Source organism: Nicotiana attenuata, unplaced genomic scaffold (genome assembly GCF_001879085.1).
Source record: "Nicotiana attenuata strain UT unplaced genomic scaffold, NIATTr2, whole genome shotgun sequence".
Taxonomy (NCBI): domain Eukaryota; kingdom Viridiplantae; phylum Streptophyta; class Magnoliopsida; order Solanales; family Solanaceae; genus Nicotiana; species Nicotiana attenuata.
This window is the reverse complement of record NW_017671046.1, coordinates 189,691-261,779: the sequence shown is the minus strand read 5'-3', so window position 1 is coordinate 261,779 and position 72,089 is coordinate 189,691. Positions and strand designations below refer to the sequence as shown.

The window sequence follows — 72,089 nt, the reverse complement described above, 5'->3', positions numbered from 1 at the left end:
GATAATCATGTAGGATTCCTAACGTGTAGTATTATGTCCTAAAACTAATAGAATTACAAGGCTAATATCTAGAATTTCAGTTATGTCTTTTTATTGTGAGTTATTATACCTAATATTATAAGGCCTGCAAAAAAGATGATGGCATCACGCAACGCAAAAATGGGATACGAAAGGGCTACCAAGATGAAGGCATCACTTACGATTGGGGTTGCACATCTCCGGAAACAGCATTTTCTCGTCTGGGATGATGTTGCAGGTCCTCACTCAAATGAATCGGCTCATCCAACCCCGATTTTTGTCCTCGTCGTTGCTAGCAAAGAAGGCCTTCGTCAACCGGCGTTGGATCTTGATCAACCCTCGGAAAAGCTAAGGCCGATACAACCGGATAAGATGGTTAAGGGTGAACTCTAACTCCTCGGCCTTGTTGGAGAAGTAACGGAGCATGATCACTATGCGCCAGAAAGAAAGGTGGATCTGGTACCTCTTGAAGAAGTCGATGACGACTAGGTCGATAGGACCCAGTGTGAAGGGGTAAGTATAGACACTCAGGAACCCCTCCACATGAGTGGTGATACTTTCCTCAGGGGCGGGTATCTATACCACAACCTCGTCCCCCAGCCACAATCTTTCTTCATGGCCTCGAGGTGTTTCTCCATTATCGAGCATATATATCTCGATACATGCTCGCACCGGCCAGGAATCGCGGGGGGATTCTCGACTTTGAAGTCATTCTTTGTGACACGGGGGCCGGGGACAATCTCGTGAAGAGCCGGCGCTTTGTCTCCGGCCGGGTGGGAAGAAGAAGAGGTAGCCTTCTCTTTTTGAGGAATAGTTTTGGAGGTTCTTGCCATCGTTTCAGGGTAGAGGAAGCGGAAAGCGATGGAGTTGTTGATACCCAATTTTTTCCTATATTTTTATATATGCATAAATACCTTCAAAATAGCATATACATGCAAATATAAGCATGCACAAGGTTGTTATAATTTTCCTATATTTTTAAGGTTTTTAAATTGATTTATTTCTTTCCCTTTTATTCATAAAACCCCCAATAATTATTCCCCAAATTATTATAATGGTGATTTAGTCATTTAATTTCTATATTTATGCCAAAATATGGTTAATATATTTTTTATGCATTTTTATAATTGCATTTGGTATTTTTTAAGCTAAATTCCATTTAATTGCAATATTAGCCCATTTAATGTATAATTACATTTTATATGCGTAAAATTGATCCTTATATTATTAAAATGATAATGTATTTTTTAAAATCGTTTTGGTACAATTCAGAAGTTATTTATTATCTTATTATAAATTAATATAAGGAAAAGTGGCTATTTAAAATATAGCCAGATTGGCATTTCAATTGTAGCCTAAATTGAACCCAACCCCAGCCCAATTTCTTATTAAATTACCCGACCCAGACCCTATACACGCCAACACGACCCAAGACCCCATAAGATCCTGGTTGTTGATCTAAAAAATCAACGACCCTCATTAAAACTTACCTTTTTAATTCCCAAACGACCCCCTAACCCTAATCACTTCTCCACATCCGCCGCCCTAAAAATCCCTCTGCTCTCAAAACCTCTCAACCTAACCCTAAACTTCAAACGCCGACTTCTCTTCTCCAGTCATCTCCGATGACTTCCTTTCAGCTCCTAAGCCTCCAATGGCCCCTCCATTGCCATGCTCATCTTCTCTGAGGCCTTCAAGGGCCCTGGGCCATCCCGACTTATATCTAGGGTTTACTGTTTTGGCTGTTTATGGCTACTCTAGTGTGATTTCGAGCAAAATCACACTGTATTTGTTACGATCTTTGAGTTTCTAAACAGGTTCTTCTATCTCTACTTGGGTTTCTTCTAAAACCCTAATATTCGTCTATATCTCCTAGATCTGTGCTATTTTGAAACGATTCAAGTCTGTTCCTTTTATATTTTACACTCTTCTTGAACTTCTTTTGCAAAAATCATCGATTTAAAAGTTGATTTTCACTTTCTTCTAAAGTTAGGGTTTTTCAGAACTTCTTCTACACTTTGTTTAAATCGATTTTTATGTTTTAACTTCTATCCTTTGAATATCTCGACTGATTTTATGTTTTACTGCTTTTTAAATTCACCTATGTTAAAAGCCCTAATTTTTTAGGGTTCTTCGTTTGGTTTCTATGTATTAGCATGACTGACCGGTTCTCATTTTTTTGAGTTCTTGTGATTTTTTGTGACTGCCTCGACTTGAGTTTCTCATCCTAAACTTACACTGATTCCATGTGTTTGTGTTTATTTTGATTGTTCGCATCAAGACTCGTATCTTTCTCAGTGATTCAGTATTGTTTAACTTTCATGTTTGCTAGAGTTGTGTGCCAATTCTTGACTATCCATGTCTTACTCTATTTATATGTCAAACATGCTGACTCTTTTTCATGACCTTCTATTTGATTAGTTCTAAATTCCCTGTTTCCTGGTTTGATTTGAACACTTTCCTTTAAATTCCCCCCCCCCCGATTCCTACCTTTCCACTTAATTTGATTAATTTGCTTGCCTTAATTAATTTTCCCTTGCCTTGTCATCATTATTACTTGATTCTCGCTGATTATTTCCTTAATTAAAACATTCAAAACCTAGCCTTAATTACTTGTTCTATACTTGTACTATTTTGAAATCTTTTCTTATTTGTTGTACTCCAGCTATGTATGATTTCTTTCCTTATTTATCACTTGTTCTTACCGTTGAATTAACTCCTCAATTAAAGGGAGTACTTGCCTTGATTGCTTGACTGATTGATTCTGGGTTCCATAATTACTAGTGAACTTTGATTTTTTACCTTATTTGCTACTTGTTTTCAACCTATACATACCTTAGTCTTTCATTAATTCAAAAACAAGAACTCTTGGTTCAAAAAACTCTCTCTCACTCTTAAAATTTTCTGCTCTCTTTTTGTGTTATTTGCTACTGCTCTAAGTTAGCCGGCTGCAAGCCAGGGCTAACCATTGTGTTCTCCTGCTCTTTCACTTTGCTTGCTATCTTCTTTACTGGTATGTGCTAGTTTCAATTCAAAGTTTCAACAACAATATGATTCTTTTGTTGCTTCAGTTCATTCTGTTTCTAGTTTGCTTCTATTTCTGGTTTTGCTGTGAAATTTGTAGTTAATATGTTTATATTATTAGCATGTTATGAACTTCCCTTATTTTACAATCAGTATACTACCCCCTCTGTTTGTTTCTGAGCATTCCTTGACCTTTGCTTGATAATGTGTTTGCAATCAAGTGTTCCATGAACCCCAAACCCCCTGACCCCTGTTTGTGACTGCTGAATTTGCTTTGGTCCTGTGACTACTGGCTATGTACGAACCAGTTTTAAGATGTTACGTTTGGACTGTTATTCATTACTCCAATCTCTTTTCAAACTGACTCTGTGGTTTTACTAAAATTACTTTCGAACAAACTTCCTTTTTAAATACAGTCTTTCACTAAAACCTTTCAACTTGTGTCAAGCACTTTCACTTTACTCCTAGGTTAATAAGTTCTGCCCCCTCTAGTATGTGTACTGCCTTGGGATCCTCTTGAAAACCCTCTGAACTCTGGCATACTGAGGCTGGACCTTCCACGCTGCACTTATTCAATTTGGTTACCAGGTCTAGGTCTAAGCACTACCCGGGATCCTTGAGGTCCTTTGGGAACTTTGATACACCTAGACTATAACATTGTCTATGGAAATGAGGCATTTAAGGCCATTGGAGGCTTTGGAAATCTGGGCCTAATTGAAGGCTCCCTATAGAATAGCTTCTTATTTTCTAATTTACTTATGTAATTCATTCATATGGTCTGTAATAATTTGTAAACAGATATTGGGGTAATTAGTAAAAAGGGATGGGTAGTTACATGTTTGTGGAGTAAACAGGTAGAAATCATGCTCATAGGACTTTACATTTAGATTTGATTGCTTTAACAAGTAGAAATCATGTTGATAGGGCTTTGCATCTTGTCGTGTTTATGTATGTTTCCATGCCTGCAAGTCTTTAAAATCAGATTTGAACCTAGATGTCAGACCTATAGGAAACGCTACCCAATCCTGCCTATGGATCTCGCTTAAGTTTGGTTTAAAGGACTCACTCTGGTTGTCGTTTAGTTCACTTCTAAATTAGTTTAATTAAGTATTTCATATTTCATGAAACAAGTTCTTTAAGACTGCCTCAATCTATCATTAGATATCATGCCTATAAGTATTACAGAAATCCGTTTCAAAACCTGCTTTGTTTTCACTATATAAATGTACTAATCAGTGTTCCGCGTATAGGCAAGCCTTAGGGCATTTTTATGCAACTCTGAAACTGTTCTATTGCTTAATGTTTTTTCTGATCTTAACCGGCTTCAAAAACCAATAGGCAACTGCTAGGGTCATTACTCCCGAGTTTTGTAAAAAAAAAAATTGCTTGCCTCATGCATGTTCCCCTAAGCATCCTGCCTTAGGATACTGTTTAATAGAAGGCCCTTAATTGTGTTTGAGTCGTGCTGCTTCTATGTCTTGTTTGAGGAGGAAATTTTGAGCCTCTAATTGCTCCCTTTATCTTATGTCCTAAAAGTCCTAATTATTTTTGCTTGTCGCCTTAGAATTTTCACCTTTAAAACCTTAGGGGTTTGTCTAGAACCACCTATAGGTAGAGGTCCTAAATCCTTCCAGGACCATTAAGAAGGGACGGGTAACAACACGCAATACAGATTGTTGACCAAACACTCGCTTTGCATGACCACTAAGGGGATGGGAGGGTAGATATGAATATGATGACCGGTGCGCTAATGCCAAAGGTAGCCCCTTTCCAAGGAGTGATTACCGAGCATTGTATTGATGTGATCCTATAGGCTAACCAACCTAGGACTTCCCTCTTCCCAAATTCTCTTTATCTGAAGCTTTACTTTCCCTTTTATATGCATATAACCAGTTTAAATTCTTGTTTTATTGTTTGAGTTATACAATGCCCAACATGCTCTGCTTGCAATTTCTTGCTTAAATTGTTTATTTTGTTAATGGACTAATTCGTAAGTATAAGTTCGGCCGGGACCCACAGTTTGTGACCAAGAGGGGTGCCTAACACCTTCCCCTCGAGGTTATTTCGAGCCCTTACCCTAATCTCTGGTAATACAAACCAATCTAAGAGTAACCGCTCTAGGTGCCCTAACGCACCTTAAAAATTGTTAGGTGGCGACTCTTCAAATACCCAATTCCCAAAAGGAAATGAGTTATTACCTCCATGAATGTCGAAACCCGGACTTTTCCCCCGTGAGGGAGGGGAAAAAAGGGGGCGCGACAGGAGTTTGATATCTTTTGGTGCTAAAGGGGTGATAACATCAAGTACAAGTAGTGAAAGAGAGAGGTGAAGAGAGGGAGAGATCAGAGAAGTTTGAAGTTGGGAGCAAAGTTCTTGATTCGATTAGAAGCCCTAAATTTATAGGAACACGTTGACGGTTCGGCGGCACTAGTGCCCGACCACCACTACCAAGCATTTAATGTTTTGGGGAAGCAATCACTCAAGACGTTTCGCTTAGCTCGAGCGCATACGTCACGGATGACGCCATCATCAGGGACTCCGATTGAAGCTCAACTCGTTTCTTATCATTTTATTTTAAGAAATGAGGGTACTATCTGTATACGGTGGAAATTAGAGCTACCCGATTTCGTTCTCCAATGGAAGAGTGATACCACGTCGAGAGGTCAGGACGCCGAGCTCGGGGTCGAGTCGGCTTTCCAATATCAAGGTCGAGGTTGACAACTTTAATTCGAGGTCGGAAGAAGGCCCATTTCGAGATAATACCGTTAGAGTTGAATAACAAAAAGAGCGAGATTCCCGCAACGGCCCAAAGATCACGGCGTAAATTTCGGAATTGATCCATCCTTGGCGGTTAGACAGCCGTCCAATTAGATTCCATACTATAATTAGAAGTGTACCTTGTTTAGGATTTTTCTATTATATAAAGGATTTCCCTATTGTAGGTATTTTCCGACCGATAAAAAATTGCTAAAAAAACCGACTGAAGTCAATCGATTTTAATTATACAATAGAAAATGCGTCATCTGGGACTCGAACCGGGGTCTATACTGTGGCAGGATACTATTCTACCATAGACCGTTGGTGAATTTTGTTTTAAGACTGTCTTTTATTTTATTTATATTTTTTAATTGCATTTTCGCGCAAAAATAACCGTCCGATATCGGTCGGTTTTTAAAAAAAATAAAATTACCGACCGAATTTTAAAATGACCGTTCGAATCGGTCAGTTTTCTTTAAAATTAATTTTAATTTATTTTAAATGAAATACCGACCAAAATTGGTCGTTTTCTTGAATAATAAATTTTGCGGGACACAAAAATAGTTTTCCGCATTTTTGCGCCAAAGAAAATTGGTCGATTTCGTTAAAAAAAATTAAAAAGAAAATATTTTGAAAAACCGACGGCATAATGCTCCTTTACGATAAGCCTTATCCAAAGTCCATCTGGTTTTCCATAATCCCAACGGACACAACCACGTTCTGTGCATTAATTTGGAGAACTAAACGCCGACATGTTGATCACAAATGTAGAAATAGTTTAGTCCGGTGGGGGTAAGGTCTAACCTTTTGTTTTGCAGGAAATGAAGCACGAGGTCCCCAGCTTCGGTATGGTTATCATACCTTCGCTCTTGCTAGACTGGTGGAGGAATCTTCCATTGGATGACCAAATCAATGAATGGAAAGAAAGGGCCGACTGCCATAACGCTGTTGGAATTGGAAGGAAAAGTGAGAAAAAGAGTCACCGACTGCCATAACGCTGAGGAAAACGAAGAAGGACATTCGCAAAGGCATTCTTACTAATGAGCCTACACGAACTGGGGGATTTAATCGACAAGAGCATTCAGCCTGAAGAAAGTCCGTTCGAGACCAAATAGGCTAGGTTTATTTTTGCTTTTTTTGAAATGTAATAAGGCCAGGTGTCAGTAGTGATTCACTTTTATCATTATTTTAGTGTCGTTTCAAGGATTAGTCTATTTTTTACATTTTGAAATGAAGCATTTATTGGCATTAAAAGTTCTCCAAATCTATTTGTCGCTAGGCCTACCTCGGGCACAACGAGGCTCCAAAATTAGGACGCGAATTTATATTTCCGCAATATGTGTTTAGATACTGCAAACATTTCAGGATCCTCACTGACTTGTTACCTTTTTTGTTTTTGCTTATTTCTATTATTATTCCCATCCCCTTAGGCTGGTTCGATCATACTGGCCTCATTAGCATATCACACCAGATCTAGAGGCCCTCTACCTCCTCCTCCTCCAAGCAACACAAAGGGCAAAGGAAAGGCAAAGATGGATGATTTTAGTGGTATCTGAAAGGAGAATATTGAGAATGTGGAAACCTCTGATGGTCGTAGTACTCCGGCCCCAAATGATCTGGTTTTAAGGATGGAGCAAAAGATATTGGAACTGCAAGGAGAACTTGAGCAAGTTCGCAACCTGGCGAACCTGTCGCTTACCCTAAATGTCCCTGACATCAACCAACAGAACACAAAAACCCAGCACCTTCTCAAAGCACACAAAATCCTCCCGCACCAAATCAATACGCAACTCCACCCAAGAATCCCAACCCATTACCAGCTCCGCCGCAACAACACCATCAACCAATTGATTAACCGTCAACCACCACTTACCACACTCCCCAAAATGCACCACCACTCATTCCTGATCCACAAAACTCCACCAATGACCACCACTACACTCATTTAAACAACCCCATCTATGTGGAAACCATACCTCATTATACCAACCGGTCTCATGTACACCGGAAACCTCCAAAAAGGATTTGGTCATCAAAAACATGGCTGAAGAACTCAAGAAGTTAACCCGCCGAGTTCAAGGAGTTGAGGGCGACAGAGGAATAGAGGGTTTGAACTATGAGGACTTGTGCATATAGCCGGATGTCGAACTGCCAGAGGGGTACAAACCTCCCAAGTTCGAAATGTTCGATGGTACAGGTGATCCCAGGGTTCATCTAAGAACTTATTGTGACAAACTTGTCGAGGTCGGGAAAGATGAAAAGATCCGAATGAAGCTCTTTATGAGGAGCCTTACTGGGGACGCTTTGTCTTGGTATATCAGCCAAAATCCCAAGAAGTGGTCAAATTGGGTAAGCATGGCGTCGGATTTCATGGACCGGTTCAGGTTCAACACAGAGAATGCATCGGATGTCTTCTACATCCAGAATCTTAAGAAGAAACCTACTGATACCTTTCCTGAATATGCTACCCGTTGGAGGTCGGAAGCGGCCAAGGTCAGGCCATCCTTGGACGAAGAACAGATGAATAAATTCTTTGTCAGGGCATAGGACCCGCAATATTATGAGAGGCTCATGGTTATCGAAAATCACAAATTCTCTGACATCATCAAACTTGGAGAAAGGATTGAAGAAGGGATCAAGAGCGGAATGGTAACAAACTTTGAGGCTTTGCAAGCCACGAATAAATAACTACAGTCAGGTGGCATATCGAAGAAGAGAGATGTTAGGGCAGTAATGGTAGCCCAGGGCCCAAAATCCCCACTTGTCTATCAAAAACCTCCACCCACATACCAAACACCTCCACCCACGTACCAAGCATCACCTCCCACATATCAACCTTCATCTCCCAGATACTCCCAACCAGCCTCTGTCCATCACACCTATAACTCCCAACCATCCCACTTCCAATCACCACCAGCCCATCAAAATTATCCAATACCATGACCCAACTTTGACCGCAAGCCGCCCAGACAGTATACTGCCATTGCTGAGCCCATCGACCAATTATATGAAGGGTTGAAAGCCGCTGGTTATGTTATTTCTGTTCCCGCTGTGACGTTAGAAAATCCATCCTAGTGGGTCAATCCAAACAAGACTGGTGCGTACCATTCCGGTATGAAAGGGCACACCACTGCGTCGAACATTGAAGGATAAGATCCAAACGCTAATTGACAACAAGGTCATACAAGCAAAGGAGGCCGCACCTAATGGAATAATCCCCTCTCTGATCACAAAGGTGATGGTATACATGTGATAGAGATAAATGAAGAATGGGAACTGAGGGGTCGATCGGGCTTATTCGGGAAGGCGATGACTCTAAGGTCGCAGTCACACTCACCCTATTATGGTTCAGACTCAGGCACCAATCGAGGTTGAGGTAACTACATCAGATCCATTCGAGGTAGAAGTGGCTCCGCCCGCAGCCACCCCCACTCCATTTGAAGTAGAAGTGGTCACACCCTTCACTGTGAAAGTATCCACCACACCCCGATTCAACTCAAAATCAATACCCTGAGATTATGTTGCTGAGGCTCGGTGGAAAGGGAAGTCCAAGGTAGAGGAATCTGATGTGGATCACAGGGAATGACTAGGACCGGAAGAGTCTATACACCTGACCACCTAGGAGGTTCAAGTAAGGAGGCCACTACTAGGCAACCTATCATTGAGACTGGGCCAGATGACCTGTGGAGGAAAGTACAGGCAAAGGAGTATTTTGTTGTTGACCACCTGAACAAAGTCCCTCAGATATCTATCCTATCACTATTGCAGAATTCTGAGGCACACAAATACGCCTGAATGAAAGTGTTGAGCGAGGCCTATGTACCCAATAACATCACCGGCGGAGAAATGGCCAACATGGTTGGGCAAGTACTAGAAAGTCATAAGATCATCTTCCACGAAGATGAGCTACCACCCGAGGGGAAGAATCACAATCGAGCATTGCATATTACGGTGAAATTTGAAGACAAGTTCATTGCCAGGGTCTTGGTTGATGGAGGATCGAGCCTAAACATTTGTCCATTGGACACTCTGAAAAGGCTGGACAAAGGTTTTCAAGAGATACGGGCAGAAAGCATGAATGTGAAGGCTTTCGATGGGTCCTAGAGGGCCACAATCGGGGAAATCAACCTTTGCTTGCAGATGGGGCCAACTTGGTACGACGTTGGATTTTAGGTGCTTGACATACCAGCCTCATATAACCTTTTGTTGGGTCTGCCATGGATCCATGGTGCTGGAGCCGTGCCTTCCACGCTACATCAAGCCGTGAAGTTTGAATGGAACTGCCAAGAGGTAATCATTCACGGAGATGGAAGTAACCTCATCTACACTAGTCAGACCATCTTGACCATTGGACATAGAAGTAGGCTAGGAGGGGAAACCTACCATCACATCGAACGGGTCAATGCTGTCGAGAAGGACAAGTGGTGGAGTAACAAGATAGAAAGCATATTAGCATGGTCCGGATATCAACCCGGTAAAGGATTGGGAAAGAACTTCCAAGGTATCACCAAATCAATACAGCTGAAGAATCATGCTACCACATTTGGGCTCAGATACCAGTACACATGGCAAGAGTACAAGAATTGGTCGCCTCCATGGCGCAGGCCATATTACCCACTTGAGCAGCCAGTGCCACGTACGGAACAAGCTTTTCACCAAGCTGACACAATATGGGGGACTACGGAAGAAGAAGCGCTAGAAGGGTTGAGGAATTTGTTCTTGGAAGATGAGGACATGGATTGCAGTGCCATAATTGAGGAGGAGGAGGAAGAAGACCTCACTATTCAGACTATGGAGAAGGGAGTCGTTCTCAGAAACTGGACCGGACCGCCACACCATCCCGAGCCCGCCGAGTCCCTGGGTAGCTTGGCACAATTTACTTCTATAAGCCATTCTAGGCATTTAGGATTTCCCGTAATTTTGTTTTAAGCTTTACTTGTTTCAAAATGAATGCTCGACTCATCGAGCCGTACTTTGTCTGGATAATTTTTCAAGTTTTAATCAAATGAATTTGCTCTTTATTATTCACTACTACCTTTACATTTTTCTTTTCTACAACATTATTATTACTTTTCCTGATGAACCAGTAACTGTGACATGTAATGAGGCAACGCAACATGAGGATAGTGATTCAGAGGAAGAGGATGAGATACCTGAGGAAATTGTCAGGGAGGTTGAAAACTTGAGAATAAGCCTAAGTCCAATCTGGAAAACCGAAACGACGCCGAGACCGTCAAGGAGACCCGCATCAGCATTCACCTATCACCTACAGAGAAGGAGGAAATACATTCGTTTCCTAAAATAATATGAGGATATTTTTGCATGGTCATACGATGATATGACCGGTTTGAGCACATCTATAGTGGCTCACAAGTTGCCTACTAATCCCATGTGTCCGCCAGTCAAACAAAAGCTCAGAAAAGTCAAACCAGACATGAGTTTGAAAATCAAGGAGGAAGTTACCAAGCAGATCAAAGCCAAGGTTCTCAGGGTGGTTGAGTACCCAACCTGGTTAGCTAACATTGTGCCAGTTCCGAAGAAGGATGGGAAGGTCAGAGTATGTGTTGACTACCAGGATCTAAATAGAGCAAGTCCCAAGGACGACTTCCTATTGCCAAATATACACATCCTGATCGATAACTGCGCCAAGCATGAACTCCAATCCTTTGTAGATTGCTTCGCGGGTTATCACCAGATTTGGATGGATGAAGAAGATGCAGAGAAGACAACTTTTATTACACCATGGGGTGTATATTATTACAAGATGATGCCATTGGGTTTGAAGAACGCTAGGGCCACTTACGTGAGAGGCATGACAACCATTTTCCATGATATGATACACAAGGAAATAGAGGTGTATGTGGACGACGTCATTATCAAATCCAAGAGGTCCGCAGATCACATAGCGTACCTGAGAAAATCCTTTGACAGGCTAAGGAGGTATAATTTGAAATTGAACCCCGCTAAATGTGCATTCAGGGTTCCTGCAGGAAAACTATTGGGATTCATTGTTAGTCGTCGAAGGATTCAGATGGATCCATCTAAAGTCAAGGCGATTCAGGAGTTACCGCCACCTAAAAGAAAAAAGGATGTGATGAGCTTCCTAGGGAATCTCAACTACATCAGCCGCTTCATAGCACAGTCCACAGTCATATGTGAACCCATCTTCAAGATGCTGAAGAAAGATGCTGAAACAAGCTGGACAGAGGATTGTCAAAAAGCTTTTGACAAGATCAAGGAATACCTATCCACACCACTAATTCTGGTCCCGCCAGAACCAAGATGACTTTTTCTACTCTATCTATATGTACTAGATGGAGCCTTCGGATGTGTTTTGGGACAACATGACGAGACAGGAAGGAAGGAGCAAGCCATATACTACTAGAGCAAGAAGTTCACACCTTACGAAGCACAGTACTCTCTGCTTGAACGCACATGCTGTGCTCTGACCTGGATAGCTCATAAATTAAGGCATTACTTCTGTGCCTACACTACATACCTCATATCCAGGATGGATCCTCTGAAGTACATATTCCAGAAACTTATGCCGACTGGAAAGTTGGCCAAATGGTAGATACTACTAAGTGAGTTCGATATCATCTATGTAACTCAAAAGGCAGTCAAAGGACAAGCATTGGCAGATCACCTTGCTGAAAATCCGGTAGGAGGAGAATACGAACCTTTGAAAACGTATTTTCCTAATGAAGAAGTATCATTCGTAGGAGAGGACATCACCGAAGCATATGACAGTTGGAGGATGTTCTTTGACGAAACCGCAAATTTCAAAGAAGTGGGCATTGGAGCAGTTTTGGTATTAGAAATGGGTCAGCATTATCCGGTATCTGCTAAACTTAGATTTCCTTGCACCAACAACATGGCAGAATATGAAGCCTACATACTAGGGCTCAACATGGCAGTCGACATGAACATTCAAGAGTTGCTGGTGATCGGTGATTCAGACTTGCTTGTGCACCAGGTACAAGGAGAGTGGGCCAGCAAGAATTCCAAGATATTACCATATCTGCACCATGTGCAGGAATTGAGAAAGAGGTTTACAAAGATAGAATTCTGACATGTGCCCAGAATTCAGAATGAGTTTGCCAACGCATTGGCCACTTTGTCATCCATGATACAACATCCAGATAAGAATTATATTGATCCCATTCTGGTGAAGATCCACAATCAGCCGGCATACTGTGCTCATGTCGAGGAAGAAGCAGATGGAAAGCCCTGGTTCCACGACACCAAAGAATACTTATCAAAAGGAGAATACCCGGAGCATGCAAATCACACTCAGAAATGCACGCTTCGGAGACTGTCAAATCACTTCTTCCACAGCGAAGGGAACTTGTACAGAAGAACTCCTAACTTGGGTCTACTAAGATATGTTGACGCAAAGGAAGTTTCTAAGTTACTTGGGGATGTGCATGTTGGGACCTGTGGTCCACACATGAATGGTTTCGTCTTGGCTAAGAAGATACTCAGGGCAGGTTACTTTTGGATAACCATAGAGACGGATTGCATTCAATATGTCCGCAAATGCTATCAATGTCAAGTGCATGCCGACATGATAAAAGTACCGCCAAATGTGCTCAACGCAACAAGCTCACCTTGGCCATTCGCCGCCTGGGGAATGGACGTTATTGGTCCAATTGAGCCCACTGCTTCAAACGGACACAGGTTTATTCTGGTCCCCATTGATTACTTCACAAAATGGGTCGAAGCTGCGTCTTACAAAGCTATAACCAAGAAGGTCATCGCAGATTTTGTCAAGGATCGTATTGTCTGCCGATTCGGAGTTCCCGAGTCCATTATTACTGATAACGCCACCAACCTCAACAACGATCTGATGAAAGCTATATGTGAAGCTTTCAAAAATCAAGCACAAGAATTCCACAGCTTACCGACCTCAAATGAAGGGAGCCGTAGAGGCCGTCAACAAAAACATCAAGAAGATACTAAGGAAAATGGTAGAGAACCACAAACAATGGCACGAGAAGTTACCCTTTGCCCTCTTGGGGTATCGTACCACGGTTCGCACATCAACCGGGGCAACTCCCTGCATGTTGGTTTATGGTACCGAGGCTGTCATCCCAGCTGAGGTGGAGATTCCTTCTTTGAGAATCATACAGGAAGCCAAACTCAGCAATGCAGAATGGATTAGAAGTCGCTATGAGCAATTGGCCCTTATCGATGGAAAGAGGATGAATGCAGTATGTCACGGCCAGCTTTATTAGAACAGAATGACCACACCTTTCAACAAAAGGGTCAAACCAAGACAATTTGCACCAGGACAGCTGGTATTGAAGAAAATCTTACCTCATCCAGACGAGGCCAAAGGGAAATTCTCTCCCAACTGGAAAGGTCCGTACATGGTCCACAGGGTGCTGACAGGAGGAGCACTTATACTTGCTGAAATGGATGGAGAAATCTGGCCCAAACCGATCAATTCAGACGCAGTCAAAAGATACTACGCTTAGATTATTTTACATTTCTTCATTTGATGTAATTGAACTACGCTTGACCTGATTCCCGTTTAAGAGGGGATATGTAGGAAGCCTTATGGGTTCGGTCATATTACAATAAAATTTTCATTTCCCCCCAAGATCAGAAAACTGGGACAGAATTTTGAGGAGGACCCTCAAAATTCCGGAGCAAGTCCAGCCAGCGCCAAAATATGTCAGGCAGTCAGAAATCAATTAGGAAACTGGGGCAGAATGTTGAGAAGGGTTCTCAAAATTTCGAAGAAGGTTCAGCAAAGCTTATTGTTTGTAAACGGTTGAAGATCATCTACAAAACTGGGGAAGAATTTTGAGGAGGACCCTCAAAATTCCAACATGATAGAGTTGCAATGCCCTTGAAATGTGTCGAGGTCACTTGTTCATCTAAAATAATGTGATATTTCACTATGTTTGAATAATAACTCTATTTTTCATCAATAGTTGCATATTTTCGAAAAACTCTATTTCCGTTATAGTTAGGTATTATGATCGCAGCGGACTCAACCTTAGGAAGAGTGGGCGCTAATACTTTTACCCAATAGTGGTATCGGGGTCAATTTCCACAGGGAGCTAGAAAGGGAGTTCGATATTTGCTTAGCCTAGAAATGCGTGTTTGCTTCTAATTGATCTTCTAATATTTTTGGATTTTTATGATTATCAACTACAATTTAACAACTACTAATTATAACTAAATTATGCTAAGATATTAATTCTAGGTTGTATGCAAGATAGAGAAAGACACTAGGGTCGTGACATTTACCTAGGTGGTCAACTAACGGGTAGAGATTCCTAATACAAGAATGATGATTATGGGGCTTATGCTATAACCGTTGCACGATTGCACTCACTCTCACACCTCTCGGTAGACTCTCTTGAGACCAATTGGGTAGGCCAACAAGCCCAAGCAACTTAGGGTTCAAGTTGGATAATTACTCTCTCGAGGTTTAACCCGTTAATTGGGACTACCATTCTCATGGGTCCATCCCAATTCCTTGTTGGGTTAATTTTGGAGTCATAGACACTCTTTCTCAAGAAGAGTCAAGACCCACTAAGCAAGACTTAGTGTTTGCAACCACCAAATCCTAGTTAAATCATAAAATTAACCCAAATAGCAAACACCCAACATCATTCAAGCATTAAACAATCACACCCATTAATTACCCACACTAGGGTTGAGCCACAACCCTAGCAAATGGGTTTAGCTAGACATAATAGCAACAGAAATTGAAGAAGTAGTAGATAAAATCAACATATTAATTAACTAGAATGTTAATCTACAAGGATCCACGATAAAACAAGATGAAAATGCCCAAAATAGGCTAAAACTTGAGTCTCACGAGTGCAGCTGCTATCTGATATCTAATGCTTTCCCTAAAAATAATAAAATATTCTATTTATACTAGGCTAGAAAAACTGGACAAAAATACCCCTGCGGGGCTGACGCGGACCGCGCAGAAATGCAGCGCGGCCGCGTAGGGGTCTTGGTCCTCGATCACTCACTTATGAAGCTGGGGACGCGGACCGCGCAAAAAGGTAGCGCGGCCTCGCAGGCTAATGGGCGCGGACCGCGCAACAATGAAGCGCGACCGCGTGGAAGGAATTTGGCAATTTGACACCTCTCTGAATCTCCACAAGCGCTGACCGCGTAGAAAGGAGCGCGGACCGCACATGGTTACCTTTGAAATGTAAACTCTCTGAAACTCCTAGCACGGCCGCGCAGCAAAACAGTGCGGTCTGCGCTAGGTCCTCTTGTCCCCACTTCAATAATTTTTGACACTTGAGCAGGTTTCACTCCGTTTCGAGCGATTTTTGACTTTTGTCATCTTGTCGCTCAAACCTGCAATCAAGCGCACTTTGTAAGCATTCTGGGTCTATTTTATGACAATTCATACATAAAGCATCGGTAAGTATGGGCATAAAACGTGTTAAAATCACAGTTATCATATTACCCAGGGAAACTCGAAAAGCTTTCAAAACGGAGCAAAGCATAGCCAACCAATAGAAGCACGAACCAACCTTCCCCCTCCCCCCCCCCCCCCCCCACAAAAACTTACCATTTTTCTTTGGACGCAGGCACATCTGACGTAACGATAACATTCACGTAGCAAGATCGCTATCAATGACCTAATACATCTCCAGCTAAGACATATGCTACCCTTATTTGCTTCTTGCTCTTTGCATGGGACTAATCCATGTCCCGCACATTTGCATGAGTCTAATCCTTGACTCTACAGTTCCATAAGGCTAATTCTTGCCTCCCTATTTTCATGAGGCTAATCCTTGCCTCCATATTGCATGAGTCTAATCCCTGACTACATGAGGCTAATCCTTGGCTCCATATTTGCATGAGTCTAATCCCTGACTCCATGAGGCTAATCCTTGGCTCCATATTTGCATGAGTCTAATCCCTGACTCCACATTTGCATGAGGCTAATCCTTGCCTCCCTATCTGCATGAGGCTAATCCTTGCCTCCCTATCTACATAAGGCTAATCCTTGCCTCCATATTTGCATGAGTCTAATCCTTGACTCCCTATTTGCATGAGTCTAATCCCTGACTCCATGAGGCTAATCCCTGCCTCCTACTTGCATGAGGCTAATCCTTGCCTCGCCGTCTACATGAGACCAAACATTGTCCCTTATTGTACAAAATATTGCTCTATCTTTTAGTACTATTTATTTGCTTTCCGATCGGGCTAATCTCTGCCCTCCATCTCATAAGACTAAGCCTTGTCTTATTAACATCATACTATTGCATATCATGGGCTGGAATATCGCCAATCTATCCAAAGGCGTCATTAGTCTAAAGGCATCATCCTCATAGCCGGAAGACACCATGCCATGGCCTGAGGATCTTTCAAAACCGCATATCATTATTCAAAGGCATCATGGTTCGGAGGCACCATTTTCATGGCCCGAGAACATCATTTCATGGCCTGTGAATCTCTCATTCAGCAATTCACGACCCAGGACATCATGGTCTAAGGACGTCATCTCTAGACGTCCGAAGACAACATTCATAGTCCGACGGGAACTTGCATCATGTTCAAATTAATGCATAGAATACGCTTGTATTACTTCTATTTGTAGGTAACCCGGCGAGCAATGGCTATCCCGTCAGGAGCGATCCCGCTCCAGTTCTCCCGACCATATCAAACCTAACCTCTTCCATAAAACCGTTCATTTATCCAACCCTAGATGTTGCTTCCGTCCTTGAAATGACTTCATCGGTATACTTCGCCGATGAATTTGCAACTACACATGGCATGATTCCTGTAAAGCCAGGGATATGTAGGCAGCTCAGAAGCCAGGGTGCGGCCTAACCTCTCGAACCGTTTTGCTCGATCAAAATTGGCCATCATTTCTTTACCCGAAAACTCTTTCATCCTTCCCGGGTAAAGAGGGGCAGCTGTTGATATCCAATTTTTCCCTATATTTTTATATATGCATAAATACCTTCAAAATAGCATATACATGCATATATAAGAATGCACAAGGTTGTTATAATTTTCCTATATTTTTAAGGTTTTTAAATTGATTTATTTCTTTCCCTTTTATTCATAAAACCCCCAATAATTATACTCCAAATTATTATTTTGGTGATTTAGTCATTTAATTTCTTTATTTATACCAAAATATGGTTAATATATTTTTTATGCATTTTTATAATTGCATATGGTATTTTTTAAGATAAATTGCATATAATTGCAATATTAGCCCATTTAATGTATAATTACATTTTATATGCGTAAAATTGGTCCTTATATTTTTAAAATGATAAATATATTTTTTAAAATCATTTTGGTACATGAAATTATTTTCAGAAGTTATTTATTATCTTATTATAAATTAATATAGGTAAAAGTGGCTATTTAAAATATAGCCAGATTGGCATTTCAATTGTAGCCTAAATTGAACCCAACCCCAGCCCAATTTCTTATTAAATTACCCGACCCAGACCCTATGCACACCTACCCGACCAAAGACCCCATCAGATCCTGGCCGTTGATCTAACAAATCAACGGCCCTCATTAAAACTTACCTTTTTAATTCCCAAACGACCCCCTAACCATAATCACTTCTCCACATCCGCCGCCCTAAAAATCCCTCTGCTCTCAAAACGCTCTCAACCTAACCCTAATCTTCAAACGCCAACTTCTCTTCTCCGGTCATCTCCGGTGACTTCCTTTCAGCTCCTAAGCCTCCAATGGCCCCTCCATTCGGGTCTATTCCTTTTATGTTTACACTCTTCTTGAACTTCTTTTGCAAAAATCATCGATTTCAAGTTGATTTTCACTTTCTTCTAAAGTTGGGGTTTTTCAGAACTTCTTCTACACTTTGTTTAAATCGATTTTTATGTTTTAACTTCTATCCTTTGCATATCTCGACTGATTCTATGTTTTACTGCTTTTTCAACTCGCCTATGTTAAAAGCCCTAATTTTTAGGGTTCTTCGTTTGGTTTCTATGTATTAGCATGACTGACCGGTTCTCATTTTTTTGAGTTCTTGTGATTTCTTGTAACTGCCTCGCCTTGAGTTTCTCAGCCTAAACTTACACTGATTCTATGTGTTTGTGTTCATCTTGACTGTTCACATCAAGACTCGTATCTTTCTCACTGATTCAGTATTGTTTAACTTTCATGTTTGCAAGAGTTGTGTGCCAATTCTTGACTATCCATGTCTTACTCTATTTATATGTCAAACATGCTGACTCTTTTTCATGACCTTCTATTTGATTAGTTCTAAATTCCCTGTTTCCTGGTTTGATTTGAACACTTTCCTTTAAATTCCCCCCCCCCCCCCCGATTCCTACCTTTCCACTTAATTTGATTAATTTGCTTGCCTTAGTTAATTTTCCCTTGGCTTGTCTGCATTATTACTTGATTCTCACTGATTATTTCCTTAAATAAAACTTTCTAAACCTAGCCTTAGTTACATGTTCTATACTTGTACTATTTTGAAATCTTTCCTTATTTGTTGTACTCCAGCTACGTATGATTTCTTTCCTTATTTATCACTTGTTCTTACCATTGAGTTAACTCCTTAATTAAAGGGAGTACTTGCCTTGATTGCTTGACTGATTGATTCTGGGTTCTATAACTACTATTGAACTTTGATTTTTACCTTATTTGCTACTTGTTTTCAACCTATAAATACCTTAGTCTTTCATTAACACAAAAACAGGAACTCTTGGTTCAAAAAACTCTCTCTCACACTTAAAACTTTCTGCTCTCTTTTTGTGCTACTTGCTACTGCTCTAAGTTAGCCGGCTGCAAGCCAGGGCTTACCATTATGTTCTCCAACTCTTTCACTTTGCTTGCTATCTTCTTTACTGGTATGTCCTAGTTTCAATTCAAAGTTTCAACAACAATATGATCCTTTTGTTGCTTCAGTTCATTCTATTTCTGGTTTGCTTCTATTTGTGGTTTTGCTGTGAAATTTGTAGTTAATATGTTTACATTATTAGCATGTTATGAACTTCCCTTCTTTTGGAATCAGTATTCTACCCTCTATTTGTTTCTGAGCATTCCTTGACCTTTGCTTGATTATGTGTTTGCAATCAAGTGTTCCATGAACCCTAAACCCTCTGACCCGTGTTTGTGACTACTGAATTTGCTTTGGTCCTGTGACTACTGGCTATGTACGAACCTGTTTTAAGATGTTATGTTTGGACTGTTATTCATTACTCCAATCTCTTTTCAAACTGTCTCTGTGGTTTTACTAAAATTACTTTCGAACAAACTTCCTTTTTAAATATAGTCTTTCACTAAAACCTTTCAACTTGTATCAAGCACTTACTCTTAGGTTAATAAGTTCTGCCCCCTCCAGTATGTGTACTGCCTTGGGATCCTCTTGAGAACCCTCTAAACTCTGGCATACTGAGGTTGGACCTTCCACGCTGCACTTATTCAATTTGGTTACCAGGTCTAGCTGTAAGCACTGCCCGGGATCCTTGAGGTCCTTAGGGAACTTTGATACACCTGGACTATAACATTGTCTATGGAATTGTGGCATTTGAGGCCATTGGAGGCTTTGGAAATCTGGGCCTAATTGAAGGCTCCCTATAGAATAGCTTTTTATTTTCTTATTTACTTATGTAATTCATTCATCTGGTCTGTAATAATTTGTAAACAGATATTGGGATAATTAGTAAAAAGGGATGGGTAGTTACATGTTTGTGGAGTAAGACAGGTAGAAATCATGCTCATAGGACTTTACATTTTGATTTGATGGCTTTAACAAGTAGAAATCATGTTGATAGGGCTTTGCATCTTGTCGTGTTTATCTCGCCATGCTAGAAACCATGCCTATAGGTCTCAATAATTCCGTAATAGAAATCATGTCTTTAATGCCTTAAAATCAGCCTAACAAGTAGATGCCATGCCTATAGGATGTAATTTAGCCCAGATTATGTTATAACAAGTGTTTATGTATGTTTCCATGCCTGCAAGTCTTTAAAATCAGATTTGAACATAGATGTCATGCCTATAGGAAACGCTACCAAATCCTGCCTATGGATCTCGCTTAAGTTTGGTTTAAAGGATTCAATCCGGTTGTTGTTTAGTTCACTTCTGAATTGATTTAATTAAGTATTTCATATTTCCTGAAACAAGATCTTTAAGACTGCCTCAATCTATCATTAGATATCATGCCTATAAGTATTACAGAAATCTGTTTCAAAACTTGCTTTGTTTTCACTATATAAATGTACTAATCAGTGCTCCGCGTATAGGCAAGCCTTAGGGCATTTTTCTGCAACTCTGAAACTGTTTTATTGCTTAATGTTTTTTCTGATCTTAACCGGCTTCAAAAACCAATAGGCAACTGCTAGGGTCATTACTCCCGAGTTTTGTAAAAAAAAAAATTGCTTGCCTCATGCATGTTCCCCTAAGCATCCTGCCTTAGGATACTGTTTAATAGAAGGCCCTTAATTGTGTTTGAGTCGTGCTGCTTCTATGTCTTGTTTGAGGAGGAAATTTTGAGCCTCTAATTGCTCCCTTTATCTTATGTCCTAAAAGTCCTAATTATTTTTGCTTGTCGCCTTAGAATTTTTACCTTTAAAACCTTAGGGTTTTGTCTAGAACCACCTATAGGTAGAGGTCCTAAATCCTTCCAGGACCATTAAGAAGGGACGGGTAACAACACGCAATATAGATCGTTGACCAAACATTCGCTTTGCATGACCACTAAGGGTATGGGAGGATAGATATGGATATGATGACCGGTGCGCTAGTGCCACGCGTAGCTCCTTTCTAAGGAGTGATTACTGGGCATTGTACTAATGTGATCCTATAGGCTAACCAACCTAGGACTTCCCTCTTTCCAAATTCTCTTTATGTGAAGCTTTACTTTCCCTTTTATATGCATATAACCAGTTTAAATTCTTGTTTTATTGTTTGAGTTATACAATGCCCAACATGCTCTGCTTACAATTATTTGCTTAAATTGTTTATTTTGTTAATGGACTAATTCGTAAGTACAAGTTCGGCTAGGACCCATAGTTGTGGACCAAGAGGGGTGCCTAACACCTTCCCCTCGAGGTTATTTCGAGCCTTACCCTAATCTCTGGTAATGCAAACCAATCTAAGAGTTAACCGCTCTAGGTGCCCTAATGCATAAAAATCGTTAGGTGGCGACTCTTCAAATACCCTATTCCCAAAAGGAAATGAGTTATTACCCCCATGAATGTCGAAACCCGGACTTCTCCCCCGCGAGGGAGGAGAAAAAAGGGGGCACGACAGGAGTTTGATATCTTTTGGTGCTAAAGGGGTGAGAGCATCAAGTAGTGAAAGAGAGAGGTGAAGAGAGGGAGAGATCAGAGAAGTTTGAAGTTGGGAGCAAAGTTCTTGATTCGATTAGAAGCCCTAAATTTATAGGAACGCGTTGACGGTTCGGCGGAACTAGTGCCCGATCACCATTGGCAAGCATTTAATGTTTTGGGGAAGCAAACAGTCAGGACGTTTCGCTTAGCTCGAGCGCCTACGTCACGGATGACATCATCATCAGGGAATCCGATCGAAGGTCAAGTCATTTCTTATCATTTTATTCTAAGAAACGAGGGTACTATCTGTATACGGTAGAAATTGGGGCTACCCGATTTCGTTCTCCAATGAAAAAGTGATACCACGTCGAGAGGTCAGGACGTCGAGCTTGGGGTCGAGCCTCCTTTCCAATATCAAGGTCGAGGTCGATAACTTTAATTCAAGGTCGGAAGAAGCCCCATATCGAGATAATACTGTTAGATTTCAATAACAGAAAGAGCGAGATTCCCGCAACGGCCCGAAGATCACGGCGTAAATTTCGGAATTGATCCATCCTTGGCGGTTAGACAGCCGTCCAATTAGATTCCATACTATTATTAGAAGTATACCTTATTTAGGATTTCCCTATTATATAAAGGAGAGCCCATTCATTTGTAAGGGACGATTCGTTAACAAGAGAATATACATTCATCACTTTCTTGCTTAGTGTTCATCAAAGTTGCCTTATAATTTACTGTTCTTACTAGCCCACCTCGAGGTTGTCATAGTTCAAGGTCGAGACTTGGCTTGCACACTGGTTTGGCTTGCTTTATTTCTTCAGTTTATATATTTAACTCCTTGTTTGTCAATTGGTATTGAATTAAATAACATATCTTTAAAATCACAATATAAATTTAATTGTTACTCGGATTTTAGGGTAAACAGTTTGGCGGGTGAGTAAAGAGAAACTAATAACATATTTAGTTCTGGTAGGATTGAAAGTTCATAGAATTTAATTCTTAATATTATGTGGGCACCATGTCTGGTTACAAAATGTAGAGAATTTTAGTTGATTTCAAGTCCTATTATTATCAAAACTTTAAAGATTATAATTTTATCCAACATTAATAATATTTTTAAGGATATTACATAACTAAAGAAATTTATTTGTTTAATTTTATATGAATTAGACAGATGGAAAGTAATTTTATTAATAGTATTCCTAAAGGTAATCATGTAGGATTCCTACCGTATAGTATTATGTCCTAAAACTAATAGAATTTCAAGGCTAATATCTAGAATTCCAGTTATATCCTTTTATTGCGAGTTATTATGCCTAATATTATAAGGTTATTTTTATAAACCGAAATTGTATTCATGCTTTTATAATAACTAGTTTCTTGGCACGTGCGTTGCACCTGTGAACCAAGTCATGTAACATACCATCACTACTAAAAAGAGGAAAAAACCTATCGATGTTGGTTGGTAATTGGCAAAAATCGACCGAAAACCGACCGATTCGTTGTGGTTGGTAATCGTAAGGTCGATAGAGCTAACCTGCCGACTTTGATCGGTATTTTCCGACCAAAAAAAATTGCTGAAAAAACTGACTGAAGTCAATCGATTTTAATTATATAATTGAAAATGCGTCATCTGGGAATCGAACCGGGGTCTATACTGTGGCAGGATACTATTCTACCATTAGACCGTTGGTGCATTTTGTTTTAAGGCTGTCTTTTATTTTATTTATATTTTTAATTACATTTTCGCGCAAAAATAACCGGCCGATATCGGTCGATTTTATTAAAAAATAAAATTACCGACCGAATATTAAAATGACCGGCCGAATTGGTCGCTTTTCTTTAAAATTAATTTTAATTTATTTTAAATGAAAAACCGACCAAAATTGGTCGGTTTCTTGGAAAATAAATTTCTCGGGACACAAAAATAGTTTTCGGCATTTTTGCGCCAAAGAAAATTGGTCGATTTCGTTAAAAAAATTTAAAAAGAAAATATTTTGAAAAACCGACCGACTTCGACCGATTTTTTGACCGACCGATTTGCGGTTGGTTTTTGCCAAATTCCTAGTAGTAAATTTTGTAAAACAACATTAATATTATCAAGATACGTAAATTAGTATTAAAGTTTAATAGATATATGTGTTTTTCTAACTTATTTTAATTTTAGGAAGTATAGGCTAAACTAAATGTAACATAACAATACATGAGAGTGTTTGCCATCTACCTATATGGACACACCATATGTATCGACCATTTTGAAGTGAGTTTGAAGATACTCACTGAAGACTTTACCTCTATTCACAAGACCCCAAATGATTGTATCGTAAATCTTAAAAATAATCAATCTTTGTATCATTCACGTGAGAACTTCAAGTTTGTGAAGATCATCATTCCATGTCATGAGGTAGATTTTGAAGATTATGAGAAAATATTCTACTCTAAAATACTTTTTTATATATGTGCTCAAGTTGATAATTGATGGTCTCCAAAAGAGTAATAAGCGTTCACTTCTTAAAAGCCAGTCCACACTATATAGTATTTATATATAAATGAATGTCTAAAGATGATAATTGAAGTGCCACATCGTGGACAACTCTAAATTATAAGTATTATATTACCAAGTATAACGCCCAAAGCATTAATGTAACGACCCGGCCGGTCGTTTCATGAGTGATTGCCCCGTTTTCCCCATTTATGCTTCCTTATGTGTTGTTCAACTATATTTCATCATATCGTATTGGTTATTCTGTGTTCGGAGTGGTCTTGGAGTGGAATGAGGCACTTAATCTCTTATTTAGAAGATTAAGTTGGAAAAGTCAACCCGATGTTGACTTATGTGTAGAAGATCTCGAATGTTAATTTTGATGGTTCGGATAGCTTCGTTAGGTGATTTTGGACTTAAGAGCGTGTTCGGAATGCAATTTAGAGGTCCGTGGTAGATTTAGGCTTGAATTGGTGAAAATGGAAATTTGGCGTTTTCCGGTCGGCAGCGAAAATCTTGATATCAGGGTCGAAATGGAATTCCGAAAATTGGAGTATGTCTGTTATGTCATTTGTGGCGTGTGTGCAAAATTTCAGGTCATCCGGTGAGGTTTGATAGGTTTCGGCATCGTTTGTGGAATTCGGAAGTTTGAAAATCTCTAGGTTTGAATCTGAGGGTGATTTGGTGTTTTGATGTTGTTTTGAGTGTTACGAAGGTTTGAATAAGTTTAAATGGTGATATGTGACTTGTTATCATGTTTGGTTGAGGTCACGAGGGCCTCGGGATGATTTCAGGAGGTTGACGGATCAAGGATGGGATTTGAGGAAGTGCTGAAGATTGCCTTCAGCTGTCATAACCGCACCTGCGGAGTGGGGACCGCAGGTGTGAGGCCTGTAGAAGCGCATAAGCAGCCGCAGATGCGTCCATAGGCGAGAAGGGCGGGAGCCACAAGTGCGCGCATGGGACCGCACCTGAGAGATCGCAGATGCGTGGTTTCGGCCGCAGAAGTAGTTTTCGAGGTTTAAGTAAAAACTGCACCTGCGATGGATTTTCCGTAGGTTGCAGAAGCGACTTATGGACCACAGATGCGGAAGTTCTGGGAAGAAAGTATATAAGGTCTCCTTCGCGAATTTTAGTTCATTTTCCACCATTTTTGGACGACATTGGAGCTTTTGAGGGCGATTTTGAGGAGGAATTCAAGGGTTTATCAGCAAGATGAGTGGCTTGAGCCCTAATACTCGTATATGTGATGATTTCTCGTTGTTTAATAATGGAATTTGTGGAAAATTAGGGATGAAATTGGGGAATTAGGGCTTCAAATTGGAGAGTTTAATTTGAGGATTTGAGGGGTCATTCGACGTCGGATTTTGATGGTTTTGGTATGTATAGACTCGTGAGTGCAAGGAGTTTCTAGTGTTGTAATTTTTATCGGATTTCGAGATGTGGGGGCCGGGTTTGAATCCAATTCGCGATTTTTGATCTAATTTGATAATTTTCGTGTGGAATTCATTCCTTTAGCGTATATTGATGATAATATACTAGTTTTGCTTAGATTCGGAGCATTTGGAGGTCGAGTCGAGAAGCAAGGGCATCGTGGGTTAAAGTTTTGTTCGGTCTGAGGTAAGTAATGATTGTAAATCTTGTCCTGAGGGTATGAAACCCCGGATTTCACATCGTTTCACTATTTTGAGGTGACGCACACGCTAGATGACGAGCGTGAAAGCGTGCGCCGTTGGGGATTGTGGCTTAGTCCGCCCCGTAGCGACTATTAAGTTGCGTACTTGACTGGAAACTATTTGATACTTAAGGTTTTGTAAAGTATTACTATGTTTTGGGCTAAATGCCGTATTTGGGCCTCGTGCCAAGCTGTTTGGACCCTTAGGGTCTTTTTACTAATATTCCTCACTGTTTTGATTTAATATCTATACTCAGTCATGCTATGTTTTACTGATTTCATAACTCAGTCTTATTTACTCCGTTTTGATGCATAAAATAATATTTTGGGCTGAGCACCCTATTTTATGGATAGCCCAAGTGGCTTGAGAGGTTTCTGACTGAGTGAGGCCGAGGGCTTGTGTTGTGAGGATATCATGGGATCGGGATGCGCGCCACAGCATGTTGTACTGATTTATGATATATGAGAGGCCGAGGGCCTGATTGATTATGCTATGAGGTGGCTTGTTATAGAGCTTGGCCTGTAGGAGCCCCTCCGGAGTCGGTACACCCCCAATGAGTGCGGGTACGCTGAGTGAGTGATATGATGTTGCCCGAAGGGCTGTTCTTGATTCATGTTATAACCGATGGGGCTGATTACGAGTGACTGTGAGGTTGCCCACGGGGCTGATTCTGAGTGATGTTATGCCCGATTGGCGATTTGTGATACATGTTTTGCCCGAGGGGCTATTTATGACTTTCATCATTTTTGCCTAAACTTCATTGAACCTCTGTTGAAACTGTTGGAAAAATATCTTCAAAGGATTTTAACTGAAATTGGATTTTAACGAGATGATTTGATTATATACGATTTTCAAAGCATAGTGTACTTACTTTGATGTTATGACATGGATTTATGTGTTTCTTACTGCTCAGTCTTTATTTACCTTTATTACTTACTGAGTTGGCAAACTTACATTACTCCCTGCACCTTGTGTGCATCCAAGAATTGCTGGACGTGATACGAACGATGATCTTTCATTCGTCGCGGATATTCAGAGTCGTCAAGGTAGCTGCATGGCGATCACAGCCTTGCTCTTCTCCCTCTTATCTTCCTTACACTATATTACTGTTTTCCAGACTATGAGAGTCTTAGTTGTATTCAGACAGTCCTTAGTAGATGCTTGTGACACCCCGATGTCGGACCTTTGTTCTTTCCGCACTTGTTATTTAGACTTATACTGTGAAATTTTATTAATTATAGATTAGAGCATCTTTATTATGAAATATCGATTTGTTTTGGGATTGTGTCGGCTGGCCTAATTTTATGATAGGCGTCATCACGACTGGATTGATTTTGGGGTCGTGACGATTAATACTTTATGTTTCTTATTAGAAGACATCAAGTACATATACAAGATATTTCAACCTTAAATAAAACTCAAAATGATATAGTACTAATTATAAAAAGAAGTATTTCTCTGTATATCTCAGTTTGTTATAGCAACTTCAAACTAAGATATGGTCCAACCCAGTAAAATACTTCATATATATCGTAAAAATTGCACGGGGCGCCCTATTTGATCGCCCCCATTTAACCTATACCCATTTTTTTAAAAAGTTTTAACTTGTACCCACTTTTTAAACAACATCAGCCCCCTTTCTCCTCCTCCTTCTCCTACTTCATTTTCCTCTTCTTCTTCTTCTTCTTCTTCTTCTTCTTCTTCTTCTTCTTCTTCTTCTTCTTCTTCTGCTGCTGCTGCTGCTGCTGTTGGTGCTGCTATGAAACTTCAGTTCATGGGATGATTGCCATAAATATATTTATCATATTATTTAAAAATAAATTATAAATAATTACGTAAGTTAGTAGACAATGATAATTCTGTTCTTTTCACGTTTATTGTTTCCAAAATTTATGATTTAGATATTGTTGGTAATATGATTATTTATCTAGTATGTTAGAAAGCTTTTTCAAAAACTTCAGCTTATATAGTGCTGGAGTTTTTACAAATGAACTAAATAACTTCAGCATCTTCTGCTGAAGCTTTTGAAAAAGCTTTATGACAAAACTAATGAATTTAGGACAAAAAAACTTCAGCTTTTAGTGCTGAAGTTTTTACAAAAAAACTAAATAACTTCAGCATCTTCTGCTGAAGTTTTTGAAAAGGCTTATCCAGGACAAAAAAACATCAGCTTACTTAGTGCTGAAATTTTTTTACATGAACTAAATAACTTCAGCATCTTCTGCTGATGTTTTTGAAAAGGCTTAATGACAAAACTAATGAATCTAGGACGAAAAAACTTCAGCTTATTTAGTGCAATTACAAATAAAAACTTCAGCATATAGAGAACAAAACTTCAGCTACTATGCTTAAGTTCAGTAATTACAAACAAAAACTTCAACAAATAGAGAACAAAACTTTAGCTACTATGCTTAAGTTCAACAATTACAAACAAAAACTTCAGCACACTTGGTTCAACACACTTGCTACTTCAGGCCCGTCTACTACAATGTTGAGGTTTTGCGTGATTGCCTTTGCTACTTCAGCCCCGTATGCTGAAGTTACGCGAAAAAATGGGTACGCTTGCAATTTTTTTTGCAAAGCGGGCACAAGTTAAAACGTAACCCAAAAAGCGGTATGCAAATGCCCCATATATATCCATTTCATGATATCAAAAATTTTCAAGTATTTTAAATTCTTACCGCCTTGAAAATGATCTTCGCATATTGTCATTCATGGTACAAAACCATGTATGAACAAACTAACTTCATTTGGTAAAAGAACTAAGGGTGTGTATGGTACGAAGGAAAATATCTTTCGAAAAATATTTTTCAATTTTCTCATGTTTGTTAGGCCTAAATATTTTGGAAAACATTTTTCTCAAGAACTTATTTTCTCCAATCAGAGGAAAATATTTTCTATATCAAGAGAAGGGAAAATATTTTCCAAAACTCCGTCTCAACATTCCCTATCCTATTCTCATCCCCACCACCCCCCCAACCCACCAACCTACCCCCACCCACCCGACCCCAACCTCCGCCCCACCCTATAAAATATTATTAATAGTACATTGCTTTCATGTTATAGATAGATTTTCTTTTTCATGATATGTTTTTAACAAAAAAATACTTTCTTTTCATGTAAAAAAATATTTTTTTTCATTTTAACAAAAAAATATTTTTTTTCATGATGTAGAAAAAGTATATCTTTTATTTCAATAAAATGAGTAATTTATTTTCATGTTGTAGAAAGAGTACTTCTTTTTCAACCAAAAAAAGAGTATTTTCCTTTTAGTTATGGAACACAAATTTCAACGTTATTTTTGCGTAAAAAAGTAAAACAACACATTAGTTCCTTGGGTTTGTGTGAATTTTTAGAGACTTGGGGGATGGGGTTGAGGAGAATAGCATAAAAAGATATTTTCTACTCTATAACCAAATAATAGAAAATATTTTCCGAAAAATATTTTTCACTCACCAACCAAACAAGAAAAAATAAGTGATAAAACCACTCATTTTCCATGAAAATATTTTTTAGGAAATCTTTTTCCATGAGAAACATTTTCCTTCATATCAACCACACCCTCAGTATCATAACAATCTTATCCTAATCTTAAATGTTATACCTAATCATAATATGTACACACAAAACATATTATGAGATCATGATCATATGTTTTTATGGCATTTATAGATATTGAATGTCGTTAAATCACAAAAAATAGATAATATAAGAATGAGTAAAGAAATTAAAACTAAAGCAGATTTTTGTCACTTACTTCCTGAACCATCTTCTAGTTTGGCACGATCAGAATCCCATTAACATATCTAGGCAGCATTATGTTGTTTGCCAACTTACTCTTTAATTCTTTTAGATTGTAACTCATTGATTAATCAGTGAAACTTACAAATGATCTGCACTCCATTTAATTTTGATCTTTATTCAAGAACATTATAAATTAAATCTCTGACAAGTTCTAAAATTCGCTTCCCTCGAGAGTTTTTTTTTTTCTTAGTTCAAAAATTACAACCGCAGCAAACACATAACTCCCAGCCTTCAAATTAATATCCTTTTCAATTACTAATGTGCTCATCCTCTTGTCGCACAAAATAGTTTTTGGGCATTATCCCGGAACACACAATACTAGTAATTGTATACGGCAAAATCGGAGGGTTCAATTTCTCATCATTAAAACGCTTCAGAAGGTCACCTCGAAGGCTCGAGGCCATGGTTGAGCATCCTCCCTCGAGGATCGTCGACACTCGACTTAAGGTAAGTTTTGTTACATGTAGAAATAGATGCATATTACGAACTATTATATGAATTGATCGGTAAAATATTTATTCCTCTTTCCTCTTTAATATTGGCCACCCTAGTGTGTGCTGCTAAATTGAGTATCTAACTAAAAAAACCACTAATAAGGGTGTGCAATGGTGTAAAACTAGGTATCAACAAAGACAGACAGTAATCTTACCCAGCTTTAAGGCAATAAAAAGTTCTCTATTTATTAGCAAAAACAAAAGAATATATTAGATTACTTCAACATGAAAACTTCACGGCAAAAATATTAAAAGAAACTTCCATCTTATGTACTCATGTAAAGATCAAGGATAATTTGTCTCAAATTCAAAAGAAAATCAACATAGATAATGAAGAAAAGAGTATTGTTATATTCCCCATAAAGGGTCTCAATCCAAAAGCCGAGCAGTAGCTCAACCTCACTATGGCCTCTAGTTGTGGCACAATAGGTATTGCTATTGTCTCCCTAGTTTTATTTGACTGTCGCCTCATATCCTGAAGCAGATAACGGAAGAAGTAAATATCGGTGAGAGATGAACAATATTTTTACAATCAAAAAAGTTTTGTACTGAACTGTTGCAGGAAATCTAATACCGGACAATCCCTATAATGAACATGTTGATATACTTACCTACCTAATTTTGACATAACTTTGTTGTAACATTGAGGCTGTAGAACATGACAGTCGCGGATAACAATTGATAGTACAATATTAAATGTATCTGTAACAGGAACTCATTTGCTTCAACATGTAGACCATAAAAATAAGATTGTTGCTTCATCATCACAACAATGTAAAACCATAAGTAAAATAGTTGTTACTTATTCCCAAAATGCTTAGCTTCAGTTTAAAATTAATTTTAAACCCATCATTTTCCAGATAGCATATTATTTACATTCTCGTCTTCTTTTTCGCTAATCTTTGTGTTAGACTTATTAGTGCATTGGTCGTGCCAAGAAATAACGATCTTAGCCGATTGGTTCTAATCATCTGTAAATAATATTAGAAGGATCCATGCTTGTTATACGCGCATCTTCTTTGTTGATTAACCATTTAAGATGCAAATATATCCAGATAGGAAAAAAGCATAGTTACATATGGTGCATGGAAGATTTCGAAACACATACTTTCTGATTTTTCATCCAAAATTTCTATAGTGGGAGGGAAGATTAGTCCCAAAGGGGACTTTTCCCTATAGTTTAGAATTACCAAAATATTTTCAATTATGACAAATTTCACATTCTCAACAAATAATCAGAATAAATATATATATATATATATATATATATATATATATATATATATATATATATATATAAAAGGTTATAACTCTCTAACAACATAATATGGTTATAGTACTTTATGTTGTTATCATAGTTAACTATTACCTAATTAAATCCAACAAAATGAAAAAAGAAAGAGCTACCACAGTCTTCTTGTTGATGGTAATAATCTTATCCATGGTAATAATAACAAAAGATAGCGTCTTTCCAATTTCAAAATAGTAATTATGTTCTTAGTACTGTACAAACCACTACAGAAGTTAAGTTTTTTTCTTCTTTAGAAAATCATCAAGAAATATGGATACACACGAAAGAGGAAAGTTACATGATAGGTGCCAAAGAGAGGAGGACAACCAAAGGAATGGAACTGCCATGGATATCTTTGAGAGTTATGGAATCAAATTGCTTAGCCTGGGTTTACGGTTCATTTTATGGTAATTACAAAAAAATGGATAATTTTTTTTGGGGGGGTCAGGAATGATCTTCTACGGCAATATCGTTACGTAGCTGATAAATTTGCAACATATTAATTCATTACCACACCTAGCACCAGAACTCTAGAGAGCAACTATGTACGAAATAGATTAAATGTAGAAGAATGTTTACCTCAATCTGCCCTAAATGGCATGAAATTCTATTTTAAGCAGCGACAACACAAATCACATGGTCGCTTTAATCTTGATCACTTCCCATCCTTAAAAGGAGCCTGACACGCAGCAAATAGAACATGCGCAATAGTAAATATGATGGACAAAAAATAGCCTTGAAAATCATCCCTGCAAGTATACTCAAATATGGAATTACCATTTTCTTAAGAAATCAAGGAATAATCAGCAAAAACATACTCAACGTTCTCCCTCCTAATCAATGAGTTAATGCAAAAATAAATTGTATAAATTCTTGACCTCCTTGCGGAGAAAATCATCGAGCAACTCTTGATAGAATTACTAAAACAGTAGCTCAACTCCATTATCCTCTTCTTGCAGCTCGAGCTCGCCATGCTAGTTCCATCTATTGACAATTTCTAAACTGAATGAGCATCAAGTGCTAGTACCACATATTGAGAAATAGTCAATATGTAACCTGCAAAAATAAACAAAATATAACTAATAAAAAAATACCACTGAGTAATTTCTTTATTGAAAAATAAATTTTAACTGCACCGATTCTTTTCTGTCATGATATAATGATACATAGAAAATGTATTATTTCTAGTATGGTACGTAGAAAAGATCCTCGATCGAAAGATCATGTCAAAACTTCTGAAAAGCTTCTGGTGGTTCTTGAAGGCTTCATTTTGTCATTTCTATTTCAGGGCAACTGATGATATGCTTGCTAAATTGCATCTCTATAACAATGAGTGTTGACATGAGCTGTGTGGAGGCATGTTTCCTCTGATTATGAAACTTTTACAGACTTATGCCTAATTAGCACTTTGAAAAGTTCTAGACAATAGCTGGGATATTTTAAACCATTGCATCTTTTCAATGCAGTCACAAGGAGAAGGGAACTTTACTGTCATGAAATTAGTAGTAAGGATGTCAATCCTTTTTAGTCCAAAATTATGGCAAAAAATGCTTTTCTTCCAAAAACACTCTATTATATGACTTTAGTATACTAACGGATATATAAGTTGTTCAAAGTAGAAGTAAGTCTAAAGTTTAAAAATATAACCTTTTCATCTATCAAAATAACCTCAATTGAAAAAGGACTATCAGGTATGTCGCGATACAGAACTGCAACACTTGTAGCGCACAACTGTTTGTCCAATAATCATAAGAATACACAAAAATCTTCACTAAATTATTTCTCAAGATGCTTACCAACTATGTGAGAATCTGTTGCTTTTGAGTTTGTCATCTTATAACATTTTTGTTTCTTATGCACGTCTATCTGGAGAAATCTTTCTAAGGTTTTGAGCTTATGGAAGCACTTTTCCCTTCTAACAAACTTTCGCAAAAAATATATTATATGTAGAGTACATACTTAAAAGCAGTATATTGGAAGTAAAAGTGCTTCAACATATGTCCTTCAAGCTCCGACGCAAGTATCCAATGCACATCAAATAAAACTATCCCACAAGCATAAGATGCTAGAACTGAAGATGGTTTTTTTTAAGTAAGTTTCTAATTGAAGATGCTAGAGACTATTGCATTATCTACCCTTTTTATATGACTCGTTTGACAGAATGAGAAGCGCAAGATGTTAATCTAGATTATTTATCATATAGTGGTAGTAGAACAAAATAATACAATTATGTAAGAAAGTTGATTTCATAAGATATATCACATCAAAAGACAAAACTTATCAATTTAAATGAATTCCAATTTAAGTTGTCAAATTTATGGATCAAACACTTTATATGTCCCATATGAAAAGAGTGTTAGAAAAATTGGGACATATAAAGCATGAATTTATTTTTATTCTTGTTGGGATAAGCAACAAATGTGCAAATATAGACAACTATTGGAACAAAATTAGAAAAATAAAACAAATACAGACAACACTTGGAATAAAATCACAAAATGGTGAAAGCATCTACCTTTGCAGCGTGTCCTTGCAGGATCCTACAATAAACCATATCTGTTGGGCCAAGGGTGAACGGAGTTTTACCTTGCATATCCAGAAACATGACCAGAGTTTGTATTAATTTCTTCTCGCCCTTGGATTCAACGAATTTTAGGTTTTGGTTAAACGATTGTTGGTTCAAACACATACTTAAATTATGAGACTATTTTAAGTTTCGATTTAAGATAAGACACACTTCCACCACACCAAGACAAAAATATGCTAGTATTACTGTTGAATGTTAATCTAAACAAAAAATAGAAAGATACATGCAATGAACCTATAAGTCTCTTTGTGGCTGAAAGGTACCCGTAAAGTAGGCAGAATGTCGGCGTAGCAGAGTGTTGATCGGAGAAGAAAATGGTTAGAGTTGAAGAGAATCTTAGAGAGCAGTTATATGGATCACTTCAGTTATCACTCAAATGCTCAGATTATGACGCCTTGTTTCAGCAGTTATACTGATCTTGTCCTTAATCTCCGATGTTTGGGGCAATAAAGAACGGAAAGTAAAATTTGTTTCTCCTTTAACTAATAAAGATACAAATCATACCAATTACCTCTTGTAGTCCAGAATTGTTGTTTGATATGCACACACGATGGAGAAAGAATAGAATAATATACTGTAAAGTAGAATTGATTTGATAAAATTATGATATCATGTTATTGGAATCCAGCGGAGAAGAATTCGTGGGCGACGAGTTGAAATCGTGGGTGAGCAGTTGAAATTGTGGGATTGAAGGGCTGAATTTGGAGGATGAAATTTTAGGCAAATACGCAAAAATGACGTTCCAATTGCTGTTTCTTTAAAAAAATAAAAAAAACTATTGTTTCAAAAAAGTAGAAACTACCGTTTCTTTAAATATATATATATACACCTATTAAATTGTTTTCAAAATGCTTAATTAGTTAAAAAAGAAACAAATTTTACCTAAAATAACTAATTTGTCCTAAATTGCTACATGACATTTTATATGTGTAACACTTGGCAAAATCTTAAGGTTGACTTCTTTCCTTTTAAGTAAAATATAGATAGATGTTTTCAAAATGCTTAATTAGTTAAAAGAGAAATAAATTTTACCTAAAATAACTAATTTGTCCTAAATTGTTACATGGCATTTTATATGTGCAACACTTGGCAAAATCTTAAGGCTGACTTCTTTCCTTTTAAATAAATATAGATTTAACTAATTTTTAAAACTAAATTAGATTAGATTATCTCAATATTTTAAATAAAAAATTTAGATATTCCAAAATTATATAAAAAGTACTATTATTTGTAATTCTTTTTATATTAATTTGGTAAAAAGATATATATAAAAATATTAATCAAAGTTTATTTGATTTGAATCTGAAGAAGTGAAATATTTATTAAGCTCAATTAGGTAATTAAATAAACAAAATAGGTTTAGTTGAGACGTCAAACTCCTCAAAATTCCTTCCTAGGTTTGCTCCGTTCCAAAATTAAGGCATCAACTTACCACTACGATACAGCTACCATGGCTACTGTAAAGCAGACTTTGGGTGATCTGGACAAAGAATCATTCATTACCCTTTTGAGGAAATTAATTGGTGAGTCCAAATATGTACAGAACAACCCACCGGAGCTAATCCCGGAGGAAGATAGGATTGTGAATCACGTTCTTGATAACCTTCTTCCTTATAGCACCACCACTGGCGGCGGCCCACTTGTCATCAATCATGTTACTTATAAGCCTAAAAGGGGTAATCTTATTGTGGAGTACCCGGGTACTCAGCCTGGAAATATCTTGTCTTTTGTTGGTATGCATATGGATGTTGTCACTGCTAACCCTTGTGATTGGGTATGTTAATGTTTAATATTGCTTTCATTATTTTGGATGTACTGTGTAAAGTTGGTTGCTTTTGATGCTGTATTTTTTTCTTCTGGTGTTAAGTTGTGCTTTCATTGCTTTATTATATTTATATATGACGGTGTTTGACTGGATACCTAATAGTGCCTATAAAGATGTTAATTTGGCTTATATGAAGTATTTTTTTTAATTATATTTATGGTAGCGGAAGACAATATTAATATTATGATCGAAGAGCAGATTGACTGAGAAAACTTAACAACAACACAGTTTAAAATTTAAGTAGCTTAATTAATTTATATTTTTGAAAGTTGTACAAATTATACTGTTATTAGTATAAAAGTGTAAAGAATTTTGGAATTTAGGTTGTATTAGGAAAGTAACGTCATCCAGGAAAATGTACAGATAGATTATGCTGTTTCCTCCAGTAATAATTTCAACACGAGGTGTTTATTTTAAAAAAACACCAGGTGTCCATGTTGAATGCATCTGTGCTGAATAATTAAGTTGCCATTTATTTCTTAAGATTTTCTTTGGGGAGTTGAGGGTGCGGGCGGGGAAATTATGCTTGTGGTCAAGAGAAGGAAAAGGATTGATGCTGATTGAGCCCCATAGCTGGTAGCTTATTTCATTCAAGTAATATAATATACTGTTAGATTGTACTGCTCATTATTTCAGTTGGGGGAGCACATGGAACACTCCTCCTGCTCAATTATTATGACTAATGGGTCTGTATTCATGTGATAGTTTATATTTGAATGTCGTACCTTTGCTTGCCTTATGACTACTGTGTTACTTCCACAAATTAACAATTTGTTGTAAATTATGCCCCCTTATAAGTCGGCAATAATAACGGTCTCGCATATAATGGTAAAACAATATTGTATGCAGGATTTTGATCCTTTTTCATTGAGCATTGATGGTGATAAACTTCGGGGACGTGGAACTACTGATTGTTTAGGTCATGTGGCTCTTGTTGCGGAGCTTATGAGGCGGCTTGGAGAGACAAAACCACAGTTGAAATCCACGGTAGTTGCTGTTTTCATAGCCAGTGAAGAGAACTCATCTATCCCAGGGGTTGGTGTGGATGCATTAGTGAAGGATGGATTGCTGGACAAGTTAAAGCAAGGCCCTCTGTAAGTAACTGTTTGCTAAGGTATCAAGATTCATTACAGAGAAATAGTGAATTTATTTGTAGTATTTCTTCCTCTACATAGATTCTGGATTGACACAGCAGATAAACAGCCATGCATTGGTACTGGTGGCAGTATACCTTGGAAACTCCATGTAACTGGAAAGCTTTTTCACAGTGGTCTTGCCCACAAGGTACTCTTTTTTCTCAACCGTTTGACATCTAAGCTTCTTTAGAACTTAAATTTAAACATAACGCATCTTGTTGTTTTTACGAGAGATTCTGCTGTTGTATAATAGACAATGAAATTTGAGAAGAAAAAGTAATGATCCATAGAGGAATTAGTTTGCAAGATTATACTATTGTGTTGGATTTTTATCTGTGTGACAGATCCTGGCATTCTCTTTTTTGCCAAATTGCCTTTGAAAAGCAATAGAAACATCATTGCTTATGCCGGTATCACTTTCATCAGCTCCTTTTATCTCCACTGTTATGAATGGTAATCCGCCACATTGAAGTGCATGTTAAACTTCCTTTTGTTAATCCTAATAATAATTGGAGGAATTATAAAAGAACATTGACAGAAGATTCAATGTTTTTTAACGCCAAGAGAAAAAGCAAGAGTTTTTTGACCCAAAAAACTTAAGCTTGAGATCTGGTGCATAATTTGCGAGTTCCTCATGTAGATTGAGATATTTTTTTATACATATATTTGAAGATTCATACAACAAAAACAACCTAGTGGAATCCCACAAGTGGGGTCTGGGGAGGGTAGTATGTACGCATATTTTACCCCTACTCTGAAAAGGAAGAGAGACTAAGAGGGCCAAGATAATAACAACAAAAGGCAATAGTAGCAACAAGCTCTAACAACAATAGAATGCTAAGAAACCGGGGCGAAAGATAATAGGAAAACAACGTGAACTACTAGCAATCTAGGACAAGAAAAACTACCAGACTAACCCTAAAACCATCGGTACGGAACAAAATACGTTCGACTACCTATTAACCTTCTACCTAATTCTTGACCTCCATGCCTTCTATCATGAGCCATGTCCTCGGTAAACTGAAGCTGCACCATGTCCTGCCTGATCACCTTCCCCCAATACTACTTAGATCTCCCTTTAACTCTACTCCTGCTCATCAAAGCCAATCGTTCACACCTCCTCACTTGGGCATTTGGGCTTCTCCTCTTCACATGCCCAAACCATATCAGTCTCGCTTCCCGCATCTTGTCCTCCACGGGGCCACTCCTACTTTCTAGAATATCTTCATTCCTAATCTTATCCAACCTGGTATGCTAGTACATTCATCTCAACATCCTCATTTATGCTAATTTCATCTTCTGGATATGAGAATTCTTGACTGGCCAGCACTCCGCCTCCATACCACATAGTCGGTTTAACCATCACTTTGTAAAACTTACCTTTGAGTTTCGGCGGCACATCCCTATTAACATTTCCGATGCGATGTGTGACAAGCTCGTCAATCTCCACATTTCCTTGGATCTCCACATTTCCTTGGATCGCTGGCTTAAGATACTTGAAACTTTCTCTCTTATAGATGACTTGTAAATCAAGCCTTATGTCCAAGTCTACTTTCTCTATCACATCGCTGAACTTGCACTCCAAATATTCTGTCTTAGTCTGCTCAACTTGAAACCTTTAGACTCTAGTGTTTGTCTTTAAACCTCCAACTTCTTGTTAACACTGCCTCTCTTCTCGTCAGTCAGTACAATGTCATTTGCAAATAGCATACACCCTAGAACTTCCCCTTGAATGTGGCACGTCAGTGCATCCATCGCCAACTCAAATAAAAACAAGCTAAGCGCAGATCCCTGGTATAACCCCATCATAACCGAAAAATGATCCGAGTCTCCTCCACTGTCCTCACCTGAGTCTTAGCTCCATCATACGTGTCCTTAATCACTCTAATGTACGCTACGGGGACACCCCTAGCCTCTAAGCACCTCCATAGAACCCCCCTTGAGTCTTTATTATACGCTTTCTCTAGGTTAATAAACACCATATACAAATCTTTCTTCCTTTCCCTGTACTTCTCCACCAACCTTCTGACAAGGTGGATGGCTTCCGTAGCCGAACGGCCTAGCATGAAACCGAACTGGTTCTTGAAAATAGACACTCATTCTTACCCTCACTTCCACCACCCGCAACCAAACTTTTATAGTATGACTAAGCAACTTGATGCCCCTATAATTGTTGCAACTTTGGATATCATCTTTGTTCTAGTACAACGGAATCATTATACTCCACCTCCATTCTTCAGGCATCTTGTTCGTCCTAAAAATAATGTTAAACAACCCACCGAGCCACTCCAAGCTTGCCATACCCATGTACTTCCGAAATTTCACCAGAATTTCATTTGGACCTCTCCCTCTGCCCCTGCTCATTTTACGCATAGTCCCCTCGACCTCCTCTATTTTTATGCTCCTTTTGTAATTATGGATGACTACACTGATTTAGTGTAGTCATGTTTATACCTAATACAAATGTTACCAATTTCAAAAAAAAATAATACCCAAAATCTCGACGTGTGTTAGAGTGCTCCAAATCACCCAACACAATGTTCTTGTCCCCCTCTTCATTCAAGAGCTAATGGAAGTATGTTTGCCACATTCGTTTAATCTGTGCCTCCTCCATTAGAACTCTGCCTTCCTCGTCTTTGATGCACCTCACTTGGTCCAGGTCACGGACTTTCGTCTCTCTTACGTTGGTCAGTCTGAATAGCTTCTTGTCCCTGCCTTTGTCCCTAAGTTCTTCGCACAAACGACCAAACGCAGCAGGCTTAGCCTCTGTGACTGCCAACATCGCCTCCTTCTTAACCTTCTTGTACCACTCTCTGTTCATCCTCTTCTCCTCCTCGTCTGTGCTTTCCACTAACTTCAAATATGTCGCTTTCTTGGCTTCCACTTTTCCTTGGACCTCTTCATTCCATTAACAGTCCCCTCTGTTGCCGCTAGAGTAACCCTTCGAAACCTCTAACACCTCTCTCAACGCTTTCCTAATGCAGTTCACCATCATAGTCCACATACTACTTGCATCCCCACTGCTCCTCCAAGCCCCCATAACTAGCAGCTTCTCTCCCAACTCCCGAACTTTGTCCTTAGTCAAGACTCCCCACCTGATCTTCGGTCGATCCCGCACAACCCTCTTCCTCTTCTTCTTCATGATCTTTAAGTCCATCACGAAGAGCCTATGCTGGTTCGCGAGGTTCTCACTCGGGATAACCTTGCAATCCGTGCATAGATCTCTCTTACTCTTCCTGAGGAGTATATTTGAATATCCATAAAATCCTAAACTGGAGTATCTTAGGTTGAGTAGGCAACTAGGTTTGAGAGACATGATTGTTGTAAGTATTATGTTGTTTGTCGTGTTGATGCCTCTTAAGCTATTACATGACCTCTGATGATTGTAGCCCATCTTTTATTAGTAAACACTTACTTACAACTTAGGTTTTCAACTTTTATGGCATTTATGTTCAAGTCATTCTCTCTGCTGTGGCAGACTGACTCCCATTCGGTTTAATGGTTCATGTGATATTAAATCCACAAGGAGATTGTTGGATATCTGTTAGAGCCGCTTTTGTTAGGCAGGTCTTTGACATTGTTGGATATTAGTTAGTAAATGGAAATGACTACTCTAGAGCAGCTATTCATCCAAGTCAATACTCGTGAATCCTTGAGGCTTTCATAAGAATTTATCTGGCTGCTAAAAACACCGCATTAAGAGCTGTTTTATGCTTTTTGCTTAGATATGGAGCGGCTTGTAAATTAATTCATAGAAGCTCTCCTTGGTGTTAATCCATTTAGTTAAGTTTGCTAACTAAGTACTATAAGATGCTCTTGGAAGTAAGTCCCAGCTGTCGATGTGTTGTATGGCCACTATCCAGATTCTGAAGTTTTATTTGATTAAGCTATGTCTCCTAAGATAAACCCATCTCACTTTTCTCATCAAGCCCCATGGACCTTGTCGTTCTTTTGCACTTTTCGCTTTTAAAAACACCGAATAGTAGTCTCTTGAGTTCATACTCACCTTTTAACTCGGAATCGCTGGGAGTGCACAGGCAGCAGTCTCTTCTTTTATCTTGTCTTCTTCTATCAAGTTTCATGTACAGAGAAAACTTCAGTGTCACACCCCTGGAATTCTGGTCCTATATTATCTGCTCAGCTTTATCACGTTCTTTTGAAAGTATCTAGTTCGGCCTTTCCGTTTGATTCTCCAAAAGAGCAGCTTCCTCCTCTTGCCATGCTATGTTTGGAAGCTCTGCCTCAACAATTTGTAATGCTTCGTTCCTCCTACGACTTATTTCTTCTACATCTGCACAATGAATAATAGTCATCGCATCATCGTCTATTTGTGATGGTATTGAACTAATTGCATGTTGTCACCTTCTCTGTTGTGATGAGAAAGGAACTGGAAGAAGGTTCTGACATCTGCACCGGAGATTCTGACACTGGAGTTACAAAAGCTTCCCCTGATCTTTTTGTGTAAATAATGGCCTCTATTTCCGGCTGAAGTGAGTCCAATTGGGTTCTTGAATTATCTTCATTGAGAGCCCATTCTCTGTGCTTGCTGTTCGAAATAGAGATATCCACAGGGTGGCCAAAGTTTTTCATCTGCTTGTCTTTGTTAATATTGGGCTCAAGACAAATTGGGTCCAATTCATTATGAGTTGTAACTAGTGTTTCACTTGTATGTTTCCAGCGTCTGCTCACTAAATCAGAATGGCGCCATTTGAAATTCAAATTACACTCCAGACTTGCCACGTGACTAATCCCATCAATCTAACCTAAGGTCCAACCAAATCATCCGTTTGTCTGCAATTGTTATCGGTGAGAATCCAGTAGGTTCTGGTTTTGCAAGTAATTCAGTCCATATTGGGACCTTGTATATGAAATTTTCTATTTCAAATTTTCAACCTCTATTTGTCTCGGTATTTTATCTGCGGGGTCCTCTAACGCTGATCCGGGCCTATCAGGGGTGGTTTCTAAGCAATATTTCCTCTTGTCTTTGTCGCCATCCTCTGAACCCATTCAGGTGAGGATACTTTTATCTACAGTTGCCTTTATGATACTTTTGATCATAGATGGAGTGGAAGACCTTGTATCTATTCAACACCCATTCAGGTTTCAACTTCTGCTAGAGCACACCTTGATGTCCAAGTCTACCACTTGAGTTTCGAACGAGTTGTTTTTCCATTTCCACTCCCAGTGCTAGGCTTCTTTTGGAATGAAATTCAAATAAAAATTGAAAGCCACTATACATAAAAATTGGTGTAACTGGTAAAGTTGCTGCCATGTGACCATGAGGTCACGGGTTCAAGCCGTGGAAATAGCCGCTTGCAGAAATGCAGGGTAAGACTGCGTACAATAGACCCTTGTGGTCCAGACCTTCTCCGGAACCCGCGCATAGCGGGAGCTTAGTGCACCGGCTGCCCACTATTCATAAACTTGAATGCCTGTTGGAGAGTGCCTTTTCTTATGAATTCATCTTCTCACATCTGAACATGTTGGTACATCTGTTATCTCACCGGCAAATCTGCCTACAGTACATCTTCACAGAAAGTCCTCTAATGGATCAATGCTTCTGGTTTTAATTCTGTTGTCCTCCTCCTGTACATGACTAAGCTTGGGCTCTTTAGAAAGCCACCTGATCTTCTTTACAGCATCAGCGCACGTGCTCTGCAAGTTAGGGAAATGGGCTCTGATGGAGGAGAATTGCGCCCCTTTGATCACTGAAGAGATTTTTAGCAGAATTGTCATACTTTTTACCCTGAAGATTGAGCCATCTTTATCCATGAAATTTTAATTTTGTTGGCCAGTTCGTCCCATCCGCCATCACTTGTAACTTCTGGAAGTATGAGAAATGATCTTCGCGATCCTTATAATGCCACAGTACTAAAAAACCTCCCATATTTGTTAAACTTCTGGGAGCAGAAATATACATATGCTAGTTTTCTTGAACTTCCATTTCCCGAGTACGTTGCCATGACCTACCAAAGCCAAATGGCAGAACCAGAGGATCACCTTTCTGCTAACATTCATTCTGCTCATTGAATTTATACTGTGCCTACCCGCTTGTACCAAATTTCTGACTTGGACTGGCTCCACGTGATGTCATAAGACTAGTGACCTGCAATGAACCGTTAATGAATTAAATATTACCGAATCACTTGAGTTGAATGATTAATAAAAAACAAAGGCTTCGGTTGAGTTTGAATTAGAGAGAATGTTGAGTTACCTTTCTCTCTCTAGCCTATATACTTGCCAACCTTCTTGAATCAATACAACTTTATGCTCTTGAATACAGTGAAACTGAAGCCTTTTTCCTGTGTAGATACCTTCTAATTTGTATGAAATTTTATGCCAAATGGTTAGGCTGTCAATCCTCTGGAGCTTGCAATGGAAGCACTCAAAGAAATTCAGTCCCGCTTCTATCGAGATTTCCCTGCCCATCCTAAAGAGCAAGTTTATGAATTTGCTACACCATCGACGATGAAACCAACTCAGTGGTTTTGTAAGTTCTTAAGTCTGTGTAGGATGAACTTGAAAATGTTGAGCATATTTTCTCCAGCCGCTTTTATGTGCTAAATTATTTGCTCTACAGATCCTGGGGGTGGAATCAACCAAATTCCTGCTGAGTGCACTGTTTCTGGAGATGTTAGGTAAGTTTCTTCGTCACGGCCTCCTTTAGATCTTTCATCGACGTTGATATTTAACCATATCTATTTCTTTGCAGATTGACTCCATTTTACAGGTATGTGTTTTGCTCTCTATTATTCCTTTTCAGTTCTTGATAAAGAAGATTTAATTTGTTAAGAAATATCATAGTGGTCTCATACCTTATTACACTTTACTTTCTGCTTTTTACTTGTTTTTATGTGCAATTTTAGTTATATCTTATTTCTTTGAGTTTTTTTGTTCAATTTCTGATTTCGAAACAAGAAATGAACAGACGCATCTTTCTAAAGTATTAGGATTTGTAATAATGCACCCTTATTCAGTGTATCAGATGCTATGAAGAAATTACAAGAATATGTTGATGATATAAATGCCAACATTGACAAACTTGATTGTCGAGGCCCTGTTTCAAAATATGTCCTGCCAGATGAGAACTTAAGGGGCAGGTATGTTATACGCTTCTTTGACAAGATGGGAAATCATATGATTACTTGCATTGTCCATAAAAGCTAGAGCTCAAGTAATTACTTCCTTAGTTTATCTTATCAGTTTTTCTTTCTTTTAATTGTTCGTTAGCAATTAATGCTCCGTATTAATCCCACCAGAATCACTATAAGTTTTGACGAAGCTTCGTCTGGAGTTGCTTGTGATCTCAATTCTCGGGGCTTTCATGTGCTATGCAAAGCTACTGAAGAGGAAGTTGGGCATGTAAAACCATATTCTATAACTGGTACTTTGCCATTGATAAGAGATCTGCAGGTGGATAACTTCTTTCAGATTTACTTGTTTGGCCATCTAGAAACTCGAATTTTCAGTATCTTATTCATTGTTTGTGTGGCAGGATGAGGGTTTTGATGTTCAAACTTGTGGCTACGGTACAATTTCCATTTTTGTAGTTTCATCATTCTTCTTTCCCGTTGTTAGACATAATTCTGAACCAATAAGACATTACTATCAGGACTGAGTAGGTTTATAGATATACGATGAAGATGTTACTTGCAACCATCAATTTGAACGCAAGCTTTGGTGACCAATCCTTCTGACATTTTCTGTTCGGTAGCACACTTTCGATTGGGTATTAGTTGGTGCAAACAAGCTTAAGGAGTAAATGTTCAATGGTTATAATCTTGGAGTGCAGAAATTGACTGAACTGAATGCCTAAATAGGCAGGAGATGGGTGCATTTTAACATATTCCTAATCCCATTCGGCTGGTCTGATCTTATCTTCACCCTTTTTTGTCATTAGAGATAAGAATATCATTTAAGCTGGTAATGCATCCAGCATAGATTGTTAATCAGAGTTACCCTTCCCTCAAAAGAGAGAAGTTCCCAAAATTGTTTGTTCCACCTTGATAGCTTTTTAAAATTTGCACCACCCTTTGCCATATCCCTTCAGATGTAGATTCAGTTCCTGATGGATTATCCAAATATATGCTTGGTACATAATATTATTGACTGGAAAGATGTGACTTTTTACCATATTCTTATAGACTGGATATAGATTCAAAAATTGCCCTCCAATGCTTTATCTGTTCTCAATTCTGCATCACAAAGAATCTAGGTATCTTCAAATGTCAGCACATAGAATCAATCTATCATTAGCTTAAGAATGTGAACTCTGCACATCATTTTCAACCCCTGCTCCAACTCATTTATGGAGCTCTGTGCAGTCTATTGCTAAGACGCTTCATTTGACTATTTGGAATATGTATCATTTCTTTACCAGAGTAGTTTGGATATGTTTATTTTGATATCTGTAACATAATTTCTTACTTTGACACAATTGCGTTTCTTAAATGTACTGTTTGATTGTTCTTCTTGTTAATTGAGTCGAATAAACTTTTGTTCTAATCTGAACCTTTTGAAATGAATGACATGCAGGCTTAATGGCTACATACCATGCAAAGAATGAATATTGTCTACTGTCAGATATGTGCCAAGGTTACCGCGTCTTTGCAAGTGTCATCTCACAGCTGGAAGATAGATATGAGGTTTGATTACGTCATAGTTCAGAGAATGGTTGACAAGAATAAGGTTTGATATAATACATGAAAAGTAGTTCTCACCGATGACTTGTGCTATAGTACTGCTGGTTCTATGTTGAATCTTGACTAATCTTTCCGAGTACTAGAGATGAAATTTAACTTGTATTTGAGTGATTCTTAAAAGTAAATCCCGAGCATTTGTTTGACTTTTGTGGCATCAGCGTTATACTATAGCCATGGAGGTTGGAGAATTGCTTTAGGTATGATGTAAGTGATTGATAAACAGTACATCACAGCCTATTATACATTATAGGCTGTCCATGAATCTGGCTTTAAACTGATGTGAATGAGTCGGAAGAATGTTTCTTCTTGATTATAGGTTGCATCATCAAGGATCTCTAGCAAATACGGGATCTATGTATGCTGCTTGACAAAAAGTTAATTCTGAAATGATACCAAAGCAAGGAGGCAAAGACTTGTTTAAAAAACTAACGCATAGAGGAAAGTTACTTTATCATAGACAAAGGTTAGAGTTACAATATGATGGGGGTAATTATATTTCTTATCCTACAGTATTCAAAGTGACTAGGGTTGCATAAACGTTAATCTTCTCTGACACACAAGATTTATACAGTACCATATATCTTCCCATAGTATGCTACGTAATCCATGCAAACAGGCTAACTGTTTGTATATAGGCGGGCAGTCTCTTCACAAGTTCTTGAATTGAGTTGTTTGATTCTCTTATGTAGTCTTTGCCGATGATCATGGAAATGAGCTACTATTGCTTCTAGTAACGGAGAATGATCTTCTTCATTTGTTGTCTCTCCTACCACGCTGCAAAACATTGGGAGCAGACGGGGACATGCATTTGTATGGCCTTTGATAAGTTCAAAGAATACCATATGTTGGTAATAAATGTATGTAGTCATAATAGTTGGAGGATGCAATGCGCTAAAGCAGAGGCAGATACATGATTTTTGACTTAGTGGTTTGGGATTCTAGGACAGCGACCACAAGTCAAGTCAAGCCAAATGGGTAAAAAAAAGATGGGATGGGTGGGTGGGTAGGTTGGGTAATTAGTTTTAATTGAGTATGTATATATTGTAACTAATTTGCAACTGGGTAGAGAAAAGTAATTATTTTAAGCTCAATGATTATTTTGCATAATTTGCTAAAAGCATCTGAAAGAAGTCTGCTTCATCAATTAGGTGCAAGGAGAGGGGATGCACTTGAAACTCGATTTTAGTCTCATTCTTTAGTCGCAATATTGCCTGTATTAAGAGGCGACTTCTTCGAGTAACATTTTAAATTTTATGCTCAGTAAAACACCACTTATGAGTTAGAGCGGATTGAATACTGTATGATCTTTCCATGATAGTAACAATATTATATCAATTTCCGTATAAAGCTTACTGAAACATAACCATGTCGCTAAAGGTATTATATTAACCTTGACTGTGCTTTCTCCTATAAATGGCCGTTTCTAATCCACGTGCCGATCACCCACGATACTTGACGGCTGGACACTAATTCTAGCAATAACCACCCACAACCCCAATCTCTATGAATACCCAAAACCCATCACTTGATCCAAAACATGTTTAATTGGATTTCACTACCTTGACAAACTAGAACTTTGTTTATTTTAAAAGATTCATAAGGCTTGCTAGTTTTGTGATAAAAACAATTACACCACTCCGCAACAAGGCTAGAACCTGGCTCAAACTAACACTGAGTAGATCCCAGATCATAAAGAGCCTAAGGAGAACACAACCAATACTTACTCATGTTAAAGGCAAGCCAGATATAATAGAGCAGCAAAAGCAAAAAGCAATTCGCTCCATAAACTAAATTAGTTCCATCAAAATAAAACCTGAGTGACAAACAAAGCAACTAGGCCTTACAAACCTACAATAAAAACATACCTACTGATAAAATCAAATCTGCACAAAGTTCACCATCCTTTGTCCCAAAATCACTTGTGGAGGAGAGAGTCAAGGAGATCACTTCAAAGACTACCCAAGCATCTAGCCACCCAATTAACCAAATACAATCTATCCAACTCAATAGATGTTCCATCGAAAGAAGTTGACGCACCAGATAATGTTAAGGAGATAACATATGATGGTGATGAAGCTAAGATACAAAAAAGAAAGTACCGGAGCGTCGTTGTGGGGCTGAGAAATGCCCTCTGCTTCTTCGTCGTTGAATGATAAGGAGCCTTCGGGCACATAATCTCGGGTTCATTTTTCCCTAGTGATTGATAACTTTGCGTTTGGATATGGGTCCCTTTGGAATGTCGACCCCACCGAGGATCATATGAATGACATGTTGGGGTTCCTCCTGTTCATTTTTCCTGCTGGCGTCCCTTTCTCTGAAATGATTCTTGGCTTGATCACTGAAGGAACTTTCGAACGTGACCCTCATTGAATAGACGGGCTACCTCCTCCCTTAATTTCCTGCAATCCTCGGTCCTATGACCATGCGTGCCATGATACTTGCACATCAAATTTTGGTTTCTTTGGGAAGGATCGGTCTGTATGGGTCTGGTTTACCTAGTATCTTTGATCCTTCCGATTGCCGGTACCATGGCCGATGCGTCGATGCTAAAGTTATATTTCGATAACCGAGGTGCCTCTGTGGGATCGGCATGCTTATTAAAACCACTTTTGCTCATAAATCCCCGAGAATTCTGTCCTCGATCACTTCTTCGATCATTCCGGACAGAATTGCGTCCTCAACCATTGTTCCTTCGATCTGCGGTATTTGGTTGATATCGTTCTATGTTTGACCTTGGCTCCCTTTCGACGTCCCTCCAGGCTTTCACTGCCGACCTGTTTGGATGTACTGAAACGGAAGGGCTCTTAATTGGTCGTCCTCGTTGCCCAAGTTACAACTGGATACTCGATCAAATTTTATTTCAACTGACGTGATGCTATCGAACTCCGCTCGTTCAACCCCTGGGTGAAAGCTTTAACGACCCAATCATCTGTGACCGGTGGCAACTCCATGCATTCCATTTGAAATCGGGATACAAACTCCCTTAGCATTTCGTTATCCCTTTGTCTTACCTTGAAAAGGTCCGATTTTCTTGTTGCGACCTTTCTGGCCCCGGCGTGTGCCTTTATGAAAGAATTTTCTAACACGGCAAATGAGTCAATGGAATTTGGTGGCAGGTTGTGATACCAAATCATTGCTCCCTTCAAAAGGGTCTATCCAAATTTTTTCAACAGCACAGATTCGATTTCATCGTCTTCAAAATCATTACCCTTGATGGCGCATGTATATGAAGTAAAATGCTCGTTGGGATCGGTGGTCCCATTATATTTGGATATGTCTGGCATACAAAACTTCTTTGGAATATGCTTCGGAGCCGCACTTGGAGGAAACAACTTTTGTACAAACTTCTTCGAATCCATTGCTTTCAAGATTGGCGGTGCCCCCAGTATCTGATCAACTCGAGAGTTGTATGCCTCCACTTTTTTATCATTAGCTTCAATTTTCTTCTCTCCTGACTGGATTCTCTTGGTGAGCTCCTGGAGCATTTTCATTATTGGAGGATCGGGCCCCGATCCGTTACCATTCGACCTCTCTGTCACTGGCTCGGTACGACGAGTGATTTCTAGCTCAACCCCACTCGGTGTTCTATGTCAATTTTGTAGCTGAGCAATATCGGCCTTCTGAGCCTATAACATCTCGAATTTAACCTGGAGACTAACTCCTCCGTCTCCTCTGCCCTGTGTACCCTGACCACCAGATCGTCCTTCCCTACGTACGCTCAATTCGGGGTCCGCACTTAGAGCAACGTGCGAACTAACATCAACTTAATCAGCAAGCGGTGCTCCCCCGAGATTAGCCGGTGGCACCCCGGCTCCTGGAGCAATTATATTATCGTTTTCCCATGAAACCCGAGACCGTCATCATCATGTGTGGGTGCGTTTTTTGAGTTTGACGTGTTTTAACCTGAGAGAAAAAATACTTGACAAGAACAAGCGTGAAATAATGTGTGTTATCAGAATCAGCACCGAACAATCATTATTATCCTTAGCCCCACCGTGGGCGCCAAATTGTTTACCCTAAAGTTCGAGTAACAATTAAACATATATTGTGGTTTTAAGGATATGTGATTCAATCCGATACCAATTGATAAAAAAGAAATTAAATAGATAAATTAGGAGATAGGATAGATCAAACCAGTATGCGAGTGGAGTCTCGACCTCGATTCAAGACGGTCTCGAGATAGAGCAATAAAAATAACAATAAAGAAATGGAACAACTATGATGAACAGTAACGAATGGTAATCAAGATGAAAAGAGCAGTGGATATGTGTATTCTCATTAGTGAATTATGATCCTTACAAATGAATGAGATTTCTCCTTATATAATAGATGAGTTCTGAACAAGGTACACTTCTAATCATAGTAGAAAACAATATTGACAACTGATTAACCGCCGAAGATCAACCCATTCCGAAATTCACGCCACGATCTTTGATCCGTCGCGGATATCTCGCTATTTCCGTTACTGAGCTATACCAGCGTCATTTCGAAGTATGCCCTTTTCTGACCTCGATTAGTGATGTCGACCTCGATCTTGAAAAACAACTTTGATCCCGGACTCAACGTCTTGGCCTTTCGATGTTGTATCTCTTTTTCGATCAAAGAATGAAATTGGATAGCCCCGATTTCCACCGTATACAACCAGATGATTTTACGACTTTATATTTCCAGGAAACTAGGCAAATGGTTGCATATGATTAACTAATCATATTGCTTTCTTTTTTGCAGGTAATGACCTTCCCAAATATGTAACTCACACATGTGCGGTATTAATCTCAAAGATTGATCATTATAATCCATGTCAGACTTGAGGCGAATCAGTCTAGCATTTGTTACATCTAGACATTTCGAAAGCATATGACAGGGTCTCTTTGTCCTTTTTATTTAATATGCTGAGGAAAATGGGATTCACAAAGAACGGATTGATTTGCTTTTCCTTTGAGTTACAATAAAAAATGCTTAATGGAATCTCTCCTCTAGTCAGGATTTATTTCATATGAGATGTGAAAGAATGACCTCTGTATCACACACCTTTCATATGCTGATCACACCATTCTTTTTAAGCTCTACAGATCAGACATCTATTCAGATGATTAAACAATGCCTAGATGATTACATATTTGTCCCAAAATCTCACGCAAGTGTACGTGAAGTTGTAAAGTGACTTAGATTCAAATATCAAAATCATAGAGACTTATTCTTAAATGTTCACTAAGTGAACTAATATTAATTATTTGTCCAATGTTATTAGACTTGGAGGTTTGTTTCTAATCTACTACTGTAGAAATTAAATAAGTAATAAAAATCAAACGAACTAGGCAAACGTTCACAAATTTGACTTTAGATGAGATGAATATTTTAGGGTTGTGGTTTTGGTTTATCAATCCTATTGCATTCTGGTTACATATATTAGTTCGAATAACCTATGGTTGCTAATTGACCGGACAGGAATTACTTGTTGCATTCTGTTACACTCTATCTTTTCGTACATGGAAGTACGCCATAATTTAATTGATATAAGATTGGAAATGAGATGTTAGGTCCTGCATTTTCGTACGTTGAAGTTTCATCGTAAGTTAATCGACGTAAGTTCGAGAAAGAGATTTATTTTTGGATTGTAAGTATTATGCTATTTAATAGCAATAAGAAAGTGTCACGAAGGATAAAGGGTACACGAATTAAAGAAAGCGACTTTCGTTGAAGGTGGCCAATTTGGGATAAAATATGGGTTGAGCGATAATACCCGATATTTATGGACTAGTACCATACAAAGGTACCATATGACCGCGGTATATGATATATAAAGTATATAAAAAATAAGTAGATTTTAAGTAATTTGAGGTAATTTTTAAATTATGCGAGTAATTGGTTAATTACCGGATAACGAGACGTTACCCAATTAACTAATAAGTGGATAAAAATTATTAAATTACACCCAGAAAAACGTGGCACAAAGCCACAAGACTAAGAATGACTCTTAGTCATTCTAGGCCTAGGTGGCTAACTAAGAGTAAATGGAATTTAATAGGTAAGACTTACTACAAGTCTTTGTTTCCATTCTTTACTTTAGACAACAATCACAACAAAGATAAGTCTTTGTTTTCCATTTTCATTTTGGACAAAAAGAGAACCAAGAACGTTTATATCCAAAGAGCAAGAAACATATACCATTTTCTTAGTTCGAAATACATTAGGAACATAAGCTAAATTCAATTCACGAAGGCTTCCAACGAGAATTTGTTGAATCATAGCAACGTAAAATTTTGCGATTCTAAAGGAGTACGGTGCAATCTTATCCAAGAATATTATACGGAGTTTTCCCTACTCCAGGTATGTTAAGGCTATCCCTTCTTTCTTTTCGTCATGATCCAAGTTATACAGAAGAAACGAGCACGCACAGTTTTTATAAACGACTCTATTCATAGAAATACTAGAGGTTTCTGTGTTCTTGATTTCCCATGTGACATATTATTATATCTTTTGTTCATGGGTCTCAAAATAATACGCAGTTGAAAAAGTTTATCGGGAAGGAATATTGAGATTATTACATATTTTTCATGCATTTCATTCGTTTAAACATGTACATTGACCCATGATCAGAACGTTTATATCCAAAGAGCAAGAAACATATACCATTTTCTTATATTGGGAAAAGGTTACGGCGTTATATACACACCACCACCTGATTAGTTGGTATACATTGATGATTTTGCCCACAGTGGCCGAGATGATATGATGGGGTGCCCTCAGAGGCTTGACGATATTATGAACATATGTACCTATGCACGACATAACATTCATACGTATATGTATGACACTATAAGTATTTCAGGATTTACAGAGTTGTGCAGACTTATAGGTTAAGTCATGTACCCTATATTTCTTCCATGTCTTTTATGTACTTATTTATGAGCCTTACATACCCAGTACATTATTCGTACTGACATTCCTTTTGCCTGGGGACGCTGCGTTTCATGCCCGAAGGTCTCGATAGACAGGTTGAGAGTCCTCCAAGTAGGCTATCAACTCAACGGAAGATGTTGGTGCGCTCCATTTGCTCCGGAGTAGCTTGTTTGGTCAGTATAATTTAGACACGTATTGTTTTGTATGGCGGGGCCCAGTCTCGACCTTATGATAAGTATGTACTCTTAGAGCATTGTAGACAAATTTCATGTATACGGATGCTTGGCCTTGTCGGCCTATGTTTTGAGTTTACAAATGATCATGTTGTCCTTATAGGCTCGTATGTCTCGTATGTAAGTTTTTATATCAGGATGGGTCGTTCTATGTCGGGTATTTTCCCATGTTTTATTCTACTTATCTCACGACAGCCTCTCTGGCTCATTTTTATATGATAGTATGATATGAAAGATACGTTACGTAGGTACTCGGTTGAGTAAGATACCGGGTGCCCGTTTTGGCCCATCGGTTTGGGTCGTGACACATTCTTCTGAAGTACTCCTCGCTTATTCATATCTCAATGTCTATATTCATATGGAATTTAATATATCAAGAACGCATAGAAATTACGACATTCAACTAAGTAAGATTGTTTGGTATATTCCTATACTAACCGCAAAATTATTCAACGAGACACGAGCTCAAAAATATGCTTTCTTTAAATCTTCTCTAATCTAGGCACGACACGACGTAAGATCCTCGGTTAGACATTTGGAGTACGACCTTTGAGTTTCAGCGATCAAAGTCACCATCCCAATAATGCTTCGCTCTTTGTCGTTCACTAAGAACCTCCTTTCGATGTTTAGAGTTCGTAACTCAAATTCTCCATGTAGAGTAACTCTTACCACCTCAAACTAATTACCTTAATTTGTGCTTCAGAGAAAAAAAGTCTCAATCTCGAATTGAACAAAAGAACCAATTGGCCTGACTTAAAATCTCGGTGTGAATATACTTGTCGTGCCATCTTTTGGTCTTCTCTTTATAAAACTTGAAAATTTCATATGCCTGCAACTGAAACTCATCAAGCTTATTGAGTTTCAATATGTTCTTCTTACTGGCCAACTCAAGCTCAAAATTTAGCTTTTTAAGCGCCCAATAAGCCTTGTGCTCAAGTTCATCAGCAAATGACATGTCTTCCCATAAACATGTTTTCTTAAGAATCCGCTTTATCTCCCTATTTGATACCCTGACTTGCACACTAGTCTGCGGATAATAGGGAGTAAAAACTTTATACTTGACTCCATATTTCCCCAAGAGATTATCCAATAGCATGTTATGGAAGTAAGTAACTCCTTTACTTATCAATGCCCGATGAGTTCCGAGCTTTGGGAAAATGTGCTTTTTCACAAAGTTCACCATCACCTCTACATCATTCACAGGAGAGAAATGACCTCCACCCACTTAGAGACATATTCAATTGCCATCCAAATGTACCTTTTACCATTTCAAGTATGATAATGTTCCTATAAAATCAATCTCCCACACGTGAAAGATCTCTATCTCAAGAACGCCTTCCAAGGGCATCTCCTACTTTCTTGTAATTGTTTCGGTTCTTTAGAACCTATCACACTTCTTCAAAAAACAATCCGGCAGTGGCGCCAAATTAATAATTTCCAAATTCACTCCTCAAAGAGTAAGTGTACATGATCGCATGCAATATAATTTACCTAACTATGAGTTGGGGTCAAATTCCACAGGGAACAATATAAAAGAAATTAGGCAAGTAAGAGAATTATCACTTTTTATGCTAAGGCAAACACTAATAAGGGTTTTGAGAAATTATTATAGTTAATGTGAATGTAAACTAACCTAAAAAGCAAGTAAAATGATCAATGGCGACAAGAATGGACAAAAGGGAAATTCTCTCAAGTAACGATCCATTTTATTTCATGATTTAACAAATATAAGCGACTTTATGTTAATTAGTCTTGGATAATAATTCTATATTAGCTTCTTCTGAAAGCTAACAAGGCTTTCTAATTGAATTATCCCTAAAACAATTAAAAGAATTAAGTACACTCGAATGTGGCTACAAGTAGTTCAATCCTACCCCTAAGTAGAATCTATAAAATGAGGGTTAACGCCTCAAGTTCTTGTCAATTAATCGTTGTCATCGCCGAGTTTGTCTTTTCCAAGATTTATTCTGAAGTTAATGGGCGAGTCCTAGGATTAGCTAATCCTTTTGGAAATATTAAAGAACAAGAATAATTGAAGAAATAATTAAATCACTTCATAATTAATAAAAATTATTTTTTAAAATTTTGAGGGAAATTGAAGTAGGTTAAAGTGTGATGCACAAATGACCATTCTAACCGGTCAAAAGCCTTTTCAAGGTCAATTTTAAGGAGCATTTGACCTTGTTTTCCTTTTTAGTTTATTGATTTTTGAAACTAGTTCCTGTATGATAATAGCATTATCAGACGCCCTTCTATTTTTTATAAAACCAGCTTGACGAGGATTAATAAGCTGATCAAGGAAAGGTTTGAGGCGAATTGTTAAGATTTTTGTGATTAATATGTAAATGGTATTACATAGACCAATAGGTCTAAAATATTTGATGTTGTTGGCATTGGGTATTTTTGGAATTAGGCATAGATAAGTTTTGTTAAGATCTTGGGGGATTTCCCGATTTCTAAAAATGTCATGGCACAGTTTTGTTACGGAGGGTCCTATAATATCCCAATATTTTTGGAAAAAGAACAGGTGGAGGCCATCCGGTCTAGGTGCTTTGAAAGGTTTAAAGGAGAATAAAGCCTTTTTTATTTCGATATCAAGCAAGGGGTTATCTAGACAATCGAGGTTTAAAGTGTTTTGAGAGATGTTTTTCAGTGGGCTAACCTGACTAGAATTAATGTGTGAAGTGGTAAAAATATTAGGAAAAAAATTACAAACGTGTGAGGTGACTAGATAAGGGTCATTGATCCAATTTCCAGCCTCATCTTTAAAGAAGTTAATCTTATTCCTTCTTTTTGTATTGGAGGCAGAGATGTGGAAAAATGTAGTGTTAGCATCTCCTTCATTTAGCCATATAACCCTTGACCTTAATTTCCAATAGTCTTCTTCTATTTTTAGTATATCATTGTAATCTTTTTTGAGATTGGTTTCTAGGGTTTGGAGGAAGGTACTATAAGGATAGTGCTTGGAATTTTGAATACCCTGAAGGCGGGCTAGGTTCTTTCTTTTTTCCCCATTGTATTTCCGAAAGTGTGGTGTTTCCAAACCTTAACTTTTTCTATGAAATTTTTGCTAGCCCTATTATAGTCAGTATTTGTCCAATTGTTTTGCACTAGGGGCTTGAATTCTGGATGCTTGCACTAGTAGGTCTCAAGTCTAAAGGGTGACTTGTATAGATAATTATTTTTAGGGATTAATTCTACTGAGATAGGGTTATGATCCGAATGGGTCTTAGGGAGGTGTATAATGGAACTTTTTGGGAATAGGTTAATACATCCCTCATTACCTAATACCTTATGCAGCCTTTCCATAATGAGACCCCTATTCTTATGTCTATGGTTGGATCAAGTATATTTACACCCTTTATACCCTAAGTCAATTAAGTTGCAATTGTTAATCTTCGACCAAAGATAATTTGCCCTACTTTCCTTTATACAATTGCCACCAAATTTTTTATTTGATCCTAAAACATCATTGAAATCTCCCCCTACTAACCAAGGACCATTATAATTATTGCTAATTTTCTCAAGATTATCCCACATCTTATTTCTATTAAGTATATTTGTACTAGCATAAATAGCACTAAAAAGCCAATTTTTACGTAAAGGACTGACCTCAATCGTAGCATGAATTTTCTGATCCCTTCGAACAAAATTCTGAACAGTGACAATTTCATGGTTGTATAGAACCACTATCCCTCCTGCCTGGCCTTCACTTGGAACTTCTATCAATTCTATAAACCCAAAATCATCCAGCAACTCCACATGATTCCCAATTCTAGTTTCCAATAAAGCCACCATGCAAGGTCTGTGTGTATCCACCATTTCCCTGAAGTTTCTCCTGAAGTTATCATTGTTCCATCCCCTTATGTTTTAAATGATAATATTAGTAGGTCGATTCATTGAGATATTAAGATTTGCGTTGGCCGGATCCCCATTTTCCCTCACTGCCCCTAGGACTGGGTTCCTCCACATTGATGGAACTAGGATCATGGCTCTGTTGCCCACTGTTGGATCCTGAGGTGGTCTTATGTCCATCGAGCATTTGTATAATTCTAGTGGACAACTGAGCACATGCCTCTTCTCTTGCCTCTCCGTAAAGAGAAACACTTTTACTCCGTCCAGACTTGAGATTTCTAGGACTCTTTCTAAGAGTAGATTGAGGGGTTCCTCCTCCTCCTCCTCCTCCATTTCCGCCTCTACTAGTTCTGGTACAAGCACGTGATTGTGGGGTGGAGAGGGAGGTTGTTGATGAGGTGGTGGTATTTGTGGCTCCTGGGCTGGCTGAGGTTGTTCCCATGGTAGGAATATGGGATTCAGCCGAGATAGATTCTCTGGCATGAAGAAGGGCATATCCAGGAGAGCATTTTGTGGGTAGATCGGATTGAAGTGAGGAGGTAAGTTCCATTGGTTCCTCATTGCATGGAACAATTGGGGATTCACTGAGGGTGCTAGGGGTTGAAGGATGTTGTTGAGCCATGCCTGATTGAGGTAATTATTCATGGCCAACCTCATACTTTATGTCACTGTTGACACCCAATTTTTTCCGATATATTTATGCAAAATACCTTCAAAATAGGTATTTTTATTATTTTCCAAAAACTTTTTAAGGTTTTTAAACTGATTTATTCCCCTTTTTCATCCATAAAATCCCAATAATTATGTCCAAAATTATTATTTTTGATGATTCATTTATGGGATCTTTATATTTTATCCAAAATATGTCTAAGGTAAGTTTTCCATATTTTTACAATTTTGTTTAGTATTTTTTAAAGCTAATTGCACATAATTGCAATATTAGCCATTTTTAGGTTTAAATTTGTCTCATGTTTATAAAATGGGATCCTATATTTTTAAATTGTTAATTATATATTATAAATCATTTTAGTGCTTTCAATTTGTTTCCAGAAATTTATCTACTATTTTTTATGAATTAAAAGGGAAAAGTGGCTATCTAAATTTTAGCCCAAATTGGGTTTCAATTATAACCCAAATCAGGCCCTAATTACCCCAGCCCAATTCTAATTAAACCCCGACCCAATTCCAATTAAACCGATCCAAACCCGGATCCCTACCTACCCCATTCAATCCAGGCCGTTGATTATTTAGATCAACGACCACCAGCTCACTTCCCATAATTAAACCTAAACGACCCCTAAAACCTAACTCATTTCCCACCACCCGCCGCCTCTGAATCCCTTCTCCTCTCAATTCTCTCTGCAACCCCTCATGAACCCTAGCCGCCGCCATCTAATCCCACCCTAATCCACCTCAATCCCTGCCTAATCCACGGCCTCTCATGGCCCTTTGAGATGTGTATCGGCCTCTTATGGCTCCTGGGTGTTTGTTTCCATGATTCCATGGATAAATCTCGACGAGATCTGGTCCAGTCCTTACTCGACTTCGATCTCTGGTCTTTCTCCGGCCATCCATGGACGTTCAAGGCAGATCCTTGACCTTTTCGGCTAGATCGGTAACCTTTCAAAGTCTTTCTCACCTTTCCTGGGTTTTTCGAAACCCTAGCTTTAAGGTCTTTCGGTTTTCTTTCAGATCTATCTTAGATCCGTGCTTATTACGAACTTCTTAAGTGTTTTCTCGAAGGTTCTTCGATTTTCTTTCAAAATGACTCTTCATTTTTTCTCAACGATTAGGGTTTTCTCTTAACTTCTTTTAAAAAGATCTCTTCTCTGATTTTTGGTGTTGCTTTATGATTTTACTATGTTCAACAACTTGTTTATGCTTTACTTCTACTTGATTCAGTATGTTAAAATCCCTAGGTATTTTTGGTCCTATCCGAGTTCTGAAACTGTGCTTGTCTTTTTAAATCTATATTTGTTCGATTAAGTTCTTTGTTTGACTCTCTTTTCCTTGTTTGACTTATCTAATTCTGAGTTCTTATCATCTCTTAAAGCTCGACTACTATTAAAGCCCTATTTTCTTAAAAAAGGTTTTCCTCACTTGTTACTGTAAGACCTTTACTTGTTTTTGACTCTCTTTACCTATTATTATGCTTTCGTCACTTTTGATTCTGTGTAACTACTTGACCTTGTTGACTACTATGCTTCGAATAGATCTATTTTTTACTACTAAATTCCTGCTACTACTATATGCTTATGTTGTTTCTTTTGCCAATATGTTTGGCCTTGCATGTCTGATACTGCTGTTCATTCTATTTATATGTTGAGGTGCAGAACCATGATCCTTCTTGATTGATTCTGACTCCCTAAATGTTGCGATTGATTACAAAGGGTTTTTTCTTATGAACCCTAATTTTATTCATTTGTTTAAATTGACTGACTCTACCTTGAATCCTTTTCCAAAATTAAGTACATTTTTGTACTTGGACTTAAATATTTACCTTCACACTTTTACTGCCCCTTATATGGCAATAATCAGTCTGTCCCAAACTGATTTCTTTCCTTAATTAAACCCTGTTAGTATCCGTTAAGCAGTGATTCCTTAATTAAAGGGAATCACTTGTGTTAATTGATTCTGATTGTGATTATTTTCATGTTTGTGCCAAAGCTTTTCTTATTACCTTATGCTTCACTCGTTTTCAAAACTATAAATACCCTACCCTCTTTTCTTTAAAAAGACGAACATTTAAGTTCATAACACACACTTACCCTCAAAAAATTCTCTCTTGCTTTACTGCTACTTGTGCTACTGTTTGTTTAGCCGGCTGAAAGCCAAGGCTAGACTATGGAGTCTTGCTTACTTTTCCTTACTGCACTTTGCTTCTCTACTGGTATGTCCTAGTTAATTTACAAGCCTCAACAACAACATGCTTTCTTTAATTGCTCAAGTTTCTCATTCCTGTCTACTTCTGCTCATGTTTGTGCAGTCAAGTTATGTTACTAGCATGCTGTAATATGTTCCCTTTCCCCTTTTAAATTAATGTTTACCTATATGTGTATTCTGTCAGTCATCTGTCGTGTACTTGCTACTTTATGAATCCCAAACCCCCATATCACCCTATATGTGTTTGTGTTCCTTTGGATGGTTTGTGTCCGTGCCAGCATCAGCTATTGCTGTGCATGACCCAAATCAAGCCCTGCTGGGGTTATACAATGTATCCCACAGTACCTTGCTCCTTTGAATGACAACTGATTCTGTGTAGGTTGAGTTTTACTACTACAATTGTTTTCAAAATCACCCTGACCACTTACTATTTCCAATTCAGTTCTAATAAATCTCTTTCAAACTATGTTCTGCACTTCCACTATACTCTTAGAACTTAGGTTCTGCCCCTCTTATGTGAGCCTTGCCTTGGGACCCTTGAGCTCCCTCTGAACTTGGACACATAAGGGTTGGCCCTTCCACACTGCACTCATTCTGTTTAGTTATGTAAACCTGGGTGTAAGCGTTGCCCGGGATCCCTTGAGATCATTTGGGGAACTTTGACACACTCAGGTATGAGAAAGGCTTTGACACATTGACATTGAAGTGGTTCATTACATAACTCAGAGAGGAAGTCAAGATCAGGCTTATGCCTATAGGATTTGCTCTGGTTTAAAATAAATTCTGCATGCTTCGCTTTCACACAATTAGAAATCATTTCTATAGGATATAAACGGCTTTCCAACTAGATGCTATGCCTATAGGATATAAAGTAACTATAATAGAAATCATGCCTATAGAATTTAAAAACAGCTTAGTTTGAGAAGCCGCCTAGTTCTTATTGTTATTCTGAATGGGATTAATTAATTAACCTGCCGATTCTTTAATAAGTTTCTCAAACACTGCCTTGACTTATACCGCTAGAAAGCATGCCAATAGGACCCCAATCGCCTGCTTAAACTTAATCACTGCTCTAGTGCATTCCCAATCTATATAGATATCATGCTCGTAGGATATCATTATTACGCCTAGGCAAGACTTAGGTAATAATAAACACTGGAACCGCCTCTATTTAGTTATCAACTGTTACAACCAACAGGAAGGCCTGATTCGGACTTCTTATCTGAGCTATATAACGAATCTGGTTCTGATTCAAACTCCCTGCTTTAGGACTTAAAATTTCAGACCTTAACTGTGTTTTAAGTCATGCTGTCTGTATGCATCATTTGCGGAGGTATACACAAGCCTTTAATTGTTTATATGTTTCCCCACTAACTACAGTTCTACTTGTTTTGTATGTCGCCTTAGCATTTTTACCTTTAAACCTAAGAGTCAGCCTAAAATCCTCCCTCTTATAGGAATAGTAGTCCTGAAATTCCTCCGGGACTGATAGGAATGGGACGGGTAACAGCATGCAATAGAGGTCGAGACTGATCCTCGCTTTAATACCTCCACGGGGTGGGAAGGGTAGATATGTATATGATGAGCGGTGCGCTAATGTCACGTGTAGCCCCTCTTTGGAGGAGTGATTACCGGGTATTGCATTGATGTGATCCATATTACAAACAAACCTAGGACTCCCTTTACATTCATCAGCATGCTTAGGTTGTAACTCTTTTCAAAATCTTGCTTTCATTAATCATTTTCAAACACTTGTGTATTTAATATCAAAATCCCCTATTATTTGATCCTTATTTGTTTACTTGTTAATTGCACAAATTCACAAAAAACTATCTGGCCGGGAACCACACTAGTGGATCCTGAGGGGTGCCTAACACCTTCCCCTTGGGATAATTTCAAGCCCTTATCCTATCTCTGGTTACCAACATAATTGAACCCCATACGTGCCCTAACGCACCTTAAAATCGTTAGGTGGCGACTCTTCAAAATTGCAAAACCCCTTTCCCAAAAGGAAAGATTTGTCCCATCCATATGTCATAAACCCGATTTCGCGAGAAAAAGGGGGTGCGACAGCATGGCGACTCTGCTGGGGATTTTTTTTCCAGGCTTTTACCATTTCAGATTGTTTTGTGAATTTGTACCTCTCCCTATGTGCGATTATCTGTTTATTTACTTTAAGTATTTAATTTCTTCTTTAGAAGCAAAACTGACATATCTTCCTTGTTTTCTTTCCTTTTATTGAAGCTGCTGTATTTATCGCTTTCTTAATGTGCAAATACATGTCAACATGCTTTTTAATTATTGCATAATCATGCTCAACATCATACTCCACTCGTGACAAAACAAATACTATAGCAAGGCTCATAATGTGTGGTTGCGCTCTTCCTATATCATTACCCCCTAAATTCGGAAAGGCATATTTGCGGTAAAACTAGTTGATCAGTGGTGCAGTCGACAGTTCCAAGCCTTCCCCCTTGAGTTGTCCGCTCTAGGGTACAGTCTAAAATCCCATAGAAACCTTACTCTGTTCAAATTGTGCATGCATCATGGTCAAACCTAGCCGGATCAGTTGTGTTGTCCACATAATGATCCTTTAAGATAGCCTTGTCCCAAAGTCCATCGGGTTTCCCTTAACCCAAAACGGATGTCGTCACGTTCTGTGCGTTTATTTGGAGAACTAAATGCTTCACGCTAATTGTTGATATTAAATAGTCGAGTCTGGTGGGGGTGAGGGCCTAACCTTATTTGCCTTGCAGAAATATGAGGCATGAAGTCCCCAGATTCGGCATGGTCACCAACATCCACCCAAGATTGTTAAGCTGGTGGAAAGATTTACACTCTAGTAACCAAAATCTCGTCAGAAAATATATGGGAAATCTACCATCCTTCCTGGAGATCCAACCTAATAACATGATCATAGAAGCTGCCACATTGTTTTGGTGGATATCTAGCCAGAGCGTACCTGTTGCTAGGACTTCGCGAGTTAGGGAAGCTGTTCGAAGGAGCCAAGGATTCCGAATCTGGGGAAGGTCCTTCTAGGGCCAAGTAGATAAGAGTTTATCTTTTTCGCTTTAAAATGTAATAAGGCCAATGGCCATTAGTAACTTTTACTTCCTGTCTGTTTAATGTTGATTTGGGATTCGTCTTATTTTTATCAATGAAATAAGGCATTTAGCATTCCAAGTTCTCCAAATCAGCTTGTCGCTAAGCCCACCTCAGGCACAACGAGGTTCCCAATGTTAGGACACATTTTACATTCCTACACTTTGTGTTTAAATATTGCAATACTTTTTATGACCCTCACTAAATTGGTACCTTTTGTTTTGTTTCTGTTTTGTTATTCCCCTCCCCCAAAGGTTAGTTCGTGCACTATGGAAACATCATCTTATTCCACGAGATCCAGGGGCCCTCCAACCACTCCTCCTCTTAGTCCTGTTAAGAACAAGAACAAAAGCAAGATGGAAGATTTGAACAATATCAGAAAAGAGAATTCAACAGCAGAGGCCACTAATGGCCATGGTATTCGGGTTCCCAATGAAAATGTGTTACAACTTGAACAGAAGTTGTTGAAGTTTCAGGAAGAGCTCAATCAGGTTTGGAATCTGGCCAACCTATCATTCACCCTCAGCACCCTGGACGCCATCTTCCCCAATGTTCAAAACCCCACACCGCCTCAAAACATCCCAAAGCAACCTAACCATTCCACTGCTCCGACAAAGAACGAATGTAACACTTGCCACACCCCAAACAATGCTCCACTACTCATCCTAGAGCCTCAAAACTCCGCAAATGACCATTTCCACGCCCATACACCAGGCCACCATAACAATCCCATCTACGTGGAGATCATGACACTCTCCACCTAACCTATATCTTGCATACCTAAGTCCGATGAAAAGGATCTACTCATCAGAAACTTGGCTGAAGAACTTAAGAAACTAACCAGCCGAATTCAGGGTGTCGAAGGAAGCAAATGGATTGAATGGTTGAACTATGAGGACCTCTGCATACAACCGGATGTCGAACATCCTGAGGGGTACCTCCTAAGTTTGAGATGTTTGATGGTACAGGTGATCCAAGGGTCCATATGAGAACATACTGCGACAAGCCGGTCAAAGTAGGAAAAGATGAAAGGATCCGCATGAAGCTGTTCATGAGGAGTCTTAAAGGAGATGCTCTGTCTTGGTACATCAGTCAAGATCCCAAGAAGTGGTCGAGCTGGGTAGGTATGGCGTTTGATTTTATGGACAGGTTCAGGTTTAATACAGAGAATGCGCCAGACGTGTTCTATATCAAGAATCTGAAGAAAAAGCCCACAGAAACGTTTCGCAAGTATGCTACTCGGTGGAGGTCCGAAGCTGCTAAGGTCAGACCCGCCTTAGAAGAAGAACAAATGAACAAGTTCTTTGTCCGGGCTCAGGACCCACAGTACTATGAACGGTTGATGCTGATTGAGAACCATAAGTTTTCCGACATTATCAAACTGGGCGAAAGAATTGAAGAAGGTATCAAAAGCGGTATGGTTACAAACTTTGAGGCCTTGCAAGCTAAAAATAAGGCCTTAAAATCCAGTGGTGTGTCCATGAAAAGGGACGCGGGGGCCGTGATGGTTACACTGAAAGCCGCTCCTTAAAAGACAAGATACAGTCTCTGATTGATAACAAAGTCATTGTGGCAAAAGAAGCCACTCCAAACGTCCGCAACAACCCTCTGCCGGACCATAAGGTGGGGGTATCCACATGATTGAAGTAGAGATGCAAACAGGACCCCGAAATGAAGTGGGGCTCACCAAGTCAGCTGAAATGAAGATGCGTCACTAGCTGCGACCAACACTGCCTGCTATGGAAACACCTACATCCATTTAAAGACGTAGCGCCCCCGACAAAAGGGACGTTAGTGCCGTCGAATAGCACTAGTATGTTTAACTAAACACCATCTCATTAGAAAGAACTATCATACAAGAACAGAAAGATATCATAAGGACAACAAAGCTTCACATAAGCACCACGTCAACAATATGAGGGGTTCACATAGTTTTCACAAAATTTCTAAAATTTTAGATTGGGGCATTCCATATTGTTACATAATTATCCACATTACCACCGCTTCCTTGAGCGGAGTCCGATCACGACCCGATCGGCTAAGCCGTCTCCGCGAGACGTTACCATTATTTCATTCTCACTTTCCAGTTTCAATCATCAATACATTACCACCATGTGTGTATAACATGGCGTCCGATCATGGCCCGATCGACTAAGCCGTCTTACCAAGATGTTACCTCAATCACAATTTCATTCTCACCGGTTTCAATATCAGCACAATACCACCATGTGTGTAGCATGGCGTCCGATCACGGCCCGATCGGCTAAGCCGTCTTACCAAGATGTTACCATTTTCCATTAATCATCTCACTTCAATTTTTGTTTCACATATATTAGTTCTTAGGCACTTAGGGCCACAATTTCCACATCATGTCCACTTTCAATACAAACATTGCAATTTAGGATAACAGGTACAAACAGGAGCAATTCAAGTGTAAACATAGATAAGATTTCACATAGTTGGCATGACAATCTCAATTTAAATTCTGACATTGAGGTCTAGGCATTCCGGCCACAATTACCACATTCCATAACTCACGTTTCACATTGTTCCCATTTTCAACATTTACTTTGCCACTTAAGACCATAGGCACATATAAAAGGGTGTTTTAGCCATACATACCTTGTTTAAGCTTTCCTTAAGTTACTACGACGTTCCGGAAATTCTAGCAATCCCAATCTCTTGTGTTAAGAATCTTGAGAATCCCCACTTGTAGTGTTCTTGATAAATTTAGGATTTGAATGGGAATCTTGGATCATAGGAGGGAAGTATGGGATGGATTCCCCTTGATAAAGAAAGCCCTAGCTCAAAAAAATGACTTAGAGACGCTCCATACCCGATCTTGGGGTATTTATAAGGCTGCTAGGCGCGCGACCGCGGTCAAACCGTGCCCGGGACGCGGTGGCCGCGCTCGTACCGCGCTCGCACCATGTTCGGAGGCAGAAGCACCCAGTTTTCCCGCGGTCGCGCTGCGGCCGCGCTGCGGATGCGCGTCTGGCACAGTTCCGGTAAAATGGTCATAACTTTCTGTATACACCTCCAAATGATGAACAGTTTGATGCGTTAGAAACTAGAATCAAAGAGCTTTAATTTGATAGGTTGTACATCGCACAACACCCTATATATATGAAGATATGCTTGTCCAAAGTGGGGTCTTGTGCGTACTCATTTACAACTTTAGTCTATTATGAAATTTTCCAACTTGGCTTAGACTTAGGCCTCTCCTTAGACCCCAAATCACTTATAATATGACTTATACGCTTATTAACATATCCAATTGATATCCATTATATCATGAATCCTCATTTGCACACAAGATAAAATAATTAGCCTACCTTGGCACCACAAAATCTTATATTACTTAGCAAAATTTTCTGGGGCGTTACATTCTCCCCCCCTTAAGATCATTCGTCCTCGAATGAGGAGTAGAGTCCACCACTAATGCTTAACTTAATAAATCTCTTTTCTCACCTACCTCAAGTCCCTAAATTTTGACTAACTCCTAAATTTTTTTATTTTTTTTATTATAGAATTTTCGGCAGAGTCTCCTTTGTAACTAGGCCTATCCACCTGCCAGAGAACCACCAAAACCATCCTAAAAACACATCCACAACTCGACAAAGCACCACAATGTATATATCAATAACATGAACCTCAGCATTACAAGCACTACATTATCACGATTATATCTGGACATGGACTGCACATTTTTAAATCATAACACCTAGAAGGTACTTTTCAAATCAAAACCAACTGATATACAATCTAGAGAAAATACGTTATTTCCACAATACTCTCGTCCTTCAACGTGGCCTCTTATACTTATAGGCTTTTCCATAGCACATTCACAAAAACAAACCCCAACCTCCAAACTTATCTAACAAGGATGACAACTAGATACCTTGCATAAGCTAACTATCCATTAACATTCACCTTCAATAATTTACACCAGGATGATACACAAATGATCTCCACCTACCTTCTTAGACATAGACATATGAAAACACAAATTCATGAGGAACAACTATGGGGAAACATCATACTCCTAGTGCGACCTAATGGGAAATGCGCTTACGTACCCTTCATCATCAGTTCACATAACATCTGCAGGGGAAAATTTTGAGAATAACCGTTCTCCCTCCTGAATTCTAAATCTCTATGCGATCACCCAAGCTAAATTTGTGGTGACCTTCATGATTACTCTAAGATATGCTATAATAAATTGACCATAAAATTACCTACTGAATATATGTGATCACAGGGTGACTTCGACACGTTTGAACCTTCAATACCAAATAGTCTAATATAGTAAGGAGCAACAGAGTTCAAGATTGGGCTGGAATTATTCAAGAATCCATTTATGCGCTGAGCAGAGTATTTCATGAGGCTACATACTAAGAGACACGAGGATTTGTATTAATGATGCTGACATGGTTTATTCTAGGTGACTACATCAATTATCAGACAAATGAATCATATTGGTAACTAATATTCTTAGATAAGGTGGATACCATGTATGTGAACTTGAGATTATTAAAGAAGTGATCAAGTAGGATACACCAGTTGTGTCCCTGAGTGTAAGGTAAGTAGTTGAGCTCAAATGGTAAGACGCTTGCAACATGGGTGTGATTGAGGCGGCAAATTAAATACGTGGAATTTGATTTCACTCCTAACAATAAGCGACACAAGGACTTTATGCCACGAGCGCATGAGGATGGAAAGAAGTCATCTACTTATGAGATTATCGTAATTCAAAAAATCTAACCCTTCCTAAGGCGGTGGAATGCTAGAGGTAACAAAATTCCCATACATGACAATGATGATGTCAATACTCCTAGAAGCCGAGTGAGCAGAGAGTCACATAACCTCATCAAATCCGACCCATTCATGACTTTTGAAAGGGGACACACTTTGGTTTGAAATCATGGAAATTTAAGCTTGAACTTTAAGGAAAATCATTACTTTTGAAACCCATGAGACAAGCCCTCGTAGTCCTAGAAAATTGTCAACAATGGCAAGAAAGTACTTAAAATCATTACGAGCTAGTATAGAATAAGGCCTCGAAGCGACCGCATGAATAATTATGATAGGGTGAGAAGTCTTGATGCACTTATCGGAGAAGAGTAACCTAAGTTATCTAGTCACATGGACAAGTAGAGCAGGTAGATGATTGTTTAGGAGAAAATCTCATAAGGGGTGCGAGCAATATCTTTTTATCCTAACAAAAGGAACATACCCCGAACCTTGACGCCATAAGGCATGAAATTAGATTCACGAGGAGAGTTACCAGATGAAAATAGATAGTAAGGTGTAGAGCAGGTAGATGATTGTTTAGGAGAAAATCTCATAAGGGGTGCGAGCAATATCTTTTTATCCTAACTAAAGGAACATACCCCGAACCTTGATGCCATAAGGCATAAAATTAGATTCACGAGGAGAGTTACCAGATGAAAATAGATAGTAAGGTAGCACAACTAAGGGCACCGCTTGGAATCGACAAGCTTAAACAGAGTTGAAGACATTAGAAGTCTGTAGAAAAGGGGAAATTTGCCTACTCTCAGGGCGCTTGTAGAGTGCATAAAAGTGAGGTTTTAATTAAATCAGATCATATAGTTGGACAACTAGCCGAGACATTGAGATAATATCACATTGAAGATCACGGGTAAACAACACATGATGCAAGACAAATGAAAAGTAAGTGAGAGAGCCTTATGGAAGTAACCTTTACATTGTAACCACTAGGAATGGTGGTAATATAAAGCGATTACGAGAAGCTAAATTTCTGAAAGAAGATCTCTGTATGAAGTCACATGATGTATAGATCCAGAATTCAAAAATCCAATTATGTTTAGCAACTCTACTTCATAATAAAGCACTACAACACATTTCTACACAACCAGCTATTACAAGACACATTAGGAGATGCTATAAGACTTGACCGAGAGAAAGGCTTTGACATTTGAATGTGTTACTAGGTGTATTGCTCCTTGGTCAACCCAAAACCAAAAGGCGAGAGTTAGACTGATAAGCAGATCGTCGGACTAGCACATGTGTAGATAATCCATTATCAAAAGGAGATCATTCAATCTCAGTAATCGCGACATGCTATCAACCCTTGATGAACTTGAAATGAGGTGGGAACCCAATGAGATAGTATAAAATAATCATGGAAGGTATGCAGATGTCCATAATGAGTTCTCCATGGATTTTGACTTGAGAAATACCCAGATGCTAATGAAAGACAAAAATAGGAGAAATAGGTGTTGTGCTACGATAACCTCCAAAGGTGCGCTTGGTCTTGACGGAGAGCCTAGTAAGGGTCCTTATGAGAAAGAAACTATTACAATGACACGTAGAAGGATATGTTCTCTCATGGTTATCGAACAAGTGTGGGGAAACTAGCACAATGAATTCACTAACTAAGGAACACAATTATCACATGTTGTGGAGGTGTAAAGAGAAAATAAACATTTGTTATGACCTGGACATCCTTCTGCTATATTAACTCCCAACTGCAATACACGACTACGCCACGGGCAACCACGATACTAGGAACAAAGTGAGCTACTTACTGCGGGATGTCCCAAGTGGACATGAAAGTTATACTAAGATGGCGACACAAGATCTCCTATGACGGGGATGTGAGGATCTCAATTTTCAGAGAGACTTTGTGCACACGGTGACCATTTCGATTGACATGCACTCATGTGATAGGTGTTAAGGTATGCTCTTATGTTACTATATATTGAGAAGCTTTCATGATGATACTCGCAAGAGAGTAGAGTGATTGCTCAGACAATATAAGCCATATACACAAGTGAGTAAAAGAGTGACTCGAGAAGGATCGGAACATTGGGATGCTTTACATGGAACTTGACACCACATAGATAAACTTTACGACGGTGCATGCATAGGCACAAATGAGAAGACGTTTTCCATAAAAAGATTTTGTAACAATTTCATGGGACGTAGCCCCCTGTTGAGAATTTAGGAAAGAGAGTGGGAAGTATTAATCCTAGAATTATAACTCCATTCAAGGACGTATTTGTAGAACTTAATTCCTCAAGAGGATGTAAATAAGAGAATTTGTGATAGAGTGGATTCACGAACAATATGTCTCCTTCAAGGAGTAGTTACACACAAGTTTTTGTGACTCACATCTTATTAAGACCATGCTTATGAGGACTCTTCAATATGGATGTAGACATACAATGAGTAAAATTTTTGTGTTGTTCATAATGATGTACTTGGGAGTGACTTACTTGGTGGCTTTATGTTGATAGGGCAATAACTTAATCGATGCCCCTCGACTCCACATCCCTAACGCACGTTGGTAACATACTAATATACTACATTAACTGGTGGTGCAATGACATTAATTGGAACTAGGGTACTCCCCTTAGCAACAAGTTCTACCAATCCCTCCATGGCTTGATACATTCTCCTAACAAACGCTTGGGCAATATCCCTCATATTCAATGGTGGGGTTATTCCCTCCCTACTGCTTCCAAAATCATGAATTACTCAACTTGAGATTGAGACATAGAATGGAAATTAGCTCCCTATCTTAAGCTCTACTGCACGATCTGGAGTATCAAAGAAGGGTGAAATTCCTAAATATCCAAATAGCCTCCAACTTATAGATGTGGTCGACTACACACCGATAAGAAGGACTCTACTAGACACGGCTCCGAGACATCCTAGGACACTTTAAAACCTTAGGCTATGATACCAAGTTTGTCACACCCCAAAATCCGAGGAGCGCGACCGGCACTCAACCGATTAAACCTGACTGAGCAAGCCTGCTAGGCTTCATTCTACCCAAACTAATTCATGAATAAAGAGGAGATGAACTCCATTAATCATACTTTTTACATATATCATTAACGACTTCCATTTCATTTCCATTAGCAACTTCATTCATAATTTTTCAAAAATATTACAAGTTTTCTACATCTTTGCCAAATATTATATTTCTAATTCAATTCCCCTTTATCAAACTCCACCCACAACCTCTCTACGGAGCCTCTAAATATAATTGAAGAATAATATGGAAATGCCGGCAACAAGGCTCCGGCTATACCTCAAAATACAAAAGTACATGATAAACAGATGAAACAGGACCCCGAAATGAAGTGGGGCTCACCAAGTCAGCTGAAAGGAAGATGCGTCACTAGCTGCGACCAACACTGCCTGCTATGGAAACACCTACACCCATTTAAAGACGTAGCACCCCCGGCAAAAGGTACGTTAGTGCCGTCGAATAGCACTAGTATGTATAACTAAACACCATCTCATTAGAAAGAACTATCATTCAAGAATAAAAAGACATCATAAGGACAACAAAGCTTCACATAAGCACCACGTCAACAATATGAGAGGTTCACATAGTTTTCACAAAATTTCTGAAATTTTAAATTGGGGCATTCCAAATTGTTACATCATTATCCACATTACCACCTCTTCCTTGAGCGGAGTCCGATCACGGCCCGATCGGCTAAGCCGTCTCCTCGAGACGTTACCATTATTTCATTCTCACTTTCCAGTTCAATCATCAATACATTACCACCATGTGTGTATAACATGGCGTCCTATCACGGCCCGATCGGCTAAGCCGTTTTACCAAGACGTTACCTCAATCACAATTTCATTCTCACTTTCCAATTTCAATATCCAATAGTAGCATGGCGTCCGATCACGGCCCGATCGTCTAAGCCGTCTTACCAAGACGTTACCATTTTCGATTAATCATCTCACTTTAATTTTTGTTTCACATATATTAGTTCATAGTAACTTAGGGCAACAAAGCTTCACATAAGCACCACGTCAACAACATGAGAGGTTCACATAGTTTTCACAAAATTTCTGAAATTTTAAATTGGAGCATTCCAAATTGTTACATCATTATCCATATTACCACCTCTTCCTTGAGCGGTGTCCGATCACGGCCTGATTGGCTAAGCCGTCTCCTCGAGACGTTACCATTATTTCATTCTCACTTTCCAGTTTCAATCATCAATACATTACCACCATGTGTGTATAACATGGCGTCCTA

General features: G+C 38.7%; 2 protein-coding genes and 1 long non-coding RNA gene across 3 annotated transcripts; 1 reads left to right on the top strand and 2 right to left on the bottom strand.

The window, feature by feature from the left end:
- Positions 1-30,763: 30,763 nt before the first annotated feature.
- On the bottom strand, positions 30,764-35,489 carry LOC109205492. The gene is made up of 4 exons (XR_002064685.1): positions 34,324-35,489; positions 32,586-32,864; positions 32,388-32,487; positions 30,764-30,992 (listed from the first exon to the last, which is right to left on the bottom strand). It is a non-coding gene; the product is annotated as an uncharacterized LOC109205492 (long non-coding RNA).
- Positions 35,490-35,744: 255 nt separating this feature from the next.
- On the top strand, positions 35,745-46,368 carry LOC109205491 (acetylornithine deacetylase). The gene is made up of 10 exons (XM_019368207.1): positions 35,745-36,169; positions 37,070-37,314; positions 37,396-37,504; positions 43,708-43,846; positions 43,937-43,994; positions 44,069-44,086; positions 44,334-44,456; positions 44,616-44,769; positions 44,852-44,885; positions 45,892-46,368. The coding sequence occupies exons 1-10, from the start codon at positions 35,846-35,848 to the stop codon at positions 46,005-46,007; spliced, it is 1,320 nt and encodes a 439-aa protein (XP_019223752.1). The 5' UTR covers positions 35,745-35,845; the 3' UTR covers positions 46,008-46,368.
- A 10,733-nt stretch (positions 46,369-57,101) lies between these two features.
- LOC109205488 (putative protein TPRXL) lies at positions 57,102-57,671 on the bottom strand. The gene has a single exon (XM_019368204.1). It carries the CDS (start codon positions 57,669-57,671, stop codon positions 57,102-57,104), a length of 570 nt encoding a protein of 189 aa, XP_019223749.1.
- Positions 57,672-72,089: the final 14,418 nt, after the last annotated feature.

Coding starts and splice junctions, on each gene's coding strand:
- LOC109205491 (XM_019368207.1), top strand. CDS start 35,846: ATGGCTACTGTAAAGCAGACTTTGGGTGATCTGGACAAAGAATCATTC. Junction 37,315..37,395: donor AAGTTAAAGCAAGGCCCTCT/GTAAGTAACTGT, acceptor TCCTCTACATAG/ATTCTGGATTGACACAGCAG. Junction 43,847..43,936: donor GAAACCAACTCAGTGGTTTT/GTAAGTTCTTAA, acceptor TTTGCTCTACAG/ATCCTGGGGGTGGAATCAAC.
- LOC109205488 (XM_019368204.1), bottom strand. CDS start 57,671: ATGGCTCAACAACATCCTTCAACCCCTAGCACCCTCAGTGAATCCCCA.